This window comes from Onychomys torridus, chromosome 2, assembly GCF_903995425.1.
Source record: "Onychomys torridus chromosome 2, mOncTor1.1, whole genome shotgun sequence".
NCBI lineage: Eukaryota > Metazoa > Chordata > Mammalia > Rodentia > Cricetidae > Onychomys > Onychomys torridus.
The window spans coordinates 11,964,259-12,036,347 of record NC_050444.1 but is presented as its reverse complement, the minus strand read 5'-3'; the positions used below and the strand labels follow the sequence as shown (position 1 = coordinate 12,036,347).

Genomic DNA, 72,089 nt, shown 5'->3' with positions numbered 1-72,089 from the left:
AAACGAAAAACAAACAAAAATGTGATTAAAATAATTAAATGACCCTATGAAGATTGTACCACACTATAATAATAGTCTCAAAACTAGTTTGCTGTCTACAACTGATACACAATACTGCTTGCTGGAAAAAAAGCCTCATTCTATGTTTAAAGCAAACTTAATCTATTTCATACTGAATTGTCTCAAAGTCTAAAACAGGAGTCTCGACTGAGTGGCTTCATCTGTATTTGGAAGACTCTACCCATAAGTCTTTTTTCCTCAAAAAAAATCTGTATCTATTCCTGGGATCAATCACAACCCATTTAACCCCAAAGTAGGAAGGGACATGTGATCGGATCCTGTAACATCCATATAATGATATGTCCTTATGATAGTGTAAGAACTGGCTTCTTTGAAACTCAGAAGGAGAGGAAAAATGTTTGTCGTGCTACCATACTATAACATTGACATCATGGATAAAAGAAAACAGATTAAGTTAAACCCGGAAAAGTTCTTTTTGAAGATGTCTGATATTAGGGCCCAAAGCATCGTATTCATGTAAAATGAAAGAATTAACATAGGAAAGCAGGGGTTATAGATTTGGTAAAGGCCTAGAATATATTCTGTTCTCTAATACCTAGGATATAGTTATTAGATAAAATTAGAACTATTTAAACAATTTAATAGTATACATCAAGAAATTACTAAAATAGCATTGTTTGAATGGATTATAATATACGGTTATTTGCAATAAATTCAAAGTATGCAGGAAGCTGTGTGCACATGCTGTAGGTAGCGGTCTTTCTTGGGTCTTGGTATTGTGTGCACACTCATACCAGTGACTGGAAACCAAATCCCCAAACAGATACATGCTAACAGTAGGGAATGCCAGGGTGGGAAAGTGAGAAAGTCCTTAAGACTCTCTTAAATGGAGTTAAGACCTATTAGGTCAAATCCTGCTGGGTAAATAAACTACTCCCTGATGTCAGTTTGAAACTTTTGGAGGTGCATTAACTTTTTTAGGCCCCTAAGGTACCGTTTAGTAAATTACTATTCCAGTGAACTAAATGATACCCTAGGGGCCTGAAAGAGTTAATGCACCTTCAAAAATGTGTAATTTACTCTCTCTCACCAGTAGGATATCACGCACCTGCACACCCCTGCCTCCCAGACTGAGTAAATTTAACACCAAGTACATTCCTTCCTCTCTTCGTTTATTCATTCACCTGCAGTTTCTTGAGGTCCGGTTTAGGTGAGGTGATTTTCCAGACATGGGAAAGCAGCATGGAAAGTAGCAACAGATGTCACCAAGGTGCATTTGTGGCTGAGGGAAGAAGAAAGGATGGATAACCCAGTGGTACTTGCAATGAAGAAAAAAAAAAAGCAATGTGCTGGAAGGAGGCTAGAAAACAAGCCTACAGAGCAGAAACTCTCCAGAGGATCCCACACAAGCCTGATGGGAGAAGGACATGGACATGAGCGTCTTTGGAAACTATTGTTAGGAACACTGCCATTCCCAGTGCCAGCAGACACATGAAGAACCTCGTCAGGAGCAGGATGGTCCACATGTTTGGACTGAGGGAACAAGACTCAGGTGGAAAGTGGAGCCAGGCACAGGTCAAGAGCTAGGACTCCCACTTCTGGTCCTGTTAAGTTCACTCCTAAGAATGGGAGCAGTGGTGCCACACACCTGGAACACCAGCATTTGAGAGGCTTAAAGCAAGACGGTCCTGAGAGCAAGGCCAGCCTATGCCAGTGAGATCTGCCTCAAGGATCCAGGAAGGGAAGAAATGATGGAAGGGATGAGGAGATGGAAGAGAAGGAAGGAAAAAGGAAGGAAGGAAAGAATAGTGGGGGGAGGGAGAGTAAGAAGGGAGGGAAGAGGAATAATGGAAGAGAAAACAAAGGTAAGGTGGTTCTAGAAGAAAAGTTCACAGTCATTGACAGTTTTAAAGAAAATCTATGCTGGGCAGGTTCTTCTGTGTGAGACAGGGTTCTCTGGAGAGATGGAGCAAACACCTGCTGTGGGGCCTTGATGGGTCTCATGTATAATGACTGAAGTTCCAGGCATGTGGCAATTCAATTCTACAGATTATCTACTGGTAGAGAGCTTTCATTGTTCAAGTGATTGCATAAATCCTGCCCACTTGATGGAGGTAATCCTAATTCAAAGATATTAATCTCACCCTAACCATAGCGGGTTAGCAGAAGGGAACATGAGAAGTAACCATGAGATACACTTCAGGATGCAGAGCAGGTGCTTCTGAAACTCACAGAATTCATACAAGTTCTAATCTTTTGAGCCTTCATTTTTATCATCTGCAAAGGGTGCCATGATTAACAGCACTCACCATATGCTAGAGTCCCTTGGTGACACACTGGGGGGCTTGCTCTGTGCCCAGGACCACGGTGATTGCCCAGTGAAGGCTAATTGTAAATATTCACCCAGAGTCTCTGAAATCCTGTCTGTTCTACTCCCAAACTCTTGACAAATTGTGTGTTTGTGTCCTTGCATAGACATTAGTGTGAGTGTGTGCACACGTATGGTTGAACACAATAGTAAGGGAGGGCCATGTCCATGATAAAATTTCCTTTAGCAGGCCAAGTAGCCAAAGTCCCATTGTCCTGTTCTGTTATAGGTGCTTCTTTGGGGGAAGGAAGAACATGGGAGATATCTGGTGCACAATTTCGTGCCCTTCTTCTTTCTCTCCTGCATCCTTCCTCTTCTGGACACCCTTCATAACCTCTTTTCTCTAAAGGTTTTGGGAAATTCTAAAGGTCAAAACAATGGTTTTAATTTAATTAATTAAACTTGGCTAGATGAAGTTTCTCAGTTGCAGAAGGAATAGGCCGAAGGTTTCTCTGACAGCTCTGCAAAGAAGTTGAGTCGTGAAGAACAGCTTTCTAAATATTTCTACCTAATCTCTAAAAAGCAGTTAGTAAATAGTAATTCAACCTTGCTGCTAAATATGCACATGAGTGTTTTATAGGCAGTCTCATTGTGTAACCTAACCACAACATGCCCATAAAACCAGTATTTTGCTGTTAAAATATCAACAATAAACATGATGAGTTAAACCTTTCTTGTTACCTGAGATATGACTGAATAACAATGGGGCACAGGTCTCTCCCCTCCGGGTCAGTGCATACTTTTCCATAGCCAGTGCCTTAAAAGAGACAAAGCTCTGAATGTCATGAGTAAATACACCCTTGCAAGTTGGGTCAAGTTGGGTCAGACAGGGAGCATTACCTGATCTAGCCTTGAAGCCAAAAGCGCCCACACACTGCAAGGATTGAGTGTAATTGACCTGGCTTGCTTTGTTGAAGACAAGGCAGCCTACTTAGAAGCTGTTCCACTAAATGGGACAGCTTTCTAAACAGGCCACCCCATAAGAAAGTGAAAGGAAAGGGCAATTACTGGCCCAAATTGAGTATTTAGCAACTGCCTACGGGTAGGGTCAATTGAAGAGGCTACAGACAGCCAACTCATCATTAAGCAAAGATAATCTGATAAGATTTTTAAAAATACTCAAGCCCAGTTCTTTGAAGAAATGAGGGAAGGGAAGGTATCTTGAGTGAGGCTGGCTTGGCAGTCCCATACCTCAGAAAAAACCTTGTTGACTGCCAGATTAGTAAGGAGGTCCCAAGATCACAAACCAGAAGGGGTTGCTTTGGGGAGCCATGTTTCAGCAACTGTGTCAGGCTCTGTGTGACTCAGAGAACTCAAGGTTTGTAGAGAGCAAAAGCCATAAACCAAAGATTGGGGCTTAAAGCCTTTTCCAGATCAGTTGCTCTGCACATTCCCAACAATCCCCCAATGAAAAAGGCAGTTCCAAACCAATGCCCTGCACTAAACCACTCCTCTGTGAGTAATCACATTCCGAGTGCCAGAATTTCACAGTAGAATCTGTCTGAGGTTAATATGTGTGCCTGTTTGGGCCCATGAATTCTTTTTTAACATTTATTTACTGCTTTTGTTGGTTGGTACGTGCCACAGAGCACATGTGGAGGTCAGAGGACACTACCTTGCAGGTCAGTGCTCTCTTTCCACCATGTGAGTTTCCAGAGATCCAGCTCAGACCATCAACCTTGGCCACAAGTGCCTTTGCCCACCAGGCTGTCTCACAGTGAATCCTTAGGGACATGATATCAAATATAGTCCAGGATAAGCAGCGGTAAACAATTGCTATGAAATAAAAGCAGTGTCCATGTTCATTGATTGGTGGCCAGCCTCACCTCTCACCATCACTGGAAAATAAGCCTTAATTTGCCTCATGTCTCTGAGTCAAACACACGCAATTTCTTCTTTGAGCTCTGTGTAAACTACTTGATTGTTTATGATGAACATAACACATTTGTATTGAAGAGTGAATGCATTCAATCATCATAACAAAGTAGACTGTCTACCTTAGCACATGTGGACAGAATGACAATGAAAGGAAATGAACAGCTTGTCTTAGATGCATGTGGGTCTGATCTATTGACTCTTACCTTTTCAATATCAAGAGCTTTTGATAGTCCCTAAAACCAACAAGCAAAGCAGCATTTGAAAGCCACCTTTTAAAGGATTTATTCAGTATTTTTTAACTTTGTTATTTATTCTTTGTGTCTTTCACATCATGCACCTCTATCCCATTCGTTTTCTCATCCCTTTGTATCCACCCTTTGCCCTTGAAGCTTCCCACCCCCAAAATAAAATAAAATTTAAGATGAAAAAAAAAAGGAAGAAGAAAAAGAAAAATCAATCTTGCCATGGAAGCTGTAGTGTGACGAAGTGTTATTATTTCATGTGTCTGGGTGTTTGGCCTGCAAGACGTCTAAGCACCCCCTGAATGCAGTGCCAACAGACGCCAGAAGAGGGCGTCAGTTCCCTGGAAGTGGAGTTAAAAATGGTTGTGAACTGCTGTGTGGGTTCAGGGAATCAAACTTGAGTCCTCTAAAAGAGTAGTCAGTGTTCTTAACCACTGAACTATCTTTAGAGCACCTGAAAGCAATGCATCATTTTAAATTATTCATTTGAGTTAATCCAATAGGACAAATATGTAAACTTCCAAGCAAAAAAAGGCCAAAAATTTTAATAAACTATCACATATATTAATTAAGCTTTTGCAAAAATACTTTTTAAAAAGAACTTGAAGACCACCATTGTGACTTCAAAGTCTCCTCAGAAGACCTCAGCCTGGGAGTAGCCAAGTTAGCATGTTAGCATGTTGACATCTAATATAATGAAGTCAGCAGGCAGTCTTTGGATGGGCCACAGCCTCCATGCTCTCCATGTAATGGGACCCACATGAAGAAAAGAACATAAAAAGAGTATTTACAAGCAGAAAGGCATAGGAATTAGCACGCCTAGGGAGTTGGGTAATTTTGCTGTTAACCAAAAATATGTAATCCCCAAGACTTGGGGCTGATGAAATGACATCGATGTCTAGATATTACAACACTTAATGGCTACACAGTCTTGAGAAAGTAGATATTCTCGTGCATTCCCTGGATGATTTGAAAACACGAATTTCCTAGAAGGAAATTTTCTATTGTCTTAGAAAAGGAGCTCAGCACACCCAGAGCTTTTGTTCGAGAACTTCAACATCTGGCTGTTTCTGCAGACAATAACTGTGTGGACAGAAGTTCATGCAGATCTAAACAGGGGCTGTCCTCACACATCTGTGATGATGGCAGAAACAGGATGTGACCTGGGGAGTTCATCAGTGAACGCTGGGGGAGGGGAGGGCACTGGGGAGACGGCTCCACGGTTAAGAGCACTTGTCATTGTGTATGACCCAAATTTGGTTTCCAGCACCTACAACCATTTTTAACTCCAGTTCCAGGGAATCTGACCCCCTCTTGTGGCCACCTTAGGCCTCAGGTACACACTTGATGCACACACACACATGCAAGCAAAATACAAATATACATAAAATAATTAAATCCAAAAATAACTTTTTTGAGTGTATAATGGGGGGCTGGAGAGATGTCTCAGTGCTAAGACTATTTGCTGTTCTTCCAAAGGACCTGAGTTCATGTCACAATACCCATGTCAGGTGGCTCACAGCTGCCTGTAACTCCAGCCCAAGATAATGCAACACCCTCTGTGAGCTCTGAAGATACCCCACGTGCAGATGTACATACACACAGAGAGACACATAAATAAAAAAATGAATTCAAATATTTAAGAAGAAAGTAATTTAATTGGTAAAATAAGAAAGCTACAAACAAAAAGAAAAGAAAAGCTAAGCCTTACTGTTTTGTGCAGACTACATCAAAATACCTAATTCACACCTCTTAGCCTATCATTTTAGTGGCATCTAGTCTTGTAATACTGTTTATTCTACCTGGTGGAGTTAAGAACTTCTTCCCCATGAGTGTGCAAAACACTTCCAGGAATTTCATGGGCCTGGGGATGTAGCAGAAGTTTTCTCCAGTCCTGCCCAGCCCCATGGACCCTGAAGCAGCTTATAAAATGATCACTCAGAAGCTTATATTAATTAAAACTGCTTGGCCATTAGCTCAGGCCTACCACTGACTACCTCTTACACTTAAACTCAGCCCATTTCTCTTCATCTATGTATCTCCACATGTTCCGTGGCTTTACCTATGTGCCAGTACATGCTGCTCCCTGGACAGCAGGCTGGCGTCTACTGACTCAGCCTTATTCTTCCCAGAATTCTCCTTGTCTGCTTATCCCGTCTATACTTCCTGCCTGACTACTAGCCAATCAAGTTTTTATTTATCAACCAATCAGAGCAACACATTCACAGCATACAGAACATCCCACAGCATGGGGATGGTAAAGGGGTTTTGAGACAATGGTAGGTGTTTAATAGGACTGAACAGAAAATACATCTGTTCAAGCTTATTTCAAAGCTACTCAGTGCTCTTCCCTAACCTGCTAACTGTTCACTGATGAACAGTTGGGATCCACAGGCAGCTGCTTTTTCCTTCATTTTGTTTATTGTATTATCAGTTTTACATCCTGTAAGGTGCTTTGTAATTACAAAGAAAGACCTTGTCTACCTCCCCTGTGCAAATATCCTCCTGTTTGTGACTTCTAGATAGGCATGTTCCTGTGTGGAGTGCTACCACAACAGCTCACCACTGACTGCTATGTGACTCAGAAAGTCACTCTCCTAGACCTGATAGTGTCCATGTTTGCAACTTGTTACTGTGGGTTGTAATCGTACCCAGCCATCTGGGCCTTTCTTTACATCTCCAGTTCTGAGTCTTCCTTTTCTCTGGGCCCAAAGTTGGTAGCATTGGGATGCCTGGCACAACTTTGCGCCTCTATCTGGAGCTCCTTTGAAGAGGACTACTTCCAGACCTGTCACATTCCTGCCTAGTGTTTCTCTACCCCTCCACTGACTCCTCTAGCTGGGACCTAATCACCTGTATCCAACTACATCCTGACAGGTCACTGTGGAATGTGCGATTATAAGATCTGACTTCAAATGACTCAGTCATGTCTGTGCCCCTGTTGCTCTGCCCAATTCAGATGATAGAAACCCTGTTCTTTGTGTTGCTTGGGATGAACAGCTTGGGATCACCCCTAGTTCAGTTTTTCCTCCACACATCTCTAATTCATCCAGAAACTCAATGGACTTTTTCTTCCCTTATAAACCTGGAGCCTAGTCACTTTCCCAAACTGCCACTGTCCCTCTGATCCAAGGGACACTCTTTCCTTTGGATCCTTGTGATGGATGCTGTTGATCTCCCAGTTTCCTCTGTCACCCACTATAGCCCTCTCTCAGCACAATAAATGGAGAATCCTGTGCTTTTCTACAGCTTGGCCTTAGGGCACAAGAAAAGCCAAATCCCCAGGATGTTTCAGCATAAGCCTAGGCTTCTCTACCCTGCCTAGCTTGACTCATCCCTGCCTGGTCCCTTCAAAGACGCCAAGTCACTGTTAGGCACAGTCCTAGCTGCAACCTCTGACTTGCACGCTTTTCCACTCTACTGCCCCAAGCCTTAACACCATTATCACTCTGCTAGTGAATCTAATCTTAAAGGTCTCATTTTAGGTTCAGCACCAACCTGGATACCTCTTCCCTGTCACTCACTTCCTTTTGTTTTCAGTGCATGCACCATCTTCTATTTGCTAATTTGTTCATGTTTGACTACATGTAGTAACAAAACAACCCATCTTAATTCTTTCCAGTGGCTAATTTGTAGTGGTATATTGTGTACTCCAATAAAGCTTGCCTAGGGATCAGAGGACAGAGCTAGCCACACACCTTTAATCCTATCACTGGTTGGGATCTCTGTGAGTTCAAGGCCACACTGGGCTACATGAGAGAAACAGAACCAGGCAGTAGTGACACACGCCTTTAATTCCAAGAAGTAATAAGGCAGGACACAGAAAGGTATATAAGGAGTAATGAAAAAGGAACTCACTTCCTTGAGGCTGAGGATTTCATAGAGGTCAGCTAGTGGCTGGCTGTTCTGCTTCTCAGACCTTTCAGCTTTCACCCCAATATCTGGTTCTGGGTTTTTTATTATAAGACCTTTCAAGATTCATGTTACATCTGGCACCCAATGTTTATGGCACAAATTCACAAAAAAGCCACTTGCCTGTGTCCTTGCAAGTGGCCTGAGCTGCATGTGGCCAGAATCTCCACCCCATGTGGTCTGGAGTCCCTAACTAGCTGGATCTAGATGGATAGATCTTCCATTTCTTCTCTCATGGTTGCCTGTGGGCTCTCCCTGGATCCCCCTCTTGGGCTGCTTCCACACTAAGTAGCTGCCTTGAAACTGCTTGGGCTTCTACTGTTCTATGCACTCGGCAGAGTTGGTGAGTCAGTTAAGATTTCTTAAAGGGAGAAATTAGTTAAAAGAGACTTTTTCCCATATTAAAAAATAGGAAACATTTGTACTATGAAGGGTATTTTGTCTCTGTTTGATAACACATTAGGCAGTCTAAAAATGGAACAATTAAATGAGAGGATAATTAATGTTGATGGGATAGATATAATATCAATTATAAATATTATTTGTTTGATCACTTCCATTTTATCATTTAAAAAGTTAGTTAATGTGAGTGCCAAGATAAAAGTTTTAGAAAAACTTGTTAAAATAGATCATAGAGAAATTCAGATCAGACAGAGGAATTTAAGGTGAACCAGTCTCAGCACTGTATTATTTGGTTACAGATAAACAGCCTAAGGCTTTCAAACAGCCAACCTTAATCTATCCATTAACCTTACAGGAACTGCCAAGTGCTCAAGGCTGTGTACGAGCTGATTGGACTCCTGTGCAAATGTTAGATTTGAGAAGATTCAAAGAAGCTATAATGTCATATGGTATGCATTCTCCGTTCATGAAGCAAATGTTAAACTCGTGGTCAACTTGTATTAAATTTTCTCTCAAGACTGGAGAGATTTGGTTACAGCTGTCTTAGAGGCTGGTCCCAGTTACAGTGGAAGATCTGGTGGAAAGATGAGCCTAAGACCATTAAACAATGATGTAGGGCTGGAGTATGGAAATTACCCAAGATCAACTTCTTGCAGGAGGTAATTATGCTGATATACAAAGACAATCTTTATATGATGACCACATCCTAATTTTATGCCACATGGCAGCCTTGAAAGCTTGGGACAGAATTGAAGAAGTAAGAAAGAAAATTGAGTAATTTACAAAAGTTATACAGGGCCCAAAAGAAACCTTCACTGATTTCTTACAAAGACTGTCTTCAACAGTACAAAGAATGATATCAAATTCAGAAGCTAAACACATAATAATTGAATCTCTGGCTTTTGAAAATGCTAATGCGCAATGCAGAAGGATAATTAGTCTGTTGAAGGAAAGATCAGCACCTTTGGAGGAATGGATCTGAGATACAATTAATATTGAATCTCATGACCATGATGATGCTTGGATAGAAGAGCTGATTTCCAGAGGTTTGAAGAAAAATGGTAATGTCAGTTGTTTTAATTATGATAAACAAGGTTACCTAGAAGGGGACTGTAAACATGGTATTTCTAGAAACAATGTTTTTTCAAGGAACAATGGCAACAGATCTCTCCTCCCTTCTGGATTATGCAGGTGTGGTAAAGGAAGACACTGGACTAAGGAATGTAGATCAACAAGGGACAGACAATGTCTTTGCCATTGGGAAACTCCCTTGAGGGTCCTCTCACAAGCTCCCATGACAAATTCAATTCAGTCCTTTCCTGCCATCAAAGAAGAAACTCCTTCTCAGAGCAATTAAAGAACCTAATGCCTATTGTAAAAAACCACACTGCTCAGTGTGATAGAATAGATATAGAAGAAAGAACAAAAAATTCAGGAGAAATTATAAATCAAAATTGATAAAGATTAGATTAGGAATCTCCCCAAAGTTAGGGTTGGGGAAGGATTTTATTTTTTTCTTTCAGGAGAACGAAGGCTAAGGAATCTGAAGAACACTGGACAAATGAGACAACTGAAGCAAAAGGTCAAATAATCAGAGAAAATATCCCAAGAAAACAGTAAATTGGCCTATTGGTATATCACATAAATAACAGGATAAAATTTCATAGGTTTCCTAAATGTTTGTTTCTACTCTTCTCTACAGACACATAACATAAATGGTTTAAGTAGTCCCAGTTCAAGTAAAAATTAAAGCTGGCTTTGGAGTTGGAGTGTGGCTCTCTCCTTCTCTAAACCCAAGCATGCTTGTTAAAAGAAAATGCAAAATCTAAGTATTATATCAGAAGAGCCACCTGATATGGGACAGAAGAAAAAACAAAATTAGAGCACTATTCTATTGCCACTAATCTCATAATTCTTTGGTTTTATTTTGACTCTTTAAAACTTTTCTTAAAGTATGAATTTTATATCAAAATTCATAAGATTAATATATATTTTTTAACTTTTGTCATGATATTAATAGTCATATAGAGTACTAATTGATTCTAGAAAAAAAAGGTTTCATCTAGCTTCCTGTACATGATTTTGGCTTTGAGTCTCTATCAGTTTTCTGCAGGGAACCATGACCTTGCCTAACATCGACTTTGAAGTCTCCAAAAAGATGATGGGATCCCACAATGACAATTCCATCAGGACGATAATAATACCAATAAGTTGACAAACACCACCCAAACATTGGCTTTGGAATATAAACTGCTCAGGACAATTTTGAGATGGCTAGCTGAGATGATTCAGCCTCACAGACTAATACAATTACGTGAAACAAGCCCTACACTTTTGCATTATACAGAGACTGAAAAACAATGATACAGCTACCTATCCCAGGACTTGACAATTAACTCAACATTTTTCTTTTCAGGATCCCCTAAAGGTGCCTTTGCCCCCAGAAAGTAGGAAGTAATTTTAAGAAAAGGACACCCACATTTCCAAGAGGTGGGGTGGGTGGTTTTTGATCTTTCAATGGGTTATGGATAATTGTCATTGTTTAGGATGGTTGGTTACAAGTTGTTAATTGATAATGGTCAGGAGAAAAAAACTAAACAAAGAGCTTTGATTTCAGGTTCTTGTTTGAAAAAAAAAAAGAAAAAAGAGGATATAGATAAGAGGTAGATTATTGAATCTACTCTGAAAAAAAGACATAGAAATAATAGGATAAAAGGGTAGATTATTGAATCTACTCTGAAAAAAGGGGAGGATATAGATTTGATAAGATAAAAAGGTAGATTATTGAGTCTACTTTTAGATGAACAAATCTGATACTAGAGATAATTCATATACATGAAATTGGATTCTGTTTTGTTTTGTTTTACAACTAGAGTTTCTCACTTAACATACTATTTTTGATGTCAACTCTACATTGGATCATGTATTTTCATCTTTTTAAAGGCTGAGTGTTATTTCACTGTGTACATACAGCACATTTTGTTTATCCATTTGCCCACTGATAGATACTTGCTTTGCTTCTCTGTTTTTTGTGTTTGGTTTGGTTTGGTTTTGATACACAGTCCCAGGAACAGCTGGGGCTATCCTCAAATCATGCTCTTTCTGCCTCAGCCCTCACATGCTAGGATTATCCATGGTACCACCACACCCAGGGCTACTGTGATTGGGTTATTCTCATGGACTCCTGTGAGCAGGTTCTGTGAATATGGAGTAACAAAGTTCTCTTTGAGACCTTGCTCTAAGTTATTCTGGCTATCTGCCCCATAGTGGAACTGCTGGGACACGTGATCATTCTAGTTTTACTTTTTTATGCGACTCTCTCTGAGCTTTTCCATGGTGGCTACCCAACTGGACAGCCCTTCCATCAATACCCAATGGTTCCAATTTCTGCATGTTCTTGATATCACTTGCTACTACCTGTCTTTTCTTGTATAGTAGCCATCCTAACTGGTGTGATATGTCACTGTGGCTTTGAATTACCTTTCCCTAATATCGTTAGGCATCTTATCCTGTGCTTTTTGTCCAACCACATATTTTCTTCTGAGAAATGTCTATTTGCCCACTGCTAAATTGGGGTTTTGTTTCTCTTTAGTTTTTGGAGTTCTTTATATATTCTGAGTCATAACTCCTGATCGTATACATGGTTTGTCAACATCTCCTCTTAGGGCCACAGGCTACCTTTCAGTGTGATGATTGTGTCCTTCGATACAAACAGTTTAATAATTTCTCTGTCACACTTACTGACTTGTTTCCTGCCTCTGCCTCTGGAATGCCAGCTCTATCTGGGTAGGCAAGCCTGTTTTGTTTACTCCTGTAACTATCCTCCTCAGAGCAGTGCTTGACACTTAGTGGATTGCAATAAATATTTGCAGAATGAATATATGCATGATCAGACAGATTAAAGATATGCAGGCTCTCGGTGCTTCCTAAATCACGTAAACAATGCAAAAGTGAATAAAACCTGGAGCATAATTAATAGTTTTGAAAATATGTAATTATCAAGTAGATTTCCTGAATAAAGACGTTTTTTGAAATTCTTCTCTCAAGTGCAGCTAGTTTCCCAGGCTAGATGGGGAGCCTGTCTGTTCCTCTCTTTGGAAACTACTAAAGTGACAAGTCTGGATAAGTATGGGCCCCCTCTTGCTCTATTGTGTACCCCCACCACCAGATTATTGGCTTTCCTGGCTCCCACCCTGCCCTCCGAACCTGGCTTCTCTCCCATCCTCTTCCCTGGTCTGAGCTGTTCCCCAAGGCCTCTCTAGCATTGCCCCATATCTGCTTTATGTCGAAGGTCCCCTGGCTCTGTCAGAGATTACTTTGCTTCCATTGTTCGCTGGGGACCACACACCAGGGCAGGCTCAGGTGCTCTTCACACTAAGGAGGCCTGTGGGAATCTCAGAGAAAGGAATGAGAAGGCCAGTGATTGAACAGTACTTAGGAGGGGGCAGTTCAATGTCAGCCCCGATTAATGATAATGGTAGTTTAGAATCTGCTTATGGTTTCCACAAGGAAGCTGTGCCAAGAAGTTTGCAACATGTAGCTCAAAGGGTGCAGGGGCTGGCTGATGATGTGGACTGGCTTTTTACAGCAGGGAGATCAGCGAGCTGGGTGTGTGTAAGGCATAGGCATGCCTGACAGTGTGCCCTGTCATTAATGAGGTCCTGTCTGGTCAGGTGTACCTCTTCATTCATGTTCACCAGTTGCCACCCTCCTCAGGGCAGCCATTTAAAGAGATTTTGAGCTTTTTCATTACAGAGGTGGATTGTTGAGTTTGCCTCTTCTGTATTCCTTCTGGGTGTCTATGTTTACCCAAGACAAGAAAAACAAAACAAAACTATCTTTTCCAACTGAGGACTTTGTTGTCCAGAGGTGAGGTGTGAAGAATGGCCTCAGACTACAAAGTTCAGATCCCAACCAGGCTGCTTTCTTACACTGGGACTTCGGCAAACCACTTCCTCTCTTAAAGTCACCTTGTCTGAAAAACGGGAGGCTTCAACAGCTGCCTTGAAATCTGTTATAAAATTTAAAAAAAAAGACTTGGCATGTGAAACCCAAAAAACAGTGTCTGGCACGCAGCGAGTGCTTGACAAATGTGTGTTGTGACTGTCGTTGCACAATTATGCCGGGGTCAGAGGTCTCTTCCTTCAGAACGGGGTTTCTCAACCTCAGCCTGTTGACACTGGGGCCTGGTCCCTCGTGCTTGTCAGAGGCGGTCTGTGTGTTGAAGGATGTTTAGCAGCATCCCTAATTCCTTGCTACTAAATGCCAGTGACAGCCACCCTGCCATGAGTCTCACTCCACCCACCCACACATACACAAAATGCCTCATGAGAATGTTCTCAACAAAGGAATGGGAGACGGCAAGGAGAATGAAACTCACAGTCCAAACCACTGAACTGAAAACCACTGCTCTCAGAAAACCTCAAAATATCCATGGACATACCAGCTAGTGAGGGGTAAGGCAGCTTTCCGTAAGCTTGGTGTTTTAGTGCTCCCACAGAGGCTCTGAAGGCAGAAAGCCTAGAGAAGGGGAGCCTAACACACTTCCCAGCTTGTGGTCCAGAGGAGCCATTTCTAGCAAGTGTTCACAGACTCTAACCCTGCCCTCCACTCATTGGCTGTCACCTGACTCAACAACCACCTAAGGAGGAAAAGGATCATCTGTATCAAGCAGCTGAGTAGACATGTATGCACACATGCACATCTGTGTGTGTGTATCCCTGCCGAGCACAGCACCTGCTCCTGCATAATCAAATCATACTGAATAAAAACAAACGGGCTGAGTCTGGCTGCTTTAATTCTGTTTCTTTCTGGCCTCCATTTTTCTTTTTGTTTGCTTTGGTTTGTAAAACAACATCATCTCTCAAAAGAAGCATAGTCCACATAAAATAGAAATCTAGGCAGCCAAAGAGGGAGACAAAAAAGGGGGAGGCTGATATGGGAAGAATGTCAAAAAACATGATGAAGGGGTTATTATAAGCTGCTCTCACCCCCAAACTCTAGGAGAGTTTTTATCTTTTTTTTTAGCTGCCAGTATATTTCTCTCTGCACTTGGAGGTTTTAAGGAGTAAAGAAAGTGGGTGAAGGAGAGCCCACCCAGGGGCTTCTATAACAAGATACTTCACTGCTCTCCTGCTTCTTGGCTGCCCAAGAAAGGAGTTGAAGTATGCGGGCTGCATTCACAGAGAAGCACAGGGATAAAAATGGTCATCAGGAAATGATGGTAATAGTAATGGCAGCCTGGAGCAGATCATGTGCTGCGTTTGGCATTAGAGTGGAGACCTTTCTCAAATGCTGAGGCAGTCAGAGGTGAGAACTACCATTTTCCTAGCCTGGCGAGTGAAGTACAACTCAGTATGAGCAGGTAAAAATGAAAATTAAGGACAACGCTGATCATGAAAGTCAGTCATGAAGTGACCAAGGAAATGGACCCAGGCTGTCAACAATAAGATGGCTTGAGCCACTGTCTCTTTGTGTGCTCAACCTGAGGTTTCAGGAGTTAATTGAGTGCTCCATTCTTCTACTTTTTGTTTGTTTGGTTGGTTGGTTTTGTTTTGTTTTGCTTTGCTTTGTTTTGTATTGTGATAGGGTTTCACTGTGTAACCCTGGATGTCCCGGAACTCACCGTGTAGACTAGGCTGGCTTTGAACTCTCAGAGATTCACCTGACTCTACCTTCCAAGTGCTGAGATAGGTGTGTGCCACCACTGCCAGGCAGAGTGCTCAATTTTTGATAGTTTCCTTCCACTACTAGACAAAGAAGGTGGTATTAGCAAAGATATGTAAGACTTTTGATGAGGACACTTTGCTACAGGTTGGAATGAAATGATCAAGATCCTGGTCATGAATCTTGCCAGTGAGAAGAGTACCTATGTCAAAGTCCATGTCCAGTGAGTAAATCCTTAGGAGGCAATGAATTCTATAACAGCTCTAGTTGCTTTATAATAATTAGTTATGCTGGTTATCAGATAATATCTCATACCAAGTCATAGCAGAGCCTCTTGGTTCTTCCTGGTTCTTTCTGTAACTCTAGTCTGCTCCAGACTAACTAAGGACAATGTGTCTGGCCTGAAGACTTAGCTAAAAGTATCTGAGCAATGCATTCCATAGTCTTTGGTTTATGACAGCCCTGGAAGTCACAATTGAACTATCTTTAGCTTCGATACAACCCTGGATTCCTGGCATGGCCATGGATCCCTCTTCTAAAGTACGTGCAGACAGAGCCCATGCCAGTGCATCACAGCATCTGCCAGAATGGACACCCAATCAATCTCTTAATATTTGAGCCGTGCAAGACTCCACTCAGGAGTAGAATTTATTCTTGTTTCCCACTTACATCAGAGCAAAGAGAGCAGCTTCTCTGTTGTGCTTAATGCACACTTTAGACGGGCCAAGACGTGATGCACAAATGGTAAGGTTACTGTGGCTCTGGTTCTTGGAATTAGCTTCTAATTCTTTGTGCCCATTTTCATTTAGGAGCTTCTGAAACACAAAAGGAAAGACTGTCTCCTGCATTCTACTAAATTGCCACTGCATGTGCAAGGCTGGCCTATGATTCAACAATAAGACTGACTTAAAAGAAAAGAACTTTGCAGCTTGTCAGCTTGATAGATATCTCCCATGCTCTTCGTTTCTCAGATGTGACTCATGGGTGACTTGGCTGAAGAGAAGAACCCTTATGGTATCGGGAATAGCGATTTTTCAGGCCCCTTCGTTCTCTGTTGCTCGCTTGTTTTTGTCAGAACTGAAGAAGCACCAGCCCCACATACATCAAGATAAGAGCCATGCATCCATTAATGCAAAGGGAGGCTTTGGCAAGAATCAAGGCGGATTTTACATTGCAGATGGTAAAAGGGAATTTGTTCCAGGGCCTTATCTAGCTTCTGATCATATGGACAAGCTTGCAGAAGGAGAAACATTGGTATTTATTTTAAAGACAAAAATTGCTACTTCACTACATCAAATATGTGCTGCAGCTGCTTAGATATACTGCTGTTCATAGATACATTGCTATTCAGCCTATGTACATGAGGAAGGCAGTATACTGACAAGGAAACCATACAAAGTCAGTCAGTTAAAGAAAGGCGAGTCCACATCTGGCTGCCTAAGTGAACAGCATTCTACAATAACCAGAGGGTAACACAGTTAACAAGCAAGTGTCTGTTCACATTAAGAGAAACAGAACAGGAAAACATGGAGAAATGCCTTCATCTGGTTCCTCTTTTCCAATGTGAGACCAGGTCTCCAAAGGAGAACAAAGCTCACCTAGACCACTAAAGCCAAAACAGCAGCCACTTCAAGAAGCTGTGGACTGACAAGCTTCAGGAACTTGCTCTTTCTGCCTGCTTGTCTGATGCCCACCTGAGCCATACTTGCCCTTTCTTCTCTTATTCACAACTGATTCTGACCTGGAAACACACCAGTTCCATTTCTCTTTCTGGCTACTCTCTGCCTCCTTGGAAATTTCTCTTTTCCTTTTCTCTCCCAGTTTTTCCTGGGTTCCACCTCACCACCACCATCTCCAGGAATCAGAGTACCTGCTGGTGGTAAGCCTGAGCCCAGAACCGCAGCATCGGCGGCGGGAGTGTTTGCTTTCCCTGGTGACCACAGAAACTCCCTCATTTTTCATGAGCATTTTCCTCCTGTTTCTATAACCCCATCAAAACCAAATATACCCAGGCTTCCCATCCATCTTAGGAACAAGACAAAACCACTCTCATTTAGCCTTGGCAGCCTGCCCACCCCCACCTTTCCCTTTCCCATTCCCTGTCCCCTCCCAAACATCAGATTCTCACTCCATCTAAGCCCTCCCTCCAGGCTTAAGCGCTCCCCACTTGTCTCTGCTTTCTTTCACCAAACTCATTTCTTACATCGCTGAAGTTCTGTTTCTGAGGCTGGTTCCTTTCACCGCCCTCCCAAAGAGTTCCTCACAGTCAAAATATTTGAGTCCTCTCTCTCCCTCACCTTCTGTATCCAAATTGCCACTTAATGGATCTTTTAAGTGTCCCTGAAATCTGGCTACTCTTTCTAGCCTGAATTTTGTCACGTGAGGGATTCCTACTCCCTCATCATCATCATTTTCTTCCTCTTCCTTCTCCCCCCACCCCAGCTCCTCTGTTTCCTTCATGCCATCACTCTGGCCATATTCAGGGTTTCTCCAGCCATATTCCATCTGTAACCACGTACCTTTCTGAGTGGCTGTGCACAGTGAACCATGGAAGAAAGTGCACTAGCCACATGCAGCTTTGCTGGCAGGGCCTCAGCCACTGCCCCAGTCCTGCAGAGGCTCTCACTCTGGCCGCACCTTCCTGGGGTGCTCAAACTCATTCTTCTGCCTGGAGCAATGCTCTTCCCCACCTGGTCACCACTTGTGCGACTGCAAATTCCTTGTTTTTTCTCCAGAACCTCCATCAACCATCTCCAATTTTTTGACACTAATGTATTTTATATTTTATTTCATTGAGATGGACTTTCATTGTGTTGCCCAGGCTGACCTCAAGTTTGTGGGCTGCAATGACTCTCCTCCTTTAGCTCCTGAATGCTGGAACTGAAAGTGTGTGCCTGTGTCTAGCTTTGATCCCAGCTTATGCTTTTCCAGAAGGACCCTTCTCCCATTCTGAAATAGAACAAGTACTTTGCTGACTGTAGCTCCCTACTGCTTATCACTCTGATTTTAAGCACTTGTGATGGGACTGGAGTGGTGGCTCTGCAGTTGAAAGCACACACTGCCCTTGAAATGTGTCTTGCAAGTTCAGTTTCTACCACCTGTGCGCTGGCAGATTAGAACTGCCTGTAATTACAGCTCCAGGGGGATCCAGTGCCTCTGGCCACAGGGACACCTATACTTGTATGTATCATATGTACACCGATTCACTCACACACAATTCAAAATAAAAATACATCTTCTTTCTAAATGCTCGTGGTTGTCATCAGCCTAGACATCTGTCCTCTCTGCTCCACCCACCTCAGGTGAAATCCCCCCACCCATCTACTCTTTGTGTGTGTCTTCTGCTCTGTCTTTCTTCCACCCTCTAAGCCCTCACTCTCTGGTGTCATGCCTGCCCCTTGAGCTGAACCACTGGAGCTTCTGCTTGTTCTTCTCCCAAAGCCTCTGCACTTCTTCCTAGGCATTGTTTTCCCTGGACGTTGCTCCTCCTCCTCATTGTCATGAGCTCTGCTTCCTCTACCTGTGTGCAATCTCATCCATCTCGTGAGCTTTAGCTCTTTATTCTCTGCCACATCCCTGGTGTCTCACCTCTTCCTGGGGTCTCTCTCACTCATTGTGCACTGCCCCCCTCCCTTGTCACAAGACACACACACTGTGAGTCACTTCTCACATGTCGTTGATTGTCTAACGGTCATTCTTCTTAACTCTGTTCCTCTCCCTCTCTGGGCATTAGCTCTTCACCACCAGCCACTTGCGACAATAGTGTGGCTGCAGTTCACCAATAGACTGAGGACACTTGGGCAGTGAACAGGGAGTGATCAACAGTTCACTCGGGCAGGAGATACAGGCTGGGGCCTTCCCTGTACTTGAATTCTGCTCTATAAGGATCCAGCACTCCGTGCATTTCCATTGTGTGGTGATCATTCTGGCCTCGGTACTGTGTGGTAAGTCCTGCCTGCCTCAGCTTTGGGTCCGTGTTATTCCTCCGGGAGTTTACACCAAGGCTTCTCGGTCCACATTTCTTGTTGGAGATTGGTGTTGTTCTTAACCTGTCTCTTCCTCCATCCAATCCTCACTTGTAGGGAGCAACTCTACTTTCCCAAGTTCAAATTGACTTCTCTCCTCCCAATCAAATCCTTCTCTAAGATCATCCTCATTAGAAATTCTTGCCAAAACTTTAAAGACTCAAAGAAGAAAATATTCCTACCCAAAGTAAATATTTAGCCCCTCAGTTTATTTTCATTATACATTCCTTAGAAGAGAAACCAGCGATGAGGAAATACTGGTGTTTTCCTCATCATGCCCCTCACCCTGAACCGCCTAAGCACCTTTGGGCCAGAATTCACACCTTCTCTATGTTTCAAATTCTAACATCTGCATTAGTATGGGGAAGGCGCAGGTCTCAGAGGCTCATGGTGTCACCAAGCATAATCTGTGCCTCTGGGGGAGGTGACACATCCTGGTCACTATGTAGCTGAGAAGTTTTTTTCAGCTCAAACCAGGAACTGATAGAAAGAGGCAGGAATTCCACAATCCCTTTTGCGGTCACACCTCCCCAGTGACCTACAGACCTCCCACCAGGCTCCACCTTTTAAAGATCTGTGCTACCTCCCAATCTACCCATCTTTGGAACCAAGCCTTTACTAGTGGACTGTTGAGAACGCTCAGAGCAGGAGTTGAGAAGACAGAGATGTGGAAGCTCCTGACTGGGTGAGCAGGATGCTGTTAGGGACAAAAACAGTTCCAAGGATGCTAGGGACTTTCAAATAATTAATGGATGTTTGGTTAAAGCTTCTTTCCACACAATTAAAAGGGCTTACAGCTTGCCCAAACCAAAAATTGGTATTTTCTGTTCTCAATGATGGCTTTTAGTTTCAGCAAGTGTTTGTTGGTCCTTAGAATCAGCGATTTGGGAGCTAGGTGTCATTCTCAGACCCTTGTGAAAACTTCATCTTCCCACTGAAGCTGCTCCCTCTTCTGGCCAACCCCGAGAGCGCGGAGGGACAGGCTCTAGTCTCTCCCGCAAGAGCCACCCGGTAAGCAAAGCGCTCGCCTAGATTTGGAAGACAAAGGCGAGGATGCGGCGTCCGTCCGCTCCTCTTCAAGACAATTACCACATTTCCTTTCATCGGCTTTGTGCGTCTCCTAGCCGGAGTACCCCCAACCTTGTTCTTCGCCACTGCGCAGTGGGGAGCAGCAGCGTCCTCTCTCGCTGCCAAACGCACCCCGCGCAGTGGCCGCGTCCACCCGCCCGCTGTCAGCCTGAGGCCGGAGCCCTGCCAAGCCGTGGAGGAAGGAGGCGGCAGTTCGGGTCATTAGAAAGAGTTGCCAAAAAGCGCTCAGAAAGTGTACAATTAATTTCGGCTGTCAAAACAGATACTGGAGGAGCGCATTTAGATTGCATGCATTTTTTTCTTCTCCAGCAAGTCCAAGGCTTTGTCAGTGATAAGAGATGGAGCAGATTCTGGGGATGCTTGTGAGACCATATTACACAGTGGTTAGACTGCCGTGGGCGCGCGGATCGGATGGCCTACTGCGGAGCCAGCTGGGCCTTTCTCTGGCTATAGCCACAGGCCTTTTATTTAGCTTCTCAGATTAGGGATGCAGCACAGGTAGAGAGAGGAAGTTGGGAAAGGCGTGCATAAAGAGTACTTAATATGGTAAATCAATAAATGAGTTGGCTAGGGCTGGAAGATGCCTGCGGCTCAAGCCTGAGTTTCATCCACAATTCAACTTAAAAAAAAAAAAAAAAAAAAAAAAAAGCCACGGAGCGGCCTTTCCTGGTGATCCCAGCCCCTCTGCTGGGAGGATCCTGGGGATCTCTGGCCAGCTAGTCCCGAGATCAGGAGAACTCAGGCCACTGGGAGCACCTGTCTCGAAGTGGAGGAAATGGACGATTCTGGTTGAGAATGAATGACACCTGAGATTGACCTCTTTCAGAATGACTGCTGGCTGGCTAAATAAGAAAGTAAGTACACACATACATACATACATACATACATACATACATACATACATACATACATACATGAATGACACCTGAGGTTGACCTCTTTCAGAATGACTACTGTCTGGCTAAATAAATAAATAAGGAAGTAAATAAATAAATAAATAAATAAATAAGTGTTGCTGGTGATGCCATGGGTACCCTGCTTCTCTTGGAATTCAATCTGTTGTTTGTTCCCTCTTTCCTAGTGTCTCGTGCCTTGACCCCCACCACCTCCAAGTTTTTTCTGAAGATTAGTTCCTTTGGGTAACACTTGCTGGTAAGCAGTAATTTGGGAACTCAGTAAAAGTGCTCCTTGTGTATGTGAAACCTCAGAGTAAAGCGAGTTCTTCTATGGTTACTCTCCCCTTGTGAGACGGCAGTGTGGACAACATATACATAAGTAAAATGGAATTTGGGAGAGCAAGGAACAGAGTATTTTGAAAAATTAAAAGTTTCTTATAAATCTTTAAGAAGATGCATCTGTGTCAACACAATAAAAATAATACCCCAGCCCACTGGTTTTCATCTTCTAGCCCCAGGGTGGCCCCCCCTTACCCCTTTCACTGACACTGCTGTTTGGAAACATAATGACCCAATGGACCATCTGCTCCCCACAGACGACAGGGACTGTCTCCTCTTATCTGATCGGGATCCCCTAGTAACTCAAGAAAGCGGTATCTTAGAGATGTATTGCACAGTAACAATCATCATCCAGGATAACTCATCTTCATAACAGAGAAGCATATATTTGTTTGGTAGGTTTAAAGAAAGTGAAAGTCCATGTTCTTCTTTCTGTGTCCCCATTGATGTGTCCCATACAGGAAGGGATAATTTATGTTAATCCTCTCCTGACAGACTGCAGAGCTAGGCCATGATCCAGGCCTATCATCCCAGCTACTCTGGTGGCTGAGGCAGGGGATTGTGAGTTCAAGGCATGCTGGGACTATAGAGTAAGCCCAAAACTGGTCTTTGTATCTTAGAGAGACACTTTCTTCAAACAAAAAGCAAGGGGTGCTGTTGCTTACTTGCTGCACATGGGTGAGGTCCTGGGTTCAAAAACCTGGAGACTGGCAATCCTGCTAATCTTGTTGATTCTCAGACCGTCAGCAACACACACACACACACACACACACACACACACACACACACACACACACTTTCCATTTTCTCTTTTCTTCATGAAAACCTCTATTCAAGAGAAATTTTGTAAGGAAACAAATGACGCTGTCCACTTTCCTCTGTAGCCAGCTGAAGCTAAAGACAAAAGACTAACCAGTGAGATGGAAGTGTGTCTGGTGGGCTTTCCAGAAAGACTCCTTAAAGACCACCGACCTGCTGGACTGGGGACGTGTCTTCTTCTTGTCTTTTCTAGTTCTCTTTCTTGCTTCTTCCACTGCACATAAGATGACCAGAACTCCCCCTGCTATTTTGGACCATGTGGCAAACTTGAAGATGGAACCATACAATTTAAATGATGGCATACACTGGTGACTAAGAAATCACCACAGCCACAAGGAAATAGCAAAGTCCAGGCTGTGCTCTTGATTTTTATGAGAGGAATAAAGAATATTGTTTAAGTTGCTGTTGATTGCAGGGTTTCAGTTTTAAACAGATGAACTTGATCCCATGAGCTGTACCTACTTTTTTCTTCTATTTTGGTCCTAATAAGAGTGTTCTGCTTTGGCTTATATGAGAATCTATTTCCAGAGTTCACTGTTCCAATGTAATGTGGTATGACCATGCCCAAACCTTTAAGACAGTTTACTAAAACATACAAGTCTAAGTGAGTTTGCTTTGCAGGGTTAATATTATGTATACCACAAACCAGTTCTCAAAGGGTACCACTATTTTACATGGAAAAAATAATTTTGTGATCACACACTATTACACAGCTTGGCAACTTGTCTCATCGATGGGACATTAAATAATGAGAGTAAATGGGCCAGTCAAGCTTGGGGAAATGCCATGTTCTTTTGTATAAGGGAAACCTGCCTCCCTCTCTTCAGTATGCTATTTGGGGTCAATAACATTGTTAATGGCATTGGGCAATTATTTCAACAACTTTCTCTCAAGAGACATTTATATTTAAATCTATATTCATTCATAGTGCTGAGCACCAAACCTGCCAAATGGTAAATGGACAAAAGATATACACAACTATGTAATGAATAAATGATTCTTTAAAATGAATGTTTTAATATTACTACATCATCATTCAAAAATATATGTTAGGTCTGAAGAAATGGCTCAGCTGTCAAGAAGCATGCTGCTCTCTCAGAGGACCACAGAGGGTTCCCAGCACCACTTCAGGCAGCTCATAACTGCCTACAACTCCAGCCGGTTCTAGGGGATCCAGTGTTTTCTTCTTGCTTCCACAGATATCTACATGGAGATTATTTATAATTATAATCATCATATAATTAATAATTGCTGAATATTATCTATATACTGGGTCACTGTGCATGATTGCACAGTATGTCAACATCTATGCTGATAGCCTTAAATGACACAACTCTAAAAGAAGCCATTTGATCTAGTGTCAGATCTTTAAAGGCTCTCCTCCCCCCTTCCCTCCTTTCTCTTCCTACTTCATCCCCCATCCCCCACTCTCACTTCCCAGTGCGGTGCCTATAAAGCCTGAACTAGATTTGCTATATAGATTTTCTAGATAGAGATTTTTCTATCTTTCTTACCTGCTTTTTGGGGAGAAATACTTTGGTCTGTTTCTTTGGGGAGATAAGATATGTGGTTACTGTGCATGCAAAGTCTGACCTGAGGAAGGACTCTGCTGCTGCTCAGGCATTATTTCCCCTTAGACCAAAAGGTCACAAACCTTTTAAATGTGAAAAAAAAAAGGTAGCAGCTAAAGCTTCAAGAAACACACCCAAATTCAAACTCTAAGGTCATCTAGAGGGTACTAAGATGCCAGAGTTGCTCAGAGCAAACACCACAGGGGTCTCTAACCATGGGACAGGCCCTTGCTCAGCCTGAGTCATTCTCATTGCCAACTAACAACCCCAACCCCAACTAACAACATGCTAGCTAAAGGTCACTTTGTAACCAGTATAAATAAACTTGCAAAAACAGAGCATTGCTTCCTGTAAGACTGTTAACCATTTGTTGGAAAAACCATTTTGTTCACTGGAATGGCAGGGTTCCAGGTACCTAGGAACTCCGTACCAACAAACTCTAGCAGTAGGTTTCTAGTAAAAGAGAAAACCTGAAGTGAACAGACAGTTTTGTTTAAGCCTAAACCAAAAATACTTACGAGAGTAATGCCTGCTCACTCTGAACAGAAATTTCAAAGTGAGGAAAACAAAGCTCTTTCTCATGTAGCTAAAGCATGAGCTGAACCATCAACCCTGAACAGCCCTGAATCCCCTTCAACCTTGCTCTGCACGTCTTGGCATCCAATGAGCATTAGGAACTAGTGAAGGAGAGATGGTAATGTGTCTCAGAACAAATGCTGTCTGTAGTTTTCTCCACTTCTCCCATCCTGTGGGCACAAACCTGAAGAGAAAGATATTCCATAGTTGACCCTGGACCTCTAGGATTTTAAGACTATCACAACACAGACAACTGAATATTCCACTGTATAGATAATCAGGGTTATCTGCGTGATTTCAAGGAACAGGATTGGAGACTCGGCAACCCCAAGTGCCATTTTCTTCAGTGAACTTGGCCTATCATCTGCAGTGAACTTTCCAAGGAAGGAATAAAGCAGGAACCAGATTGAACTTTGAGAAGATTTGGGAGTTGGAAAGAATAAGCTGTAACACTTAGAAAGCAGGTATAGAGGGTGGCTTCTAGGAGCCTGGGAAATATTGGAAGTTCAGCTTTAGATTTGCATTTCTTGATCTTGTCTTCTACAGGGACATTTCCCAGAGCCTTGAACAGTGCCTGCCACACAGTGGTAACTCACAAAATAGCTGCTGAACTCCTCAAGTACAGGACCATGTTTCCATGATTACAGCTTTAGAATGGAGACCATAGAACTAGGCAGGAAGTGAGCAGAAAGCAAGCAAGTGGTTTCCATTTTAATATCTGTGAGCTTTGTAGTTCTTCTCCAGAGGAGAAGGGAAAATGGAATTCTGATTAAGAAAGTTTGGTAATAAGTTTGAAGAGATATGGAAGAACTATATAAGAACTGTCTAATTCAGTACGATAAAGCCACCTAGAATAACCCCAGATGAATCTGAGAAGTGTTATCATCAATTAAGGAAAATTAGCTCTTCTCTTGATACTGAATGTGGAATGTTACTCAAAACAAGAAGAAAGTTAAACCATCTATCTGGAACCTTGGGGAAGAATCCCTGAAAGACTGGAGTTTGGGGGTTCTTGTTCATCTAATGACTTTTAGAGGAGACTTGATTTGTTGATTAGAAGGAAGTCACTTCTTTTGTTGACCAAATCCACAGGTAGGTTTGCAACCACTGTCTGCTGAACTGGGCTTTCTTGTGCTATGTTAATTTTTTAGTAGTGGACTAGTTGGGCAGAGTCTGCATTTGCTTGCTTATTTGTTTACAGTGTCTTGAACTCTGTGTGTGTGTGTGTGTGTGTGTGTGTGTGTGTGTGTGTGTGTATGTATGTACATATGCATGTAGTATATGTGAGTAAATTCATTTGCTGACCAAACAGAAGCCAGAAGAGGATATTTGAGTGAACTGCTCTGTCACTCTCTGCCTTATTCCCTTGAGACAGTGTCTGTCACTGACCTGTAGTTTCATGTTTCTCTGGATAAGCTGCCTAGACAGCAAGCCCCAGCCACCCTCCTGTAGCAGACTCGACCTCCCAGCCCCCACAGCACGAGTTGTAGGCTGGGTTATACGTGGAACATGCTTAGGGTGGAATTTGGGTCCTCACACTTACACAGCAAGTTCCCAGATCCGCTGAGCAACCTCTCCAACCCCTGGCTTTGAACTGTTCCTCCCTCTTCCTCAGCCTCCAGAGTGATGATGGGGTTACTGGCATGGACCCCCATGTATAGCTGGTTAATGTTTTTAATTCAAAGCAATTTCAAATTGTAGTTTAAAAAATTAGGTAAGTGAGATCTAAACAGCAATACTTTCATACTAAATTCAAAAATGGTTTTTGAAATTAATGGGACAATCTATGTATAATTGGTACTTAAAACATTTTTAAAGTACCATGTGTGTAAAAGAAGTGGAGTTCTCAAAGTACATAAGGAGTTTCCTCTCTCATGACTCTAAATGAGCAATTGAGTAATTTGGTTTCTGGTGTCCAGCCGGAATATACAGACAAAACCGGAGTACTTGCTGTAATTTATACAACACCATCCTTAGAAACTGACTGTATTAGTTTTACATGAAAAATTTGAGTATATAAGAAGGTTTTGTTTTGTTTATTCTCCTGTTAGAAAGAGTTGAAGGATTTTAAAATAAAATTGGATTATACAATTTTTTTTAAAAAGCATTCTATGAGATTTAAAGGGCATTTGTTAGCTAAGTTTAAAACTAGAATTAGTTTTTAAGATTTTTTTTCAAAATTGTGTGTGTGTGTGTGTGTGTGTGTGTGTGTGTGTGTACAGATATTCCTGGAGGACATAAGAGGGCATTGGATTACGTGGAGCTGGAGTCACAAGAGATTGAGCCACATGATGTGGATGTGAGAATCTGAACTCAGGTCCTCTGGAAGAGCAGTACATGCTCTTAAACACTGAGCCATCTCTCCATCCTCTGGAATTGAAGGAAGATTGACTCATTCAACTTGTGTTGAAGAGACATTAATCACACATTTTCCTTGAATGGGACTACTACAAGTAGATTTGTAAACAGAACAGAGTTTGTGAACATATTCATTTAGTGTACTTACTAAGTGTCTGTAAGATGTCAAATGTAGCACTGGATGCAGGGAAAATAGCCATGAACAAAACAAGGACCAAGAAAGCTACTTTTTAAAGAAAAAAGTCACAGTTGAATATTTTGCTTTTATACATTGGAAACTAATGTGAAATATGTTGATCAGGAAGCCACAGGGACATTTGCCTGTCATCATAGCCTTTATGAGGCTAGGGAAGGAAGACCACTAATTCAGGACTAGCCTGGGCTACATAATGAGACCTTTTCCCAATGACAAGGATAAAATAAAATGTTCATAATTCATCTTTTCATTACACACTAATTCCCCTGTGACAAGCATCTTCATTCATCCATGTGTCATCAGTGACTAACTGGCTTACACATTGAAGCTTCTAGTGTGCTGCATAGAATTTACTATTATTATTATTATTATATTATTATTATTATTATTATTATTATTATTATTACTCAGAGGAAATCAAATGAAGTAAGATTTTTCTCAAAATGCAAACATCTCTAACATTAAGAACTAAGATATATGTACATCTTCAGATAATCCAATCAGACTGTGTTTCTCCTAAGTTAAGGCAGGAATGTCTGATAGAGGGAAGAATGGAAACCAACTTGTGCAGAGAGGGAAAATGGAGTGGGTGTGCATTGTAAGGCTTGGGGCTGGAATTAGGAAGTCGGGAGAACTGGGTATTTGGGTAGACAGAGTGGTGAAAAGGGAAAGAATTCTCAGCTCATTGGAAAAAAACCTGCATGGACATTGATTCCATGGGGGGAAATGCAGACAGCCTTCTTATATATAACCAGTCTTCTGAAACATCCTACTTGTGAACTGATCATTATTGTGATAAATAGAACTCACAAAGATCACAACCAGGAGAAAGGCTAGAAAATGATGAAGCCCAGCAGTGACCTCAACAGCCCCTCCTTCTGGACAGTCCAGAGCCAGCAACTCTGAGCTGTGTGACTTCTTCATTCTCCAGCAGCCCTTGTCTGAGCTGTTGCCATGTACAAAAACCAGTTGATGTAACATGCTGCAAAACTGCAAGCATTGCTGTGGGTTCTGTAACATGCTGCAAGACTTCAAGCATTGCTGCTGGTCCTCGGGGTGGGTTCTGCTCCATCTACCAGCTGGATCCTTTAATACTGTGGTAACTAAATATTCTCAGGCAGGCATATGGAACCAGCAGACAAGTACATCCTTGGGTCCTCTAGACCAGAAGACTGAGTTTAACAGCCATGGCTTCTTAAGTTCTCTGCACCTCAATTACTCTTCTATAAAGAGTTTACAGTGATACTTACTTGGTAGGGTTTCTGAGTGGTTTGGGTTAACATGGGTTCAACAGCCCTGTGTCTGACATATGGTGAATTCTCAGACTTGAACGTATATAAGAGTTCCCCAATGTACAGCAAACAAATAACAACAACAAAAACAACCACATTGTATGTCCTGCCTGTGATAAATCATAGATGTGAGCAATAATCAGTAGTTAAAGGAGCTGAACAGGGCCAGGAGATGCAGCTGGCTATAGAGCACATGCTTAGCCTGCAAGAAGTCCTGGGTTGGATTCTGGAGAACATGCAATGGGGCACAGGGTTATCAACAGTGTTAACAGTGGGCCAGGATTTGACTTTAATTTTGTGAATGAAAAAATCTTTTCAATAGTTATTGAGCAGTGTTGAAGAAAAACAACGCCCATGATAGTGGCCTTTAAAATAATAGTATCTTCAAATTGTCTGGTACTGGAACAAAACACTGTGGGCAACAATTCCTTCAGAAAATGAGTTCTACAGATCCACATAAACCAGGCTGAATTATTAAGGGGAAAATGAGTTTAATAAGAGGGTATTAACCAGATTCTGTATCATCCAAGAAAATATACCATATAATGTTTTGAATATCAATCGACCTCTCGTAACTTTAGTGTTGTCAAAATTTGTATTATAGTGAGGTAGACAGTTTCAAAAAAAACTCCCCATTAAACAGACTTAAAATTTTGTAATAATATTTAAGAAAAAACGATAACATTATGAAAGAATGAAATATCTGATTAATGCTTAACTTTGTACAACTTGAATATAAACTTTAAAATATTAGAAATTATAACATTTGAGTGCATATATCATTTTGTACATTAAGATGATTGCATGTGTTCTCTTTGCACTTTCAGTCATCTTAAATAAACAAATATATACAGCCTCAACAGAACAACAGTGCATCCAAAGCAAATGTGCATTTAAGTTATTTCTCCTGGACAAGTCTTGTCTTTTCTTGCTTACCATTTTATAGTGCCATGTATTAGAATTTCCACCCTTTCCTTGACAGTCTGTAGATCTCTGAACCAGACAAGCAACAGATTTAGACAGGGAGAGAACAAACCAGTCAGGGTACCCCCAAAACATTCTGCAAACATTAACACACCTTTCTCTGTTTTAACTATTCCACAACAAGGCTGAGGAAGCTTACTTCTCAAAGGGCCTCTCTCTGCATGGGATTGAAAAGAATCCTGGTCCAGACTGGGGGAAGGATGAGCTCTTGACCACCTGGGAACAGGTATTTCCCTGTATGGTTTCTCCTGCTCTTTCTGGTTTCTTTCCTTGCTGCCTGTACCCCAGTTTCCACCCCAAGCTCAATGTAACACTTGACTCTTCACAGTATCTCATTACTACGTTTAAAAAAACACCACCTAACTGGTAATTACAATCTAAAACAATTCTCTAGGGGGAGCCCTGGGCTATTGCTGGCTGGTAATCTCTCAGGAATGTCAGAAAGAGGGGAGGGGTCTTAATTTTTGGAAACTTCAGAGGCAGAGGCTCCTGGCCCTTTCATCCTTTCCCTGCTTGGGGCCTGGCCCTTTATCTCCATCCTCCTGCGGGGTCATCATCTCCCCTCCTGACTGAGGCTTTCACTTTTTAGGCCCTTCCCTCCTTTTTCCTTCTTACCTTAATTATAGAGTTCCCACACTCGCCGTTTAAAAAAAAAAAAAAAAAAAAATCTTTGCCTTAGAAGGAGGTGCTGGAATTTTTGACAAATTCTGTTTAAAGAAATCACTATGAAACAGACATGAACGACAAAGATCTTTGGGGTGGGCTACTTGCAGCCTTGGGTACTGCACCTCCCTGTCACCCGGTCAGAGCTAGGCCTTGTGGTTTCTCATTATCCTTCACGGGGTTCCACAGGGACTAATTCCTGTCATTCCATCCATACCAACTCCTTTCCCCACCAGCAACAGTAAAGGCATCCGGAGGCCTGAGACCAGCGGTGGCAACTCCCAGTTCCCTGTGCTGGTCGAGGCCAGCACAGAGCCGATAAATTCATGGGAATGCACAAAAGAGAGAAGGAGGCAACTTAGCCCCCTTCTCTCATGCTTCTCTAAGGGCAAGGCCCCTCCCGACTCCCATATTCCTTTAGCCAACTCCCCTAATACTTCCTGTGCAGAAGCCAAGGGCGTCAGCTATGACCGGAAAGGCTCAATGACCCTACTGTCTTAGGTAGGAAGAAGCAACCAGTCTGAGATGTGAATAAAAGTGATGGGCTCTTTCTCTCACGTTTCCCTTCCCCCTCCCCAGTCCACGACACACTTGTGAACAGATAGGCATCTCTCCTCCTTCCATCTCCTACCAAAACCAAGGAGACACAAAACCCAAAGCCACAATAATAAAGAAAAGAAAAGAAAGAATCCTTGTCTAGCATTTCCAGGGTGGCCAGGCAACCCTTAGCTGCTTCTGGGTTGGCGAGTGGAAGGTTCTGGGAGGGCTGGGCTGCCTCCTCTCCCACTGCTCCTACGTTCATGCTGTCCCCCACTTGAGCCTTTTCCAGGCCAGCTCCCGCTCCGCCTCTCCGCCTCTCCGCAGTCAGGCCTCCATCGTCCCTGGCCCAGGCAGCGGGCGGCACCGCTACCTGCAGCCACAGGACTCCACCACCATGTCCTCATACTGCTTGTAGACCACATTATTGCCCGCGTCGATGTACAGGATGCTGATGGGAGTCAATTTGGTAGGAACGCAGCAGCTGGGCGGGGTGGAGCCCGGGTCCATGGAGTTCATCAGAGTCTGGATGATGGCATGGTTGGTGGGCTCCAGGTGTGAACGCAGCGGGAAGTCGCACACGCCCTCGCAGTGATAGGCCTCGTACTCTAGGGGCGCGATAATCCAGTCGTCCCAGCCTAACTCCTTGAAATTCACGTGCAAGGGCTTTCTGCTGCAGCGCAGCCTGGACTTCTTGCCATGTCGCTTGCCGTGGCGGCTGGCGAAGGCGGTGCGTCGCCGCCGGCGGCCGGGCGAGGGCAGCCAAGGCCCGGGGTCCGGAGCGCCCGACGGCGCTGGCCATGACCCCTCGGCTCCCGCAGCCTCGGCAGAGCCCAGCTGCTCGCGCATCTCCGCGAACAGGTTCTTGCGCTGGGATCTGGTGAACACGACTAGCAGGGCGCGCTCCTGGGGCGGCCGCACCCTCCGGCCGAAGCCCAGACTCCGCAGGTCCAGGGCCGGTGGCTGCTGGGAACCCCTTGCGCGTGCCTCGGTGTCCCTGGCGTCCAGCTCTCCCCAGGCTGCCCGCAACTCCAAGCACAGCTGCTTCCACGGCTGAGGGCGCAGGCCCTGCCACACGTCGAAGACTTCCCAGCCGGCTTGGGTTGACCCCTGAAGATCCAGGGTCCTGGCGTCCAGCAGCAGTGGGGACAGACAGGGGAAGAGCTGCACGTGCAGCGGTCTGGCCGGTGGCCCCCAGGGCGCTGGGGACGCCTGGCGATAAAGCCTCAGCTCTGCGCCCACCAGCTCTTCCTTGTCTGAGAGTGTGGACACATCAAACAAATACTTCTGTCTCCGGAGAGGAGTGTGCGAGAGATCGTCTGCGAGATAAAAAATAATTACAGTCAGTTTCACTTACCGAGAGATCAGCCCGGTGCTCTTCAGCAGTCCCCAAGAGGAAATGGGAAGGAGGGGGCAGGCAGCCAGGGAGTCCAGTTCGGCCACACAACCACCCCCAGGCTCACTGCCTGGACCATACACTGCGTGGGGAGGAACCCCACCAGACAGGACCGCTTCCTTCTTCAGCTCAGCTGCTGCCTGGGACAGAAGTCTGTACTCCTGTCCCTAGGCTCCCCCTCAACAGAGTGTGTAACCACTAATATGCCCTTGTGGTCGCAAGCCTGGACTGCGCTTCCCCAGCACCTCTGTCTACCGGATCTCATCATTACTGCCTCAGATGTTACCTCTTCCAAGTGGCCATCCCAGACCACCCTGATCCAATGCAGCCTCCCTGGCCACTGTCTCAGGACCTTGGCTTATTATCTACAATTTTCCCATCTATATTTGTCACGAGGTCTTTCTTCCCCAACCACCAGACACCCTTTCACCAGCCCATAGAAGCAAAGACAATGGCAAGACCTTGCTTACCCCAGACCCAGGGCCATGGGTGACCTAGAGTACACCCAGGTCAATAGGTGAGAAACTTGTCGAACAGTGATTTTCAATTTGCCTTTAAAGTGACAGAGTCTGCTTATCTAATTGAACAGGTATCTAAGAACAGGACCTGAGCATGAAGCGTTTGTGTGCTTACTGTGAACCTCTTTCCTTTAGACTCCAGCGTGCTGGTACAGCCTTTCTATAAACCCACTAGTCCGGGGTCCTATTGCTACCTTCCATGCGGGGTTGCTGGGACATTTTAGGCCCAGCATGTTGCAGACTGAATGAAGAGTTGCTGTGTCACTCCTCTCTTTTCCAGTCTTCTTCCCTCCTTCCAACAGATGAAAGAGTGATACAGCCTTCAGAAGTGGAGGCGAAGCAATGAACAAACTAGCCCACAGGACTTACACCCACTGAGATCTTCAGCACAAGATAAACGGGCATTCCTGGAAAGAGAAACCCTCAGCCAGGGATACCTAGTCACCGGAGTGGCATGCCCCACCCCTTTCCCCACCATCCAATCTGATACTCTGTTTTGTAATGAATCCCAAAGATTCATTCTTTGGTTACAAGTGAAAAAATATATATATTTGTGACACACACAGACGGGCAGACTTTAAATTCCAAGGCAAATTCTTTAGGAGGAAGGGAAAATTAGACTCCTTTTCTGACACATTTGTGCACGCAGCCAACATCACTTCAATGTGCAAGGCGGAAAGCTAAGCAGATTCTCCTGGGCTGCCTTCCCACAGAATGTTTACAACCCAGCATTACAAGAATCCCCAAAGCCCTCTGCTCTCCCCAGAAGCTAGTAAAGTTTGCATCAATTTCAATAGAAAAAGCATGACCTGGTCCAGTCCAGCCCTCACTGCCTGTCCAGATGTAGCCTGGGGACATATAACCCAAGGATGCTGGCTCTGGAACCTCCGCCGCACCCAGCCAGAACTGTGGGCTAACTGCTGGCCGATGCCTCTGTGGCACAGGCCTCCACCTGAGAAAGAGGTGTGAGAGGGGTTAGAGGGTGAAAGGGGAAAGCTGCTTCAGGAAGTTGATTTATGGAAGCCAAGACCTTCAAACCAGCCAGTAGGGAGTGAACACACTCTCTCTTCCTTGTAGAAAGCTGTGTCTGACAAGGGTGCTTAGCCACTAGCCAGATCTTTGTATTTGTCACCCTAGGCTTCACTTTTCTGCCTGTCTCCTCATCTAGGCTGTGATGAGAAAGACACACTGCAGACACACACTTCAAAGCTGCATGTTGTGAGGGCTGATACAGTTCTAACTTTGCTTCCCATGCACAATTTGATGGGGTAGGTAAATACTGTTCCCATTTCTATGGTGGGAAAATCAAGACCTGGGGGAATTAATTATCTAAAATAAGTGATGAGTTTGGGGACAACGTTTAAATCTGCTTAGTTCCCAAGCTTGAGTGTTTAGCCATGAGTCCCATTGCCTCAGCACTAGGGCTGAATACGGAGTTCTGGAGCAACCGTGAGTGGGTAGGGGATAAGGAAGGGAAGGAGGTACAGACAAAACTATTTGTAGAGCTTGATGGGAGTAAGTCCTGGCCTCCTCGGGAAATGGTTTCCATCCCTGTTGTCATAGTTTGATAAGCCTGGTTGCTGGCTAGAGACCACAGGCGGGTACAAAGAATAATGATTCATTTCTTTACCTCTCCTGCAGCATGGAGAGATGATCCTTCTTTTGCTCCCCCCTCCTTTGTTTTTGTTTGTTTGTTTGGTTGTTGTTGTTGTTGTTTTTAAGAGTAAGCTAATAAACAGTTAGTCTGTACAGCTGAATCATACTGAGCCAGGCATCTGTAGAGACCTAAAGAATGTGAAGATGCTTCAACCTTGAGTTGTCTGGTGACCTCCCTTACAAAACTATCCTACTAAGACTATTCTAAGACTCAAGAAGGACTGCAAATATGGCCTTCAGTCTCTATCTGTTCCCCTTCCTTCTTGTGCTAGTCTACCTCATAATTGGAAGGGTCCTACCATGATACTTACAGTCACCCCAGTTCACAAGTCACACATCCCAGGCAAACACACACATGAGAGGTGTGAGCTTCTCTTGAGAATGCTGGGAAAGAAGCTGCCTGGACCATCGAACTGGGTAAGGACCAGAATTTTGTCGTCCAGGAACCTGGAGCTCAGTCTAGGTCAGTGACTGTTAATCACACACACACACACACACACACACACACACACACACACACTACCAAAAAACCCAAAACAAAAATAACCTAGCATTATAAATATTTCATTGGAACTTGTTAGAGACAAACATCATCTCAGGTTTCAGAGGTTTCAGCATCCAGATGATGCTGATCCTGCTGACGGCTCAGGGACTCACTCTGAGAACCACTGAAATAGGTAGGGATTGGATTTCCCATTGTGTGGGGAGAAGAACCACTGCAGTAGAGACAGCAAAGCACCCAACTGTAGGTGGGATCCAAAGCGCTGCCACTAGACCATGCCATCATCTCTCTATAATCCTTCTAGTTCATCTAACCACTCTCATATTCTTTTAATAATTTCACCCACATGCCTTCTCAACAAGTCTCCAGAGCCTCTCTCTGACTCCTAAGCAGAGGACTCAAGAAGGTAGCTGCTCTCTACAGATCCCCTCCTGTCCACATTCCCCACGTGTTTGAACTTGCTTTGGAGTCCTATGCAGCAAAGACATAGTCAAGAAGAGGCATACCATAGGTCTGGAATGTAGAGACCACCATGCATAGTTACTCTACAAACACTTTACCAGCTGACCTGGCAACCCAACGCCTGGCCCAGCTGCCATGAGTCACCTGTGGCCAGAAAGTTTGTCCTTTGCACTGCCTTGCACACTCCTTATCCCCTAGTGAGTCTTATATAAATACAGGTGATGTCATCATATAATTCCATTCCATGTATAAATGTGCACTATTGGTTTCTAAATCTATGGCACTTTCTCTCCTAAAAATGAGTTCTCTGCTTTAGTCTCTAAATTGAAAAATGGTTAGTAATTCACCACAAGACACTTCCATTTCATCAAAATAATCTGTAACAGCTCAGCTCCCACTTCAGTTAACTCCGTGTTCTTGAGTATTGGACTCAACAAATCTTTCAAGATAGAACTGTAGGATTTCTTTTTCATTTTTTCCCTGGAATGCCAGTAGAAAAGAGGAGGAAAAAGAAGAGGAGTCAGATGTAACTGAAGAAAATCCTTCACATGTAGCAAATTGGCAACAATACAGGCAAACCTCATACTGACGCTTCCCATGTGGGGTGTTTGGGGTTTTGTTTGTTTGTCTAACTGTTTGTGAAAAGGTATCCTATGTAGTCCAGGCTGGAGTGGAATTCTCCATCCTTCTACCTTCCCCTGGGTAGTACTATGATTACATCATCAATAGCTCCTAGTACAGAAGTTTTAAAAATTAAAATAGAAGGAGGATGGTCAAAAGATGTATCTCAGTCAGAATAAATATAAAAAGACGGGGCTTTTAATTTAAAAAGAAGGATGGAGATCAATTATAGGAACAGGCTTTCTTAGAAAGGCAAGAGCCCAAGGCTAAGGTAGGCACAGTAAATGGAGGAAGGACTCTAGAGGCAAATGTTAAAATGGGGAGGAAAAGATAGGGCCATAGAGACCACAGGCAGCCCGAGCTTAGTATACAAGGCAGCACATTTCTTGGTACCCTCAAGTTAGTTCTCCCTAAGGGGTTGCCTCCCAGCCAGCCCTCTTAGGATGTCTAAAAACTTGCAGAGAGGAAGGGACCAGAACTGTGTTTTCCCAAGACATCACTGGAATCTTAGACAGCTTAGGTCCCTCTTGAGGATTCAAATTGAATTTGTTTTTTCCAGTGACCAGAACCAAGAGTGTAGGTGTGAGTCTCAAAGGTCCAGCAGGCCCTTCACACACTGATTGGTTTCTCATTCTCTAAATTAACTGAGACTCTGTATGGATGCTGGTCAGACTCTAGCAACCTCCTCCGTGGCCTGGCCATGTCTCCTGTGAATTGCGGAGGCATAGAACCTGTAGTTAGTCTACAGCTCAGAAATCTCAGATTATGTGGCCTTTCCCACTCACACACCCTAAGTAGGATTAGGTCTTGGGGTGCACAGATAATCAATAATCCATCTTTGCAAAGAACACTCCAGTACTCTTAGAGACTAAGCCTCTTTCCTGGCCTCCAGCTTATTGTAGACCTGGAAGTGGTTTTGGGTGCTAATTGGACACTGCCTTTGTGCAAGGCTCATGGAACTCATAACTTTGATGGCATCTCTCAGGCCCTTCAGCAATTCAAGCTCTACTCCACTGTTTTATTCATTTCCAGGGAACAAACTTCAAAACACCAAAACTTAGCTTAACATCTTAGAACTGGTAACAGATCATGCTAGTTCTAAGAGAAACCTCCAGCTCTTAGGATACACCCCTCTACATGGTCTTATTTGTGCAGTGGGAGGAGAGGGAGGGGGAAGCCTGCCACCATTCATTTTTGGGCCTCAATATGATCAACACTTGCCTGGGCTTCAGTTTCCCCAGGATGGGTTACCCTTTTCTTTATTAAATGGAAAATATCCAAGCTCAGACTTTACAGATGTGTCTGGAGTCACTTCTGAGGGTCTGAGATTCAGCACCAACCTGAAGCATCAGGGTGTACTCAGGAAGTCCCTCCCTATGGTGTGTGAAGACCTGTGGGGGCAATCTATGCTTGGCCTAGTTACTGTGCCCCTGTGATACAGTTGCCTTCTTGGCAGTTGAAATCTCATCCTTGTAAACTCTGGTCCTTTGCTAAACATTCTCATTAAGAAAATGTCTTGGGGCCTGGAGAGATGTTTCAGAGGTTAAGAGGACTGGCTGCTCTTCCAGAGGTCCTGAATTCATTTCCCAGCAACCATATGGTGGCTCACAACCATCTATAACAGAGTCTGATACCCTCTTCTGGCCTGCAGGCATACATACAGACTGAGCACTCAGAAAGAGAGAGAGAGAGACAGAGGGAGGGAAAGGGAGGAAGGAAGGAAGGAAGGAAGGAAGGAAGGAAGGAAAGAAGGAAGGAAGGAAAAAAGAAGAAAAGAAAACATCTTAGGAGCAACTGACACAGGTCTTGTGAATGTTCTCACTTGACCCCAGAACTATTGTAGACCACCCAGAGCAACAATGGTTATAATAGCACACACTAGTGTAGTACTTACTATGTGCTGGGCACAATCTCAATCCTCATCTTATGTGATCTTCATAGCTACCTGTGAGCTGATGGTTACACATTGTGGGGTGTGGGTATGGGTGTTGTGTGTACATATGTAAGTTAAGATTTCACATTGAACACCATAAATATATGTAAATATCATGTCAACTAAAAATTTTAAAAATGTATTCAAAAAATCCACCTGTGAGGAAAAGTGATAAGCAGGAGAAGGTAATGCCAGGAGAATAAGATAAATATGCCATGTTTTCTCAATTTCTGGAATTTATAAAGATGTATCTGAGGCATGAGACGGAAAGATGACTGCGTGGATGGGAGAGACAGGCGAGCTGGGAATACAGGGCAAGTGGCCGAGTCCGAGGAAAGTGTAGTGGTGTCTATATGAAGATACCACAGCAAGCCTGCTACTCTGTACAGTATAATAATAATAAACTGACTTTTCTAAATTCACCTCTGAGAAAAGTATTGTTACAAATCAAACCCCAGGGAGCTTAACAGTGAATGGCCAGGCTGGCAGCTTAGCTCCAGTTCCTGTGTCATTGCCTGCAGCACAACCCTTGATCTCTGTGCATGGTGAACCCCCTGAGAAGACTCCAGCTCTTCCTCACTGCTCATACCACGAAGGATGGGGAAACACTGGTCTCCAAGAGCCATCTGTTTCCTAAGCAGTATAGCTGAGAGATCACCAACACCATGATTTTTGGAAGACTATATACAAAATATATATATTGTTTCTCTTCTAGAAAGTAGAGTTAATGACAGCAGCTCATAGGGCCATGGAGGGGACAAATACAAGATGTGAGAAACTTCTGAAGATGTTATACAAATGTCAGTTACTACTGATGATGTGGGATGAGTGTGATCATTTATAGTCTGAACGGCAGTTCATTTCAATTCTTATCTGTGACTTAGTGTTTTGATCCCATGCCTTACTCAGCCTCATATGCCTCAACTACAAGTGGGAGAATCACCTGTAGATCTGACAGGATCATTGGCAAGCTCAGAGTCAGGCACCTAGGGCATCACGTGGCACACGGAAACTTGCAGCCAATCTTACTACAGTGGCCTACATTTTGATAGGAAGAGATGTATTTATCATCTTCTCGGCCTCCTTGAAGAGTCATGGTCCAGCTCTCTCCACAGACTTCTGGGAGTAGAGGAGAAACATTGTTGGGCAACAAGATGAATTTCCTCCCCCTGCCCATCTGAGTTCTAATGACAAGGCTTCTGGGACAGCAGCCTTAGGATGTACTGCAGTGACCATTCTCTACCTTTTCATGTCACTTGCTACACCTTCTCTTCCTCGGTGCCCAGTGACCGGTGCCCTCCATTCCAACCTCACTAAAGGAGTAACCATTCTTTTCACAGGCAGCAAGGCAGTGTTAGGCTGTGCATTGGTCCATAACTACCTGGCTGGGCAAATACAGCCCTGAGGAGTCTGCACTTTCCTCTCTTTGGTCCATTTTGTGTAATCTGTCTGCAGAACCAGTCATAGGTAGTAAGATAAGGACATTCACAAATTCTCCCTATGCGTACCTAACAACAAACAAGACTACTCCCATGTTGAGGGAAGGAGGCATATGGACACCTGGGTTGCAGCACTCGTGACGTATGTAGCATCTGCCAAGAGTAAGACCACGTGGGTGGCTCTGTCAGGAGGGAGGTACTGCTCATGCTCTAACTGGCCCATCTTCTCAGTCTCTTCACCTCCTTGATGCCTTCACTGACAATAGGTCTGGTAGGCTCCTTAGTTAGTGGCCTGGTCGCCTGCCTGGATCCTGCAGAGAACTCCAATGCTGGTACCAAGACCTGTTTCAGTAGGAAACAGTGAGGCTCAGGAGGGGAGCCTTCTCTCACCCGACTGAAACTGAGCCACTGATCCTCAGCCCAGCCTTAAAATGTGGTAACTCCAAACTCAGTCCTGCTAATTTCTGGGCAGCCAAGAATGCTAAAAAACAGCCAGCTCCCCCAGCTCCCACCCCTCTTTTGCAAACAGTAGGAACAGCCAGCGCCACAGAGACCCAAGGTGCACCTCTTTCCTGAGAACCAGGGCTGAGTTGATTCAGTGAAGGAGGCTTTTCCTGCCTGTGAGTGAATCTACAAAAGCCCAGTGGAAGCAACACATGTCCTGGTAAGAGGTCGGGGCTTGCATTCCTGGGACAATCTAGAACTCGACCCAGGTCCTAGGACTGTGGGCTTTGGCTCAAAAATAGAAAGATAAGTGGTTGTTTTATGCAGTTTCTCTACCCAACTAACCCTGTAGCTGTAGGTGAAGGCCAAGGTTCAAAGAGGCACAGGATGGTGGGCAGACTTTCGAATTCCCAGTACCTAAGCTTTGGAGAAGCCTCCTTAATATTCTTTGATGTACTGGGCGAGATGCAGTCTCTGAAGAAGAGATTACTTAAGTTGATAATCTTGCTCAAACTTTCAAGTTTGTAGCAAAATGAAATTCCTAGCATCAGCTACAGGCCACAGTCAATTTTTTTTCAGGCTTCCTCCCCAAGGAGCTTCCAAGCTCAGGTATACTGGGAAGTGGGCAGCAGCTGGACCACTTGTCTCCCTTAGAGCAAAACCCGAACATGGAACATCGCTGCTGCTTCTTGCCCTGTTCCTGCCTTCTCACTTTCTCCTCGATCTCCGCAGGCACCAACTGTTGCCACAGACCAGCCTCTCTCTGTGCTTGTGCTGCCTGCTCTGCCCCTTGGGAAGCAGACACTAGGCTCTAACTGCACAGCCCAGAGCTTCTCTCCACCCGACAGCACCCAGTAGACTTTTAAGCTCCTGTGGTCCCTTACCCGGAAAGCAGACCTTCTCTCCACCCTGAGGACTACCAATGGGTGTACCTGAAAATAGAATGTGACCCTGGGACCCATTAGAGTAACTGGAACCTATTTAATTCCAGTAGTCAGAAGACAGCATTTAACCCAAACTGAACTTTTAAAATACACAGGGTTTAGACTGGGTGTGTCAAAGGGTCCGTGCAATAGGTCCTCATTCCTGCTTTCCACACCCAAAAGACTGGACACCATCTTGTCCCTGATCCCACAAAACAGCAGTTGGTGCCAGGTTCTTCAATAGCGAAGGAGATATCGTACTGGAAAGCACCCAGGAGTTATGGTTGGATTGCCCAAGGTCAGGTGATGCAAGCGGCTGTCTGTCAGGAAGCAAAACTTCCTGTATCTGCCATATTTCTATCATTGCCCCTGCCCCCAAAAAGCCACACACCCCCTAGAAGGTGTCTGTCTATGGATGAGGTGTGCTAGCACCCCAGAACTCCTGGTGAAGGAAACAGGTTACACTAAAGTTCCTTTTGATGCAAGACCAGCTTCTCAGTTCCCAGAGGATCCAGGGACAGGTGTTCTGGTCAGAAAGGATGGTTTTGGGGCTCTGATTCGTTTAGGAAAGGGATGATTCAAAAACCTATTGGGTCTGTGGCTCAGGATATATATATATATATTAAATGTGCAAAGATGAAGGAGGTGTTTGAGCAGGTTTCCCTTCCCCTCCTCCACCAGCCACTGCACCCTGGACAAAAGCCCCAAAGCCTCCAGCCTCCAGAGAGGGGGGATAACCTTTGATGTCCTCAGATAAGCCTTTCTGGCTGAGAATCCTCCTGCAACCTGCACTTTGGCCCCACCAGCTTCTAGGTCTTTTTAGCATCTTGCTTTTCCCTTTTGGTGGCCCTTAAGCACATGGAGACAGTAACGATGTTGAGCTACAAGCCTATAGGTTGGCTTGTGGCCTTAAATGTACCTGAATCATTACTACCAGAAGAGTAAGACAAACTTTGGAGCTTAAAACGTCCTTTCCTTCCCCGGGACTTTCCCCAGGGCTTCTGGTTAACCCAGCTAGGGAAGATCCTTCAGTCTGAACCACAAAGCCAGCCTGTGCCCAGTCCTCTGCTGGCACCCCTCAAACAGACACTTGCACGCTTAGCAAGCCCTTTCCAAGGCTGTTCTCTCTTTCCGGGGAAATAAAGCCTAGATTGGAACCTTCTGCCCAGCTTCCTCGCTTGGCCGTCTGGTATGAATTAGTGTTTTTATAAGGGACTCAAACAAATCGAATACAAGGTCACCAAATAATTAACAGTTGCGAATTCCCTCCATCCCCATTAAAATACTTCCCTGCTTATATTTCATTTTCCGTTTGCCAACGACAACAGGGTCCAGGCAAAAGTGCTAGCGCTGCCGTGTTGATGACTCCACACAGAAACCCACTGCTCTGCATCAACAGGATGGAACCGGCGGCAAACTTCAATAGCAGTAATCTCCGCAGCTCTAGAATGCCCCCCTCTCTCTGAAGTCTGTGCCTAGCACACCGCTGCCTCCTTGTAATCTTTGAACTGAAGATAACCAGACAAACTAGTAAGCAACCCAAAGCAGACTCGCCTGGACTCACCTATAAGGCTACCCAGCCCCTAAAGATACTTCCCTCTTCTCTGTGGTGTTATCTGTTCTTTGCAGTCTTGTTTCTGTAAATGGGCTTGTAACAGCAGCACAACACTAGCAACTATTCTTAATTCAAAGGCTCTGGGAAACCTGGCTCACAGAAGTATTCTTAGACTCAATTTCTGCCTTTCCCTCGTCTTTGAATCCTTGAGAGTTTCTTTTTTCTTTTTTTCTTTTCTACTTTGGCACTTAGAAGTAAATTGCAAGGCAGAAACTCTCTCTCTCTCTCTCTCTCTCTCTCTCTCCCTCCCTCCCTCCCTCCCTCCCCTCCCTCTCCCTCCCTCCCTCCCTCCCCCTCCCTGTGTGTGTGTGTGTGTGTGTGTGTGTCTGTCTGTCTGTCTGTCTGTCTGTCTCTCCTTTTTGCCTTTTCTCCACCTTCCCTCCTAAGTTCTAATTGTCTGCCCAGGGCTGGGAGTCTAGCGCCCAGGAACAACTGATCTTTGTGATACCATGATGTCTAACCTGGTTCATTGTGACTCCTGTGTTCTCAGCTCCCCAACAATGCACAGACACACTTTCTCTTCTCTACTTCTCTAAAATAATTTTTGAAATACGACATGAAAGCATGTTAAAAGATCATCCATAAAGTAGTTAGCACTTCTACTAAACAAACACAAGAGGAAGTCAGGCCTGATACCTATTCAAATCCAAAGTTCCATAAGAACTACTAATTGGACCTTTAAGGACCACAGAAAAACATTAAGCCAAAAAACAAAATCTTTTATTTATTTTTTCCTTCTGCATCTCACCACAGTTCTTAGAAAGCCCCTTGTCCTTATCCTGTCCCTGTAGTGCCCTGCTTTGGTATTGTGTCTAGAATCTCATCTCTCACCAGTTGTGTGACCTTGAGCAACTAATTTCCCTGTCTTCCTCAATTCACCTCTAAAGCAATGCAGCGACGGCAGCCGAGAATTAAGTGAGCTCATTCATGTCATAGCTTTTAGCCCAGTACTTGGCCCACAATAACAGGTCAGTCTATCTTGGCTATTGTTATTTACTTCCAGGGCATTTTCAAAGCTTGCAATAAGGCCTCCTTCCGGATTCAAGGAACAGGGAGCAGCTCGCGGGTGGTCGAGAAGGCCGCGCTGTTTCTGTGGAGCCACCGCTCTCTTGCCTCATTTGGCGGGGGTCTATTACTGCCTTCCCAATCTCAAACACCAGCTTCAGGTATAACTTTTAAGTTCTCGGGTGAGCAAGATCTTTAACTAATTCTGTCTCTCTCTTGGAGCTTGTGAATCGACGTTGAGACTCCTCCCCTAGAGGGACCCTGGCTCCTCAGATCCCAGCCTACCACTCTGTGGCGATTTAAACTTCCCCTAGGCAAGGCGCCAAGTTAGTACGACCGGCTCCTCTCCTGGCTGGCCCTTTTCTTTTTTCTTTTTGCCTGCCCACTCAGGGATTGGGGGAGGGGATGCTGAAGAGTTTGGCACGTTAAGAACCCCCGCGCGAGAGGGGCGGAAGTCCTCTCCAGAAGCCGGGGATGCGCGGTTAGTGGGTCCCTTCCATCACGGGAGACTAGACACCGTTTGATGTGTTATGACATGAACCCTCAATTAGATCGCTGAGTCGTAACACTCCAATCAGGGGCCCAATGCTAAGCAAGCCCCGGAAGGTCCAACCCGAGGTCACCGCCGGTGACACATCAAATCAAAATCAGGGAGAGGGAAAGTGAGGTTTTCCCTTTATCAAGCTGGGGCTGCAGCCAACAATCCAGCCCCTCCTCCGCGCACCCCTCCAGTCCCTTTCTGCCCCCCCCCCCAGCTCCTTTACACCCGTGCGACTTGCCACAAGCAGCACAGCCTTCCAAGTGTCCTAGCTGCCTTCATACAGTTTCCTTCGAACTTAGAGGGTGAGGAGGAGACAGAGCCTTTGAAGCTACGGTCCAGGGTCTTGGTGCTCTCAACTAGGGACCTCTGGCTGCCCTATACCCAACGCATTCTGAGGTTAAATCCACAATCCTGCTGGCCTCACAAGCGTGGATGGCTAGGGAAGAGTGTTCCTCTACTCCCCAGACCCCAGACGGTACTCAAGGAGCCTAGGGGCTCCCAGCACAGCACGTGGGCTCTAGGTTGTCTGGGTGTCACGGGGCAAACAAGGGTTGTTGAGTGCTCGAGTCTATGCAGGTCTAGGGGCCCCCAGAGACAGCCTTTCATCCTTGCCGAAATTCCAAAGTCATCTCTAGATACCTTGGAACAGCCTACAGTGCCCCTTGGTCCCGTGCCAACTCTCGGGGAGTAGTGGGAACCATTAAGGGTGCCTGCCTAGGGTAGGAGAGGGAAATTTGTCACTTCCCAGGAAAGAAAGAGAGTCCCAAATTGCCTGCTAGTTTAGGCCTCTCGGATTTCTTTCCTTAGCAGTGTTCTCTGATCTTCCATTGCTTCTCCTTTGGCGATGGTATTAGAGGCACTAGGAGGTTAACAGAAGTTGCAGGGGGAGAACCGCGCTGCAGCGTGATAAGGAGCTGACGCTGTGCGGTAGTCCAGGTCCAAGACCTAGTAGCAGCAATACGAAGAAGCCACGTGTTTTTGGAAAGGTGACTTTATTATTCCTAAAATCATCATAAAATACTGCGGCGTTAATTTGCCATCGAGACCTTTCAGCAGCTCATAACCCAGCTGACCTCGGATTGCAGCTGCGTACCTGGCGGGGCCCAGAACCTTGGCTGAGAAGGAAGCAGCTTCGAGGGAAGGCTGGTGGCTGGACACGGAGCAAGGCTTGGGGCAGGTGAACGAGGGGGACATTAGCCTACTCACCTACTCTGGAAAGGTTCGAAAATGTGAGAGTCATAAAGGTGGGTAGATGTAGCTGAGCAGTTCCCTCTGCCCAACACCGGGACTTTTGGGTTTCTGGATACTTTCACTGAACCTGAACCTGCAGGTTTAGGAACCACCGAAGCTAAGTCAGGGAGTATGGGAAGCAACTGGCTGCCTAAATCTCTTAGCGCCTCTCACTTTCTCAGTACCCTCCTCTCTGTTCACCGTCCCTTCCCTTTTCTCTCCCCCTTTCCTGCTTTTTCTGAAATTTTTTCCTCTCTGGGAGCCGGTGGAACTTTCCCCAGTATCTGAGGTTTAATCAGAAGACTCCGGTCATCTCCCGCATCAGCGATGAGAGCAAGAGAGGCATGCTCGGAATCCTACACACCCGTGCATCCCGTCTGGCACAGAGCATGAGGGTTGGGTCCCCTAGATGCTCAGAGACAAGAGCGTTGTCTGTCTGAGAAAGGTGGATGTGTACACCCCTGCAGTGCTTTAAGAACCCCACACTTTCAGTGCTCCCTGCTTGAGCCCATCCTGTGGACTGTGGCTTGAGAACTATCAGGTGTGAGGGGGGAGAAAAAAACGGTACCAGAATGCCCCCACACCCTGCGCAGAGCTCCAGGAGAACCCACAGGACTGCTGGATCAAGGCACTGCCTGTCACTGATCCTAGACTCGCTGCCTTGACGGACTGACTACCTTGTGCCGGCTTTTCCTTGAGAGACAGGAGGCTCCAGGCTTCCTAACTCCCTCACAGATGCTCTAGGGCCAGCATCCCTCACAAGCTTTGGCCACAGGGTCCCCCAGTCCTTTCTCTTAAGGTTCTCCACCTCCCTTTATTTGACCGCCTCCTCTCTTTCGCTACACTTCCTCCTCTAGCTACCAGAACAGTGACCACCACCACGATGCTTTCGGCAAAAGACGAGAAAACAAAGAAGAAAAAGAGGGAAGAAAAGTAAGAGAGTAGGGAAGACTGCAGGCTGGAGCAAAATCTGCAGCTGCACTCAGAATTTGGGGCTTGGGAGAAGAAAAAGGGGGAGGTGTCCAGAATGGGAAGGGAATTCACAAAAGCAACCTCCTGCGGGAGCCCGGGCAGTGCTCCGGCTGAGGCGCTCCAGCGGGAGAAGAGTCGGGCGCTTTCTTTGCCACTTACCCAGTCCTCTGTCTACAAAGCTAGTGATCGTATTAGCTGACTTGGAAGACTGGAAAAAGCTGGCATTGATGCCCAGCTTCTCGGCAATGGAGTAAGTCCTGTAGATTGACAGCATGTACTCGTGGGGTACCACGCGCGGGCCCCTGCCGGGAGGCTCCTGCTCCTGAGACTGTCCAGGCGGCCTCCGCCGGAGTTCGCTCGGCCGCGGCTGGTGCTCCTGGGGCGTCCGGCCCTCCTCACTCTCCGGTGCCGTCCGCCGCATCTTCCCTTCTTTGCGGCTCCGCACGTCCTTGGTGGAGTCCAGTTCAGTGGAGGAGGACGAGGAGATGGAAGCCTGTTGGAAACCCGGCAAATCCCAGAGGAAGCTGATGAGGAAGATCGCCGAGAGCAGGACCCTAGGAGTGTCCATGGCGAGCGAGTGGCTGAGTTTCCCGGAGAGACGGCGGCGACAGCGGCGGCGGCGCCGGGCGCGAAAGGCACAGAGCAGCTGGACAGCGGCGCGGGCCGCGTTCCTCCTGCAGACTCCGAGTGCGGGGAGCCGGGTAGCAGCTACACAAACCCCGGCCGTGCCACGCCCCCTCCCGCCCCTCGACGAGGCGGGGGGGGGGGGAGAGCGGCTGGGGGGGGGGAGGGCGGCGGGTAGTGCGGGCAGGAGGTGTGGAGTGGGGGGCGGCGGTGGGCTGGGGTAACGGCGTGGCGCAGCGCCCCCGCGGGAGGCGTGAGAGGTGAGAGCTGGGAGCGCCCCGCAGAGTCGGGAGCGCTGGCAGGGCGAGCGGGAACCGAGCGCCGCTGTCCCCGGGCTGGGGAGCCAGGGCCCGCACGCGGCAGCACCGGCAGGCTAGCAAAGGCGGGGAAGCCCACCTCCGCAGCGCCGCGCAGCCGACCGTTCAAGGCGGCAGGCTGCCCGCACTTTCCTGGCATTCAGAGGCCCGGGAATCCGGGGACCCGGGGAGCCGCAGAGGCGGTGGCCAGAGATGGCTCGGAGCGGGTGCTTCTGCCGCAGTCTGCGCCTTGGCTCGCGGTGGTGGCACCTTCTCCCCTCCGGTCACCCTCCTAGCCGGCCGTTAGCACTCCTTCAGGGCTCAGCCCTGAGCCGGGAAAGCCAGGCGCAGGGGCCAGCCCCACACAGCTCCATTCTCTCGGTAGGATGCTGCTTTCCACAAAGACCAGCGTCTATCCCCAACCTTCGAGGTCAGGCAAAGGCCACCAGTCTTCAGAGTTTGGACGGGTGCTCAGAGCTGCTACGCTCCCCTGCAGGCCCCAGCCTCTCCTCTCGCAGACCCCAACCTCTGGCGCTGGCTCCAGCTGCTTCATTTCTCTGTCGTGTGATCCCGGCTTCTCTGGCCCCTTGGGGGCTTGCCTCCCTCTTCTGCACCCAAACTTCCCCTTTTCTCTTTCCTATTGTCTTCAAGACTTCCTTCTTCCCCAAGTTTCTTCTCCACCCCCATCACACTCCCGCCACCCCTCGGTCTGCATTTCTTCTTCTGGTGTCCTCCCAACTGTCTGTCTCCCACCCTTTCTCTCCCCCCAACCAGACCCCTCCCTTCGCAACTCTACCCCAATCTGTTTCTTTTCAGCCCAGCCTCACCCCATCACGAGTTTCCTTTATCTGTCCCCAGATTCCCAGTGTCTTCCCCGCCCACCGCCCCGCGGGTTCCGGGAGCCTGGACGCCGCTACACTTGGCGGTGAAGGGTTGAATTCTCTCAGACTGCACTCCAGACAGGAGTCGTCCAGAGCCTCTATGGAGTGGGGTGGGTACTCAAGCACCAACCTTGAACGCCCTCCTGCAATCATCCCACTTTCGTGGATTTAAAAAAGAGGAAAGAAAGAAAAAGACTCCACGAGAAGTGACTTTCTCAAGGCCATTCAGCCAAGAGGAATGCAGCCAAGGATAGACCCCGGGAGGTGGTGGCCTGGTACCACCCCGTGCGAAGCCTTGTGTCCAGCCGGAAAGCTGTCGGGTTTGATCTGCGGTGACTGTTTCTCTGTGGGTTCTCCACTCCGCCCCTGCCTTTTCTTCTTTGGGACCTTGAAGGCCCCAGAGCTCGCTAGGGGAGGCAGTTTCGCTCTCCCAGTCCCTTTACTCTGACTTCCCTAAGGTCAGAGGCATGCCTCTCACTCTGGACACCTGCCTCCACGCCTCAATATGGCAAAATACCCACAGGGAAGCTCTGTGTCAGGCGTGGCTCTCTGAAATTCGCAAACGGTTTTCACTTAATCTTCATAATAAGCCTGAGACAAGGGCTGTATTATCTCCATTTTACAAGAAGGGAAACTGAGGCCCAAGATCACACTGCTTCCGAGTCTGTACCCTTAATTGCTAGGCTATTGAGTGTGGCTGCTTTCCTCTTGATCACCACCCGTTGCACGTCCCTTATGGTTCGTTAGCTCTTGAATGCCAAGCCACGACCTGCCTTGGACTTAAAGGTGCTGCCTCTAGTTCTGTCCTTCTTTTTTCTGGGATTTAGATGATTTATTGTCGTTTCAAGAGCTTAAGGATGTGAAAGGAGAGGGATGGAAATCTTAAATAATACTTGGCAGATATTTATCTACTTTGACAAAATGACCTCTCTGCTCATGCTCCTTCATTTTCGGGGCACATGTCCTTCTTAGAGAACTGCCATCCAGAGAGGACAACCTGGGCACTTAACATTAATAGCAAACCCATCCCCCGCAGAATACCTGCCTCTCCCTCCTCCCTCTCTCTTCCCCTCGGCAGCTTCTCACCGTCTCTTTTGGAAAGCCACCAATTGACCCCTCAGTCCTCACCTTTCCTTAGGTCCCGCTGCTTCCCTGCTTGTGCTGCCTGTTGGCCTACATTGCCTCTTGCTCCTGTACACTGACCGTGAAGTGACATCCAGGAGAGTGGATGACGTCCTCCTGTGCTCTGTCTGCATCCCTTCCCTCTGCGAAATGAATGTTTGTACTTTATGTTGTCGTGATTTTCACTTCTGGTACCACAGTGTCTGTTAATGACGAGTCGTGGTTAGATCCTTCTCCACTCACTCTGCCCGCAGCAATTATCTGCTGTGAGTTACCAGTAAACAAGAAACAAGGCAGTGCAAGCTAGCAGTCCCATTGCCTATGATTTACAGCCCTTCAACTGACTAGATAGTCAGGTAGAAAGGCAAAAGTCAGGGACCACAAGGGATGTGGGTGGGCTCCTGTCTTCAGGATTACCTCAGGGCAGATGTTCCTCCCACTGTTACCAGCCTTGGATCTGTGTGAAGAAAGTTCTCTTTGCCAAAAAGGCTATCATGATCATTTTACAGGTGAGAAACACACACTGACAAATCAACCCGAGGGCTGGAGGTCACCAGCAAGTCAGGAATATAACCAGGAGTCAAGCGGTTCAGACTCCTAAACCAATGTTTCCTATAGTTAAAACTTCCTCTAAGTATGCTTTAAAAAGAAATCCACCCCGCGTTAACAAGGCTTCACTAAGGTCATTGCTCCAGTCCCCCCACTCCCTGTGTGTGTGTGTGTGTGTGTGTGTGTGTGTGTGTGTGTGTGTGTGTGTGCGCGCGCGCGCACTGTGATGGTAAAACTATAAGGAGCAAACTTAGCCAGATTTGCTTTTAGGTTTCCACACTACACACTGAGTCTTTGAAATACTGTTACGGAATTTTAAGTTTCCAGCCTAGTCTTAAATTCTCGAATCACTTCTTTGGCACTTTCTTCTGGGAGGAACATTTTGAAACAGTGAGAGAGTCTGGTGGGGGCTTGGCTCTGATAGCTTTCATTCCAGAATCAGTATCAGACACACACCTACCTACAGACATCCGTGGGACACGGTATCTCCTGCCCCCCTGTGGATGCTGGGAGAATTACTGCTCATAGACAAAACTGATCAAGGACTAGTAATCCCAATTAATATCTTTCAAAGAAATTATTTAAAGGAATTGGGGAATCACACTTAAAGTGTACGTAAAATTTGGCAACAAACATTCATAGATTATAGATATGTCTACAGAGAAATACAAGATCAAAATCAAATAAAATTGTCACATTTATTATCGTCTTAAATTTGTGTTCTTACAGTTTTAAATGATTATTTTATATTGAGCCAGGGAGAAAAATTTCTCTTCAGTAAAGAAAAGAGTCTTTTCTCAGTGAAAATGGGGAAGGTGGATAGAGCCTCTAATCCCAGCAGTCAAGGAGGCAGAGGCAGGGGGGTTCTCTGAGACTTTGAGGCCAGCCTGGTCTAGTAGAATTCCAAGCCAGCCAGGGTTACATAATGAGACTCTGACTCAAAACAAACCAACACACCTTCCCTTTAGTTATTTAATATTTTGAAGTATTATTTGAAAATCTGTTTCTTTTCCAAAAGTGTCTGATCTGTTAGTACAGTGTAAGCCCAACCCCCGTAGGAAGAGCCCTCATTTAAGGGGCCCAGGAAATGCACCCCTGGAAGGTGTCAGGAGATACCTACAGGGTCATGTGAATGGAATCACTTCTTTGAGGCACTGTCCTTATGAGGACTAGATTAAAATATAAACACTCTCTGGTAGGATCTGAATTTGTGTTTTACTATCATACACTTCTGAATAATTGATGAGCTGGCAATCTAATAAGATTAAATACTCTGGAAATGGCCCTGAAGAAATGAGATTTTATATGGGTAAGTTTTGATTAAAAAAATGTAATTGAAAATGAGTATGGATGGCTGTGGCGTCACCACTCAGTGCCTTCGAGGTCCTGGGGCTCCCGGCACCGGGGATGACAGGCAGGGCTGGCGTGTCCGTGTTTGCTTTAGCTTGAGCGTTCCTGCTTTACTCTGTTTTTGACATTTTCATCAAATCCCATTTTCAGAAAAGGTCTTTTTTTTTTTTTTTTTTTTTTTTTTTTTTAATGGAACACTTCATGAATTTGCGTGTCATCCTTGGGGCCATGCTAATCTTCTCTATATCATTCCAATTTTAGTATATGTGCTGCCGAAGTCAGTACTAGAAAAGGTCTGTTTAAAAAAGTAAAAAAGGGTCCGGTAGTGGTGGCGCACGCCTTTAATCCCAGCACTCGGGAGGTAGAGCCAGGCTGATCTCTGTGAGTTCGAGGCCAGCCTGGGCTATCAAGTAAGTTGGGTAAGCCTGGGCTACCAGGAAAGGCGCAAAACTACACAGAGAAACCCTGTCTCAAAAAATAAAATAAAATAAAATAAAGTAAAAAGGAATTGAGAGATGGCTCAGTAATTAAGAGCACTTCCTAAGGCTAGGTGGGGTAGCACAAGCACATGCCTTTACTCCCAGCACTTGAGAGACAGAGGCAGGTGAATCTCTGTATGTTCAAGGCCAGCCCAGTCTACATAGATGGATCTTTGTACTTTCAAGGCCATCCAGGAGTTCCAGGGGATCTGATGCCCTCTGACCTCCTCAGTTGAGCTCCTGCACACAGGATGTACATAAACTCACACAGGCCTATACATACATATTAAAAATCTTTTAGAAAGCCTGGGCGGTGGTGGTGCACGCCTTTAATGCCAGCACTCAGGAGGCAGAGGCAGGCAGATCTCTGTGAGTTTGAGGCCAGCCTGGGCTACCAAGTGAGTTCCAGGAAAGGCACAAAGCTACACAGAGAAACCCTGTCTCAAAAAACAAAGAACAAAAAACAAAAACAAAAAAAAACAAAAAAAAATCTTTTAGAAAGAATTTAAGTATAGCAAATGAGGACCAGGGAAATGGCTCTGTCTGTAAAATGCCTGTCACACAAGCAGAAGGGCCTGAGTTTGATCCCCAGCACCATAGTAAAAACAATGGCACCGAAGCTCTAGATTCAACAGAAGAGACAGATGGAGAATGGTAGAGGACTCCACATGACTTAGCACACAAGTGTGTGAGGGCCCTTTCCCAGCAGCGTGCACACATGTGTGAATACACACACACACACACACACACACACACACACACACACACAAGAATAAGGCAGAAAACAATTGATTGAGGTGGATACTTGAGCTGTGCAAGCACATCTCACACACAAGAACAGATACACACCAAATTTTTTAATTAAGAAAAAAAAAATAAGAAAAAGAAGCTAATGGTGTAGAGTGAAGGTGACATTCCCCAGGGCAGGTCAAAGATGAAGTACAGTGGGGTCCTGAGCAGCTGGAGGGAAGTCTAGTCTGTGTTAATCTTAGGGAAGAGAAAGGGCAAAAAACAAATCCTAAAACATCTCAACGTAAGCTGGGAAGCCATGAACCTCATGGATTCTCCTTGTTTTACATACTTTGTACAGTCTTATTGTTCTATTTCTTTTTTTTTTTTTAAATCCACAGTTCTTTTGCACAGGATAATAAACATGATGTGATCTTCCTCTCTCCCTCCCTCCTTTCCTCTCTTCCTTTCTCCCTCACTTTCCTGCCCTCCCTCTCTCCATCCCACCTCTCTTTTTAGACAGAATCTTTCTATGTAGCCCAGGTTGACCTCAAACTCATAGCAATCCCCCCGCCTCAGGCTTCCAAGTGATGAGATTTTAGTATGAACCACCACCCCAGCCATAGTGCATTTCTTGTTTGTATACTTGACAGGTTTTTTTGACAGAGTAATTTAGAGAATTCAGATGAGATGGACTTGGGAGTTGTGCTAGATGACATAGTCTTCAAAGGCTCAGTCTCGTCTCTGCTGGCTAAGCAGTCTTAGGTCAATGAGGAATCAGAAGTTGTGGTGAGTAAGATGTGGCAGATGGCAGCCTGAGCTGGGTAGGAATTTGGAGTGCTGCATCTGGATACTGCAAAAAAGACCAAGTCTCTATTGAGGAGTCAGGTCAAGCTGCCCCTCCTCTCCTGTTGCTCTCTTGCAGGTCATGTGACAGCCAATCCTGCTGTAGTTTGCCCATCCCAGCAGCTCTCAATTAGCAGGGCGGACCTGGAAGCACCCACCCTCCTAAAGGTCTGCTCACCCAAGCTGAGACTCAGCAGTCTTCATTTAACAGGACCGATGCGGTGACCTACACCATCAAATAGGACTAAGAGACCTGCTGAGAACTTCAAGAAATGCTTTGGTTGCTCAGAAAGAGCCCTAAGAAAACATGTAGTAGAAAAATCTTATCTCCAATTAATGATTCTCATTCCTAATGAGCAAATGATTTTTATACCCGATGTGAACCAGGTGGATTTAATTGTCTACACACATTCCAAGCTATAAATGGTTAACTCAGACTGATCTTTGAGAACAACTGGGGTCAGGTCAGCTTTGAACTTGAAGGAGAGAGAGAGAAAGACAGAGAGACAGAGAAAGCGTGCATCAGGAGGAAGGGAGTGCAGGTGCCTCCTCCACTCTGCCAGGGCGATGGAGGGACCCATGGAGGGACTTGAACTTGAGCTCTGTCACTTTTTGGCTTTTGAAACTCAAAACAGTTTCACTTTACTATGGTACTCCATAGTTACAAGTTTTAAATATGAATAAAAAATGAAATTTAAACAACTCCTAACAAGGTTTGTCAACCCAGAAGGAGGAGAAAATATGTATGTCCTCAGTCCTTTGTGCAGATTAGGGTCAAAATACATCAGAAACACATACAGGGATTGCATAATGAAACCCTGCAGTACAATTCATACAGATAAGAGATTAGATTCAGCAATGAGTGTAATTCACATAGATATGAGTATAGTAATAATAGTTAAGTAGCCAAGTATTTTGATTTTTTAAATGCCAAAAGTTCTCTGTTAATTTTAGCCACCCTCAATCTTTACGCTTTTGTTCTGAAATTACAACCAAAATTTTTTCGTTGATCTAGTTTTCATTTTCTCTTAAAATGTTCCTTTTGGTAACTAACTTCTCTAAAAGGGCTAAGTTTGCTTGACACAGGGAGTTTTACTGTATTTCACTGTGAATTTGTGGCAACACTCTCTTTCTGTAATGATTTAACATGTTTTATGTCTGTCCAAATATTCTAGATTAAAACCACATTGCCGCTTGCTAATAGGTATGGGGATACTTCGGTGGGCTGGACCAAGTGCCTTCTCAACTGAGCATACAGGGTTCTTACGAAAGTCAAAAGACTAAGTTCTAGGAATGGTTTGATTCTTGCCAAACCTTGCATCGAAAAATTACAATTACATAGGAAGTTGTCTTTCCTGTTTAGGATCACATTTGGTTTGAGAAATTACTACCAACTTTGTAAACATTAAAATAGAAGCAATAAAGATGTGAAATTCCACACAGGGGATCTACAATGTTTGGGTAATTATAAGCACATGGCTACTTTACATGAGATTCCTGTTAAAAAGTCTAGTTACTAGGGCTCTGGGAAAACAGACGGTCTTGGGTTAAGGTTGATTTACATGCACTGAGAATTCAGCATTTACTATCAATTCCTCACAACCTGGTTTTGTCTCAAAACTCTAAGCAGTATTAGTTGAATGGGCACAGCCTTGTTGTTTATACGGTCTTGTCTTTTAACATATTGGGCTTTACTAGAGGTGCGGAGGAGCCACCGAGCAGAAACTCTCAAAAGTGTGAAATGCTCTTCTAACAACAAAACACCAACCAAACAAAAAAGCTTATATTTTATGTTAATATTTAGAACAGAAGTCTGCATTGACAAATTTTAATATATCCTACCACAAATGGTTGATGTATCATTTGAAATGCATGTGCTTTTTTGGTTTGGTTTGTTTCTGTTTTTTAGACCATCTCCCTGTGCAGCCTTTGCTGTCCTGTAACTCAATATGTAAACCAAGCTGGACTCAAACTCATAGAAATCCTACTGCCTCTGCCTTCCAAGCCTTGGGATTAAAGTCCTAAACTTGCCTTTTAAAACAGTACTTCAGGGTTGGGTATTTAGCTCAGTGGTAGAGTGCTTGCCTAGCAAGCACATGGCCCTGGGTTCGATCCTCAGCTCAAAAAAAAAAAAAAAAAAAAAGTGTCTTTCTAGGACTAGTTTACAGAGAAATCCTGTCTTGAAAACAAAAACAAAAACAAAAATAACAGTACTTCAACGTATTTGTTTCCAGGAGTCATTAAAAATAAACTCAGATATGTTGTGGATTTAACAACAATAAGTTAAACACTTTAAATCTGAAAAAAGTGGCTAAAATTTCTTATTAAATGAATAAACAAGATTCAGACATTTGAAAAGCCAGTGTAAATCCTACCTTGCCTCAAAAAAAAAAAAACAACAAAAAACCCTTCTGCTCATGACTTTGCTCCTTAAATGCTAGGATTATGAAATATCACAGTTAAAAACTAATAAATTAGTCTCAAAAACAAAGTCCAGAGATGGGAAGAAGGCTACTGGTTGCCAGCGGCTCTGGAGAGGGAGAACATGGAATTAGAGGTTAATGGGTACAAAATTCCAATTTGAGAAGATGAAAAAGTTCTGGAAGTGGGTGGTAGTGTCGGACATTGCAACATCCTACCCGCTGCATGACCAGGCACTTTAAAATGGTTATGATGGCCAAACTGAAATTGTATCTACCCTTAGGGGGGCCAGAGGGGGGGGGGGGGGGAGGGGAAGAGGGAGAAGGAGGGAGAGGGAGAGGAAGAGAGAGCATATTTTAGCTGGGCAGGAGGTGCACACCCATCATCTGGACACTTGGAAACTGAGGCAGGCATCTTCTAGTCAAGGTTAGCCTGTGCTTTGTAGTGAGTCACTGTCTCTAATGAGCAGAAAGTACAAAGGTTTAATAGAACACAGCTCAAGAAATACCCACTTGCCAGACAACAAACATGAGTTATGAAAGGGATCTAAAGCTGACTGCTTTTCTAGTTCTAACCGGTTCTGTTGTGCATTTTTGGTGGCGGATAAGTGTATAAAAGTGTATTTGATAGTGAAAGGATAAAACCCAATGTGAAACACCATAGCTTCCATCTTGAATGGCTATGCTAACTGTGTGTTAGCATAGTTTAACCATAGACTTGGCATATGGTTAATTTTAGTATGTGATGTTATTAATTTGCAACATTCCTTTAACAATAAAGTTTAAAATAAAATAAGCAGAAATGCCACTTGTTAAAATAATGTGCTGAAAAGGCAAAGCATTTGATTGCTTTGTTGACCGTTTGGGCTTTATCCTCACAGCAAACTGTTAATACATGTGGGTTTTCTACCTAGCTGCACAAATATCAAGGGAAACTTTTATTAACTCTACTGAGGTTAAAACCCAATCCTTTTGCACTCCTCCAATTATATGAATGTAAAGTATCCCCAATTGCTCATTTTGTTTTTTCTTTTAGATAAGACCATTTCAGTAAAGACTAAAATGTGCTACATCAGTTTCTTTTTAGTGGAAGATTAATGTGTAGAGGGAATTCTAGGCACTGTGTGAAAAGCTAAACCTACTGGTTCTGGACATGGTGTGCCCTACTCAATGCTTAGCAGAGCTCAAAGGAAGAACAAAGTCCTCACCGATAAAAACATAACCTTCCTTCTTGTCTTCTCTAACGTTACCATTTCTGTTTCTTCTCTTAGCTCTTAATTAATATACAATAACTATGCAAGAGAAAATTAAGTTCAGGCTTAAAAGTACAGATGCATGTGTACCTGGGTGTATGTGGCACATGTTTGTGCACTTGTGGGTGTGCATGTACATGTGTTGGCATGCATGTAAATGTTAAAGGTCATTCCTCATAGAATCATTCCTCAGGAGCTAATAACCTTGTTGCTTGAGATTGGATCTTTCACTGGGACCTGAAACTTATTAATTAGGCTAGGCCGACTGGCTAGAAAGCCCCTGGAACCTACCTGTCTGCCTCCTCAGTGCTGGGATTACAGGCACACAGGGAAGCACCCAATGTTTGTATTCAAATGCTGGAGACTAAAGTCAAGTTATCACTTGCAAGCTTGTGATATTGCATGCAAGCAATTTATTGACTGAACCATCTTCTACACCCAAGCAGGTACATTTTAATCTCTCTTCTATAGCACAGAGTCTCAGGCCCCAAATGACAAATTCTTGATTGGTGCTGACCTAGCCAAACTGCAACCTGCACACGTCACCTCAGCTGTAGCCCTTGCTTTGGAATCCTACCATGTTTCCATATAAACGTTACAGTCATAGCTGGTTAGAGCAGGCCAGCATTGTGAGGACCCAACGGTCCAGCCTCTTCTTTTACACTTGAGGCAATATGGCCCAAGAAACTGCTAAGGGACTTAGTCAAGCTCCCATACTCAAGCCTAGAGCTTAGGCCCCATGGTTCTTTTCTTGTACCCCTTTCAAATGAATATGGCTTCACTTTTTGATCAAATTAAGAATTCCAAGGGTAATTTGCAACTTTAGGTGTTCTTCACTGGGTCAAACAAATATCATGCAGAAATTTAGATGTTTTATATTTATAGTGGTTAAATATTTACATGCAATGTACAGTTTAGAATACCGACCAGCTCATAGAAACAGCTGGTGGCCTGTTATTTGAAGAGGAGAAGTGAGGCCCAGGGTCAGGCCTTCAGCTCCTGTTCAACCTGGGAGTAGAAGGATGGGTGCCCTTCCTGAGTTCATAGCAGACTTGTCCAGGAGGACTGATTAGACCAGAAGGACTGAGGGCAGAGTAGGACTCCTGGAAGATGTGCTCTCTAGTTGCTGCCCAGCTGGGCAGAGGTAAAAGCAGTTTTGATACTGTGGCAAATGCTTGAGCTCATACTGTTGGTTGGCTATGATGGTGGATCCTTAATGGTGTGGTGATGTGTCATGACTAACAGCTTTGACATGGAAGGGAAGGGAGGGGATATGAGTGTGTTTTGCATACAAACCAATGCTTTCTTGAAAACTAGTAAGTTGGACTTCAGATGTGTGTATGTTTGGAGTGCTCCCATCCCTATCCCTTCCTGCCCCCCTATTCATTTCTTGAGACAGGTTGTAGCCCTTGTTATCCTGAAACTCACTGTGTAGATCAAGCTGACCTCAATCTCACAGAGATCCACTTGTCTCTGCCAGTCCTCACTAACCCCAAGTGCTAGGATTAGATTTCTGTGCCACCATGTCTGGCTTTCTGACATTCTTACTAATAGATGCAAATACTTAGTTTTAACAATTTCTTGAGAATGACTGTCCCAACACTTTTTAGCTTGCATATAGCTAGAAATTAAGAAGCTGGCAAACACTGATTTCTTTGCAATAAACACTTCCATCAGCAAAGGCCTTTTCTATTCATTTTTCTACCCAGTCGCTCACCTAGCTCAACCAAAGATGATGCGATTCCACAGAGAAAAGAGCAAAGGCGCCATGCAGCAGCAGCAGGAGGAGGCTGTTCATTGCTACCAACCAATCTCCTGAGAGCTAATCACCCTTCCCACTAAGCCCAACAGCCCTCACCAGAGCTTTCAAATTTCCACAGGACAGGTTACACTGACCACATGATTGATGACTGAAAAAATATTAGCGGCATCAGCTTAAATGAAAGGGGGATTAAAGACTGGAGCTGGTACCTCCAAGGACAGTGCTCACCCAAAGAAGCCTGTTAAACAAGAGCTGATGTTTCCTTAAAAGTTGTCTGCAAAATGTGCAGACTGACAAAATGTTTACAGAAGCCTAGGACTCCACCAGCTAAGGTTTACCTTTAGCAAATCACCCTGATGACTATAATCACTACAGCGCTGTGGTTATCTTTCTTCCGTAGCTAGAGATGAAAGAGAAGCAATTACAGAGGCCAATTAATTCAAGCTGCTGTTCTCCCCCACAAAGAGCTGGCAGACATCTTCACGACGACTCTCATGTGAGTTTTCTCTTAATTCCAGACTCTTATAACTCAAACATGTAGACAGAAATCTTACCTTGGCATTCTTAGCTCATGCTCACAAGTTTGCTATGTTTCAAATGTATTGGTCTAGAAGAACTCAGTTCAGATCAGAAATCTCCATGGCAGGCTGATGTGCTTGAGAATCAGGTAGCTGGACACCTATAATAAATTTAGTGAACAAAATCCACAGGAATCCTTACAGAGTGCCACGGAGAACGTGTAAACGTCTGGGTACTGAAGATTCTTTTTTTAATATTTAACTCTTGCAAGTCTGGACTTCCTAGTAGGAAAGCATCATCTGCCATTTCTGGCATTTTGGGGTTTCCTGGAGGAGGAGTTCCCCAAGTCTCTTCTTATTCCATCATGTGTTCCTCCCTGTGTTTTTTCCTATGGCCATCTCGTCTTGCAGTCTTGGTGACATGGAACTGTCATCCTCTTGGGCTCTGTTTCCCCAGTATACAGGCTGCCATGTTGGGTGACCTGCCTTGCAGGTGCAGAGAAGTTAGTCAGCCGCATGGCTTACCACATGGACAGTATTAGAGGTCTTCATTTTAAACAGTCCTTTTTTTTTTTTTTTTTCTGAGCTGAGGATTGAACCCAGGGCCTTGCACTGCTAGGCCAGTGCTCTACCACTGAGCTAAATCCCCAACCCCCTCAGTCCTTTTTTTCATATATTTTTAATTTTTTTTTTCATTTTTCTTTATTAAGAAAATTTCTATTCACTCCAATGCTATCCACAGACCTCCTCCTCCCTCCTCCCCCCCCCCAGACCTCTTTCCCAAGCCACCTTGCATCCCCACATCCCCCAAATCGAGGTCTCCCATGGGGAGTCAGCAGAGCCCAGCACACTGAGCCTAGGCAGGTCCAAGCCCCTTCCCACTGCACCAAGGCTGTGCAAGGCATCACACCACAGGCACCCGATTCCAGAAGCCTGCCCATAGACCAGGAACAGATCCCGATCCCCGTGCCTGGGTGCCCCCCAAACAGTTCGAGCCAAACAACCATCTTCCGTATCCAGAGGGCCTAGTCCAGTCTCATGGACAATTCATGGGCTTCCACTAGTGTGGCCGGTCATCTCTGCACAACCTCTCACCATGATCTCGATGTCCCTCGCCTGCAGTATCTCTCCTCTCTCTCATCAATTGGATTCCCGAAGCTCAGCCTGGTGCCTGGCTGTGGATCTCTGTATCTGTCTCCATCTGTCACTGGACAAAGGCTCTATGATGACAGCTAGGTTATTTGCTAGGCTGGCCACCAGAGCAGACTAGTCTAGGCACCGTCTAGGCCACTGCCAGCAGACCAAGGTGGGGTCAACCTTGTGGATTCCTGAGAGCCTCTCCAGCACCCGACTTCTTCCTATATTCATGATGTCCTCATCTATCATGGTATCTTCCTCCCCACCCTCCCACTCTGTCCCTGTTCCAGCTTGACCCTCCCATTTCCCTGTGTTCTCATCCCCCACTCCTTGCCCTCTGCTGCCCTCCCACCCAGTCCACTCATGTAGATCTCTTCCACTTCTCCTTCACAGGATCATCCATGTGTCTCTTCTAGGGTCTTTTCCTGTTAGCTAGTCTCTCTGGAGTTGTGGATTGCAGTCTGGCCATCCCTTCCCTCCCATTTAGTATCCACTTATGAGTGAGTACATACTATGTTTGTCCTTCTGAGTCTGGGTTACCTCATTCAAGATGATAGTTTCTAGATCCATCCATTTGCCTGCAAATTTCATGATATTGTTGTTTTTTACTGCTGAGTAGTACTCCATTGTGTATATGTGCCCTATTTTCTTTATCCATTCTTCAGTTGAGGGGCATCTAGGTTGTTTCCAGGTTCTTGCTATTATAAATAATGCTGATATGAACATAGTTGAGCATGTGTCCTTGTGGTAAGATTGAGCATTCCTTGGGTCTTGAGGAAGACTTAGTCCCAATTTTCTGAGAAACTGCCATACTGATTTCCAGAGTGGCTGTACAAGTTTGCATTCCCACCAGCATTGGAGGAGAGTTCCCCTTTCTCCACATCCTCTCCAACATAAGCTGTCCTCAGTGTTCTTGATCTTAGCCATTCTGACAGGTGTAAGATGGTATCTCAGAGTTGTTAAACAGTCCTTTTGTGAGCCATCTCTGGTGATCTCATTGGCCAGCTCTACTCTCTACCCCAGTATCTGTTTCCTGGTTCCAGTCCCACCCTTCGCTCCTGATAAACATTTTGTTTTAATTCTGGTTTTGTGTTATGTAAATCACATCAGCTCCTGGTTTCTTCTCTACAGATAATACAGAGGCATCAAACACATGGCAATGCCTTTTAGGATGGTGAAGTCTACCACAATAGCTAGCCTGCACTTGTTAAATATGGACTCTTACAAGTGTGCTAAATTAAAAGCTTATTATTTCCCTTTAAATCAGGCCAATTCCTGGGGAAGGCATGTTGACCTTGATATAAAATATGCTATCCAGCTGAGGATATATAGTTCAATGGCTGAGTGTGTGTTGCATGTACAAGGCCCTGGATTTGATTTGCATGAACAAGAAAAAATTGAAAATTGAATATTAAGAAATATGCTAATCTGTAAGAGCCAAATAGATGTAGCCAGATTTTCTGAGGGTTTGTTTCTAACAGCATATAGCCTATTCTCACTCTTATGGATATTTAATAAATATCCTGAAGTCAAAATCTAGTTTTAAAAACATGTGCCACTTCAAACATGTTGCAAGAGCTTTCTGAGTGAGGAAGCATGGGCTTCAACCTGCAGGCCTCCTTGGCATACCCTGCTTACTGTTGATGATGTTTGTTGCCAGTGAATGTGGCAGCTGGGTACCACACAACCACTGCTCCAGGATGAGGTCAGTGGCAACCACCTGTGTAACTTCATCATGGCTGAAGAAAAACCCTTAAACCAGCAGCTTTAGTGAGCCCACACACTTCTAATTACATTCACGGGAGGTGAATTCAGCTCCTGGGTGTTCCAAGTTCTTTAGGGACAAGCCCACCCTCTCTGGTACATGTACATGTGTCCTCTAAGCAGAACACCATGACAAATGCCATCATTCTTAAATTATCCTGGCTAAATAACTCAGCAAGGACTGGAAGGATTCAAAGTTAATCCCATTATGCAGCTCCTTTGATTCCATACTGAGAGGTCTTTCCTGAAAACAATGACTTACAAAGGTCCATGTTCCAAATCATAGGTGAACAATTAAGCTCTTTGCTAGTATAAGTTTCCAAATCTGAACGTACCCAGTGATTTGGGATGAACCACCTCGTCTAGCCAGTGTCTTATGAGCTCAAGCCCTTTGTAATAATCAAGTAATTAGGACCAGAGGATGTAGCATACTTGCTTAGTGAGGCCCTGGGTTTAATACTCTGCACCAAAAAACAAATCAAAATCAAATACTCTTTGGAGTAGACTATTTTTTTCTTGTTCTCTAGCTTCACCTCCTTCTGGTTGAATAGTTCAAGGACCTAAAACTTCTTGAGCTCAAGGGAGTCCATCTTTCCTCTCCCTCTTGTATTTTACTATCCACCAAGGATGTTGTACATTTGGTTTAGTGTTTGTGTTCAGGCATTGGTCTCAACTCTGCCCTTTCAAACAGGGTATCAGGGTCAAGAGTGACTCCCAGACTCTCTCTCTCACACACACACACACACACACACACACACACACACACACACACACTCACACACTGGGCCAAAATAAAATAAATTATGCCCCCCCACCTTTATATGAGTTCTCTATAAAGCCTTGTGGGTCCTCTCTGCCTGTCAGAAAGAGCTTAATTAGAAAGGAAGGACTGACAGTCTCACTTTTTTCCTGCATTAGCCCTGGTCACATGCCCTGGCCTTTCTCAAACAGCTCATTATTGGACTGGACACAGAGGGCTGGCTGGTATTCAGCATTCTGCCACTGTGACACACAGCTTGAGGGAAACAACTTATAGGGGAAAGCTTTGTTTTGGCTTATGGGTTCAGGGGTTCTGATCCATGCTGGGCTCCTTCTAGCTCTGTGGGCCTATGGTGAAGCAGAACATCGTAAAGGATCAATCCTCCAACAGCCTGAGTGCTCTGATGGTCCAGTTATCTCTTGGTGATTGACTCCACCAGCTATGACCATGCTTTCAACACATGACTTTTGGGAAATAGTTTGTTCACAAACCATAAATTTACCACTGCTCAAGGCCAATGGGTGCCTGCTTGTATTTACATATGGAGGACTATCCATTTGCCTCTCCCTCAGAGACAGATCACAGATGCTCTCTTGGTCAATAAAACACAGTCATCATGAAACTTGAAATTTCTTCTTACCCTACTACATCAAAAACAAACCACAGGGGCTGGAGAGTTGGCTCAGTGATTATGAACACTTGTTGTTCTTGGAAAGGACCCAGGTTTGATTCCCAGCATCCACATGGAGGCTCTCCAACTCTTCCTCGGGCACCAGGCATACATGAGGCACACAGACATATATATGCAGGCAGAACACTCATACACACAAAATAATAAAATAAAATTTTAAAAAGCCCATGTATTTGTAAGTGGATTTCCTCACTAAGCCTTGGTTTTTCTTTATTCTTCTTGTAGGATCAACTGAAACCCACATTAGGTCTTTGAAAGAGAATTCTTAAGAAGTAATTGTTGGGTTCAAGTACAGTTGTTAATGTGGGACATGGTGTTTGTGTCCAACATTTAATATTTCAGAAATACTACAGTTTCTCCCTCCATCCTGACCCCCAGAGATGTCACTGCTGTTTCCTTGGCTTGGTGTCATTTGTTCCCTCTAATAACAAAACTCTCTCTCTCTCTCTCTCTCTCTCTCTCTCTCTCTCTCTCTCTCTCTCTCTCTCCCTGTATGTGTGTGTGTTAACGGATCAGAGGGTGGGGTTTGTATCTGTTCTCTACTCTATTACTATCTTGCCTGATCACAGGAAGTGTCTGGTGACTGCACCGTACCTTCTCTCCACCCTCAGTGTCTGTCTAGAGGCTGGAGAAAAACAGGCCTGAAGTCAAAGACCATTTGCCAATATTTTTCTAAATGGCATCAAGGAAGATGCCCTCTTCTCTCTCTAATGGATCTATTGGCAAGAAGTCAGGAAAGCGCTGTCAGCAGACTTGAGCACAGCCTCAGAGGAAGGTTGGTGTCCCATAGGATAGGATGGAGCCCACCTATAATCGAGAAGAGAGACTCTCAATGGTACCCAGCCCCTGCTGCTGCTCACTTATGGATCTTTCCTGATGCCTTACATCTGAGCAATTTGGGTTGGATTTCAGTCACTTGGAATAAGAATACTCTTGATCCCAAGATTCTGTTTCCAGTTTCTGGAGAACCCAGGTTTGCTCATGTGGCATTGCCAGTCAGGTGGGATGTTTTGTCTGTTTGCAGAATTGCTAAAGGACAGCAGTACCTTTATCTGTCCATAATGACTTCGTTGTCTTCTTTGTTTCAACCTCACTATTAACACTCCAGTCTTTATTTCTTGGCACAACTGCCGTTATATATATTTACCCCCCACAAGACCAGGAGCAACCCCAAAGTAAAGATCATATCTAGTTCATCTCCCAACAGGATACACGCTCACAGTGGCCATAACCAGTGTTTGATAATTAAATGCTGCTGGGTGAACAGTCTGAATTGTGGATTTTAAAGAATGTGGTTTGAGTAGGCAAACTAATATGGACATGGGAAAGCACATGAGGTCTCAACTCTACACAAAGAACTACACACAACTGTGGAATGCTAGGAGCAGGAGAAACAGTCTTCTCCAGGGAGGAGGCCACCAACTGAGTATCCAACACCAATGCTCAGTCCTGAAAACATACAAGTAACATTATACAAACTGAGTGGGTTACATTATATATATTATATATATATATGTATATATATATAATATATATATATATATATATATATACACACACCACATACACGTGTGTGTGTGTGTGTGTGTGTGTGTGTGTAACAACAGTTAAGGAAAAACAAGACATGAATTTGAAGAGAGCGAGGAGTGGTATATGGGAGAGCTTACAGGGAGGAAAGGGAAGGAGGAAATGATGTAATTATACTATATTTAAAAATAATTTTTAAACTGTGGTTGGAGGCCACTTTGAGGAAATGCACATGGAGCAGAGCCGGGTGACCTGCAGTGTTTGCAGGGCCACATGGTGACAGAAGAGAATTGAGGCATACCAGTTGTCCTCTGACGTTCACAGGCATTTGGTGGTGCACACACACACACACACACACACACACACACACTAAAAATCAAAAATTAAGCTACACATGGCACATATCTTAATCCCAGAGTTCAAGGAGGCAGAGGCAAGTAGATCTCAGTGAATTTGAGGCTAGCCTAGCTTAGATAGTGAGTTTCAGAACAGCCATGGCTGTGAAGGAAGACCCTGTACAAATAAAAAGTAATTAATTAAAAAATGGTGTTATTTTCAAAACAATCATTATCAATGTTTTCACATGAATATCCTGATGACACTTGATTTTATAGCTCTGAGTGTCTAACTTATGATAAGATTAATCTATTTACACAATAAAAAAGCTGCAGCACAAAGACTAACACATATTTGCACACACACACACACACACACACACACACACACACTTCGTATTGTAGGTTTTCACTTTCTTTATAAGTGCTTTTCTCTGCTTCTGGCTGTGGTCAAATTCACAAATAGGAAACTTTCCCAAAACAAGGCTCCAGACCAATGCACGGTAGCAGTTAAGATGGACGCTCTGGGACAGTTTTGGTAATTAATATGGATGCTCTAGGGACAGTATTGGTAGTTAAGATGGATGCTCTGGGGATAGTATTGGTAGTTAAGATGGACACTCTGGGGACAGTATTGGTGGTTAAGAGGGACACTCTGGGACAGTATTGGTGGTTAAGATGGACACTCTGGGGACAGTATTGGTGGTTAAGATGGAGGCTCTTGGGACAGTATTGGTGGTTAAGATGGACACTCTGGGACAGTATTGGTGGTTAAGATGGGCACTCTGGGGACAGTATTGGTGGTTAAGATGGAGGCTCTTGGGACAGTATTGGTGGTTAAGATGGACACTCTGGGACAGTATTGGTGGTTAAGATGGGCACTCTGGGGACAGTATTGGTGGTTAAGATGGACACTCTGGGATGTATTTCATTGCTGCTGCAAAATGCCTGACATAAACAACTTAAAGTAGGAAAGATGTATTTAGTTTGTGTTCCAGAGAGTTCCGTTCATGGTGGCTTGCTCCCATGTCCTTGGGAAGCACGATCTTACTGGCTGGTGGAGAGAGAAGGGACTGTAGATCAGGTGGTTCTGAGATAATTCTTGTGGCAGAGTTCATAAAAAGCCTCTGGTTGAACTTGGCTAACTCCCTCCCAGAAGGCTTCGCGTTTCTTCTGCTTGCAATCAGTTACCTGCTCTTCCACCTTGAAAACTGCTCCTTAGGTGTTTAAGCCAACCTTGCGAAGGTTCTGGGGCATCTCACTGATAACGACCTGAATGTACTGCAAAAGGCCAAGCACTTCTTGTCTGGATTAACAGTTGGCTTTATTTCGGGATGCCAGACCTGTCAGGTTCTTGACATTGAGCAGAACCGCAGCCATGAGCCCAGATATGGGACAGCAGCGCCCTCTGGCGTACAGACAGCAACACGATGAAACTACTGAGGGCGCTGGTGTTTCTAGGATTTAGGCTGCTCTGAAGACAGCAAGTTCTGCTTGTCTCACTCTTGTCTGGGCTGGGAAGAGTCCAACACCGCCGCCCTGGATACTCGATCTAGGAGTACCAACACCACACAGAATGTGCCGGCTGGGCTGTTATGTCTTACAGTCTAACCGGTCATCCTTCACCTCCCATGGAGTCAGCAATGCCTGCTGCCCACCCGTTGCCCACCACACAGCCCCTCGTCCCATGCTAAGAGGATTGAGAAATTTTTCAGCAAGCTGAATGTGGTTGATAAAACCTGAGTGAGAGAGAAGCTAGAAGAAAGTGGGCTGCAGTTGTGAAGGAAGCGCTTGAGATTGCTGCAGTCTGCGCTCCTGGGAATCCACTGTTTAGCCTAGGAGCACCTCCCTCACAGAATTGAGTCAGTTGGTCAGAAAAAAAACAAAATAATTCCCTTCAATTCAGATGATTGAGTTTGCAAACAGTGTATTGTTGAACAAGACGTGTTGACTTCCGAATGTGCCCAGGCCCCTAGGCTCTGATAAGCTGTGGCCACCACAATGGAGCACGCTCTCTGGAGGAGAATGTATCCTCTGTATGTATTATATATATATATACTATATTTTATTATATATATTATATATTACCATAAATTATATTATATACCGGCTAAGAGCACTGACTGCTCTTCCAGCAGACCCAGGTTCAATTCCCAGAACCCATATGGGAGCTAACAGCTGTATGTAACTCCAGTTCCAGGGGATCTGGACACCCTCACACAGACACACATGCAGGCAAGTCACCAATGCACATAAAGTTAAAAAAAACAACAACAACAACAGATAAAACACAAAAATTCTAGTGGACAGTTATTTAGGAAACTTTCCCATCTTTCTCCTACTGTTTGAGGGGCTGGGCAGCAGGACCGGCTCTCACCAGGCACCTAGAAGGCCACTCATTCAGCACGGCACCCTGGCTGTGAGGGATTGTGCAACTGCCAGCCTTGGGCCAAGTGCATCAAGACTTAACATCTGCCCCAGCAGAAGCTGTGAGATGAGCAGCCTGTGCTGCCAACTGTCTCCACCGCTATCTGCCTATTTCTGGGCCAAGTAGTTCTCTTCCCACTGAAGAAGAGAAGTGAGTCAATGCTCTGAGGACAAAGGGAGAAAACCGGTTCCTGGCAAACCTGACTATTTCCCAGGAGCCAAACAACCAGCCTTGTTTGCTATAGCGGAGAGAAAAGCATGGTTTGCTATCCAGCTGTTAAAGACAAAACTACACTCTAGCTCCACAAAGAAAGTGAACTTGTTGTGCTAAAGGGTAAACATCAGCTTGTCCCATAACAGCCCTTGAGGCTGTTACCTACTACCTCCTAAGGCCAACAGCGGAGGGTGCGTTACCTGTGCTGGGCAAACACTCAATGGCTAAGCTACACCAGGAGGCCCAAGGACATTTTAGAGCTGTCTCCACTGTGCAGCGAGGCTGACTCATGATTCTCCTTGCCCAAACCTCCCTCCCAGGTGCAGCCAAGACACACTGAGCAAATTGTCTTGACTTTAGTGTTCTTGTGATGCTGGTCTCAAACCCAGGGCTCCATGCATGCTTGCCAAGTGCTCTCCCACTGAACTGCATGCCTGACCCTTGATATTTTAAGGCAGATTTCATGGTATCCTCAGTGAAAACCGAGAGTGAAGAATACAACCGCATTTCAGCACTCTTAGAAGGGCAAGTGAACAGTTGTAATGACGGTGCAACATTTGGATTATTTAGAAAACATAGGAGGAACTACATAAAAACGAAATTTTAGGAGAATCAAGTAGCATGTAAATTAAAGTTGCCTATAAAAAAATAAAACCAAGAGTTGTGAATTGTTGGGGATAAAACAAGAGAATGGTGAATATCTCCTGGAGGAATAATCACAGCAGCATGAACACTGTTGTGTTCTATGTGATGGTTCATTATACGCACAAGCTGATGCTTATGCTAGAATCTACGTGTAAAACTCACCACGTAAACACATAAAGATGATTGCAAGTCAGGCGTGGTGGCACACACTTATAACGCCAGATATCTGTGAGTTTGAGGCCTGCCTGGTCTGTACAGCAAGTTCCAGGCCAGCCAAAGCTACACAGTGAGACCCTGCCTAAAAACACTATAATTGTACATACCAGTATTTGTTATCTAAGCTGTAAAATGAACTAATATAATGAAAAGTTTAAGCAGCCACTTTTGATGGGCCTTCTTGATGGGAGGACATTTGTTCTGAGCTGTTTGATGAAATGAAACCAGCTGCACAGAAGCTGGTGGACAGGCACTCTGTGGAGAGGACACAGTGGGTATCAAAGTTCACCACGACACCAAGTGCCTGATGGGTAACAGGAAGGAGTATCTCAGGAGCAGCAGAGGTGATGACTCTCATGTTTACTCGTCAGCAGACAAGCCCAAAAAGTGCGATAGTGCCAGAGCCTGCAGCTTATGAGGTAGACTGGGCATCTTCCCCGGAAAAGGAGAAGTCAGCCTTTTGCCTGGGGATCACACTGTTCTGGAGAGAAGCCAATCACAGCAGCAAGGTGTTCTACCCCAGGGCCACTTGGATCTCTTGTTTCTTTTCTACTATTTCATACAATGTTCATTTGCTCTTTTCTTCTAGGCTCTGCTCCACAGCTCCCAAAGATGCAGGCTAAGCTCCACAGGTCCCAAAGATGCAGGCTAAGCTCCACAGGTCCCAAAGATGCAGGCTAAGTTCCACAGGTCCCAAAGATGCAGGCTAAGTTCCACAGGTCCCAAAGATGCATGCTCTGCTCCACAGCTCCCAAAGATGCAGGCTAAGTTCCACAGGTCCCAAAGATGCAGGCTAAGCTCCACAGGTCCCAAAAATGCAGGCTAAGTTCCACAGGTCCCAAAGATGCAGGCTCTGCTCCACAGGTCTCAAAGATGCAGGCTAAGCTCCACAGGTCCCAAAGATGCAGGCTAAGTTCCACAGGTCCCTAAGATGCAAGCTAAACTCTCTGTGAGACATAAGGGAAATCTGGCCTTTGGACGTGTCAGGATGTGGCTTGAAAAGAGCATATTTGGGTAGAAGGAAACCATATGGCTCATGCTTCTGCCTCAAACAGCTTCATACAAAGACGTTGTCCAATAGTGGGGGTGGGGATGGACTGAGGCATTAATATTTCCTCATAAATGAAAATTGTAGATGGTATAAGTAAGAAACTTTAAACACATTTTTCCAGAGATGCACTCAAAATGAAGTAAACTGGAAATACAGCAGTGTTTAAGATATTTTTCCTGTTGTTATGATAAAATATCCTTGACAAGATATAAACAGTTACTTGGCTTACAATTCTAGATTGTCATCCATGCTGACAAGTCAAGATGGCAGGAATGCGAAGCAGCTACTACATCCAAAGTAGTGAGCAGACAGCAGTGACGTGATGCATGCATGCATGCTAGTGCTCAGCTTGTTCTCTCCACTCCTTACAGTCCATCAATGATGCATGCATGCCAGTGCTCAGCTCACTCTCTCCACTCCTTACAGTCCAGCAGTGATGTTATGCATGCATGCCAGTGCTCAGCTCTCTCTCTCCACTCCTTACAGTCCATCAATGATGCATGCATGCCAGTGCTCAGCTCTCTCTCTCCACTCCTTACAGTCCATCAATGATGCATGCATGCCAGTGCTCAGCTCACTCTCTCCACTCCTTATAATCCAGCAGTGATGCATGCATGCATGCTAGTGCTCAGCTCACTCTCTCTACTCCTTACAGTACAGCAGTGATGCATGCATGCATGCTAGTGCTCAGCTCACTCTCTCCACTCCTTACAGTCCAGCAGTGATGTCATGCATGCATGCCAGTGCTCAGCTCACTCTCTCCACTCCTTACAGTACAGCAATGATACATGCATGCATGCCAGTGCTCAGCTCACTCTCTCCACTCCTTACAGTCCAGCAGTGATGTTATGCATGCATGCCAGTGCTCAGCTCTCTCTCTCCACTCCTTACAGTCCATCAATGATGCATGCATTCCAGTGCTCAGCTCACTCTCTCCACTCCTTACAGTCCAGCAGTGATGTTATGCATGCATGCCAGTGCTCAGCTCTCTCTCTCCACTCCTTACAGTCCATCAATGATGCATGCATGCCAGTGCTCAGCTCACTCTCTCCACTCCTCACAGTACAGCAGTGATCCATGCATGCATGCTAGTGCTCAGCTCACTCTCTTCACTCCTTACAGTCCAGCAGTGATGTCATGCATGCATGCCAGTGCTCAGCTCTCTCTCTCTCCACTCCTTACAGTCCAGCATTCCCTGCTCACTCATGGCAGTGGCTCTTCCCTCCTCAGTTGACATAATCAAGATAATCATTGGTAGACACGTCCACAGGCTTATCTAACTAGCCAACCCCTCACTGAGGTTCTCTCTGGAGTGGCTCTAGACTGTCAAATTGACAATTAAAACTAACCATCACACAAAGTGAGGTCCACAGTCAAGTAGAATCATTAAAATGTGGAAAATGCCCCCAAGATCCGTCTTTACCTCCCTTCTCTGGCTTTTCCCCTGAGTTCTGGGGCATTCATTAGGATCGCAGCAGCAACAGATGGCGCATTACATGTCACATACAACTCTAAATGCCTAATGCTCACACTGGATTTTGCAGCAGGTAGAGTTACTATATTGAGATACTTTTTCATTCCTGTGAGGGAAACAACAACGATAACCCACCATCATCAAAAGTAACTCGGGAAGAAAAGGGTTTGTTTGGCTTTGACTTCCAGGCTGCACTCCATCACTGTGGGAAGTTGCCTTGGAGAATGCTGCTTCCTACTGTTCCCAGGCTCAGGTTCAGTGACCTTTCTTATGTTGTCCAAACTCAGCTAAGGCTCCACTTTCCCAGGTGTGTCCAGTGAACAACCAAGATTACCCATCACATATTATTTAGAACCTCAATTAACAAATTACATTTCGTACTTACTGAATACCAGGTACCATTCAACTTGTTTGAGCCTCATAGTTAGAGTGAGTGGCTTGTGGGTGTTATGATTACTACTCACATTTATGGGCATGAAAGCAGGAAGCAAAGGGAAGTGGGGTTAAGTTATTTTTGGTCTACAGAGTTAGTGATTAGGAAAGGGGACTAAAATTCAGAAATGCCGACATTGAGAAGCTTCCCACCCAACAGACCAATGCAGGATGGTAGAGTCCTTTCTTATGGCTTGTTATCCCTACCTGTGCCTGCAGTAACCACTACAGACTCCAATGTCAAGAGGAGATGGGGTCCGGCACCTGTTTTCTTCACTTCTCTGAAACGGGGGACAGCAGCAGTCCCTGTGCAAGGTCCTCTAGGCCAACTCCCCACCCCACCCACGTCTCTGGGCTTCTCCTCTTCACTTCACAGACAAAAAGTGCAGCAGTGTCAGTGTGAGGTCCCCCCACACCTTGGCCGGCCACTTGTCTCCTTCCTTGTCTCCGACCTCCACAAGACTCCAGAGACTTCTATCTCCTGTGATACTTAGAG

The 72,089-nt window shown here is 44.9% G+C and overlaps 1 protein-coding gene and 1 non-coding gene across 2 annotated transcripts; both read right to left on the bottom strand.

Moving 5' to 3' along the window:
- Positions 1 to 30,314: 30,314 nt before the first annotated feature.
- Positions 30,315 to 46,911, bottom strand: Gdf6 (growth differentiation factor 6). Its single transcript, XM_036177302.1, has 2 exons — positions 46,251 to 46,911; positions 30,315 to 32,153 (listed from the first exon to the last, which is right to left on the bottom strand). The coding sequence occupies exons 1-2, from the start codon at positions 46,657 to 46,659 to the stop codon at positions 31,204 to 31,206; spliced, it is 1,359 nt and encodes a 452-aa protein (XP_036033195.1). The 5' UTR covers positions 46,660 to 46,911; the 3' UTR covers positions 30,315 to 31,203.
- A 4,185-nt stretch (positions 46,912 to 51,096) lies between these two features.
- On the bottom strand, positions 51,097 to 51,198 carry LOC118578949. Its single transcript, XR_004944336.1, has one exon. It is a non-coding gene; the product is annotated as a U6 spliceosomal RNA (small nuclear RNA).
- Between the last annotated feature and the right edge of the window lie 20,891 nt (positions 51,199 to 72,089).

Excerpts from the sequence above, each read along its gene's own strand:
- Gdf6 (XM_036177302.1), bottom strand. The coding sequence starts at position 46,659 with ATGGACACTCCTAGGGTCCTGCTCTCGGCGATCTTCCTCATCAGCTTC. Across the intron at positions 32,154-46,250 it reads CTTTGTAGACAGAGGACTGG|ACGATCTCTCGCACACTCCT; the intron begins GTAAGTGGCAAA and ends TTTATCTCGCAG.